The following is a 72,089-nucleotide window of genomic DNA, read 5'->3' as shown; positions in this document are numbered from 1 at the left end:
GAACAGAGTAAATAGTCATTTTAACATCATAGATATAGCCTGTGGTAACTTGTGGAATAGACAGGAGCTGGAATGCAGTGTTAAACCAATCAGCATTTAGGATTAGACCCACCCGTTGTATAAACATATTTAAGTTGAAAGGGGCAGCACAAAAACAATAATTTATACAGTGCCTTCGGAAAGTATTCAGACAACCTTGACTTTTTCCACATTTTGTTACGTTACAGCCTTATCCTAAAATTGATTTTTTTTAAATATCCTCAGCAATCTACACACAATACCCCATAATGACAAATCGAAAAACAGTATATATATTTTTTGAGCAAATGTATAAAAAATTAAAAACAGAAATACCTTATTTAGATAAGTATTCAGACCCTTTTCTATTAGACTCAAAATTGAGCTCAGGTGCATCCTGTTTCCATTGATCATCCTTGAGATGTTTCTACAACTTGATTGGAGTCCACCTGTGGTAAATTCAATTGATTGAACCCGATGGAACATCGAAAATAGCTGTGCAGCAACACTCCCCATCCAACCTGACAGCGCTTGAGAGGATCTGAAGATAAGAATTGGAGAATCTCCCCAAATACAGGTGTGCCAAGCTTGTAGCTTCATACCCAAGAAGATTCGATGCTGTAATCACTGCCAAAGGTGCTTCAACAAAGTACTGAGTAAAGGGTCTGACTACTTATGTAAATGTGATATTTCAGTTTTTATTTGTAATACATTTGCAAAAATTTGCTTTGTCATTATGGGTTATTGTGTGTAGATCAGAGGAAAAATAACTATTTAATCAATTTAAAAATAAGGCTGTAACGTAACAAAATGTAGAAAAAGTCAAGGGGACTGAATACTTCCCGAATGCACTGTAGATCTAAGAGGGCTTAAAGGGCAACAGGGATTTTTTTGTGTTGTTGCTCTGCACTATTCTACTCATACGTAACTTTGAGGGCGGTTCTCAAACACACGAAACAACAAATATATAAACATCACTCTTTCCAAACAACAGGAAGTACTTTTATGTTCCTGTCCAAAGACTACCGTTGAAATTAGACAGCTGGCTAACTTTGGCACATTTACGTAAATGTTGATTACTGACCATTGTCCCTGTCAAATAAACCTGCTAAAGAACAGTAAAGTAAATAAAGTTGTATTTTGAAAAGTTCTCTGACACTTCATTTCTCCATTTTCTATTAAAATGGTGTGTAATGTGAAATCCAGGAAGTGAACAATCCACTGTGTGCGTTCAACATGTCTCCCTATTTATATTACAGTTTGTCTAAACTTGGCTTTTGTTGAAATAGCAACACTGCCATGTTTTATTAATTCCCCCATCGCCCACATGAGGCCTTTAAGTTGGCCTGTCAACATAATATAGCCTTCAAAGTGCCACTCAATCATTTCAGACAGAGCAGTCAAACCGAGTAAGGGACCTTCCACGGAAAGCACTGACAGCTCCCGCAGTCAGCCTAGCTTCACGTAATCAGAGCTTTCCGGTGCACGAGGAGATGCACTCCATTCAATTGAAAACTTTACCTGACAACTAAGGGTTTATGATATATTTGACAATATTCAAATATGGTCTACTTGAAAAGAATGTAGAACTAGAGAAGTACATTTCCTGAAGATAAAAAGATGTGGTGTGCTTGCTAGCTTGTTTTAAAATATTTACACTTTTGAAATAAGAAATAGTAGTGATAAGTGTCTGCCATAGTAATGGTGGTGACTGATTATAGTTGAAGAAGTAGGTTGAGGGAAAGATTGATTGATTGATTCGATAGGAACGGATAGCTTGAACATGTGAAAGTTGGTTTGATGTATCTAGCTTGAACAGTTCAAGATTTGTTATGGTGGGCTATTAGTGGAAGTAGTGGGGACTGTGACAGTAGTGGTGGTGGTAGTAGTGGTAGTTAATGTAACAGAAGTGGTATTAGTAGTGACTGCTGCACAGCCGCGAGGCTGCTGAGGGTGAATTTTGTTCTTCTTCTTCTAAATAAATCAAATAATAATAATAATAAAAATAATTTGCCTTCGGCAAGTACACCTAATTCATGTAAAGGGTTGGCGCAGCGTTCCTGGGGACCCCAAATGGTGCACATTATGTTTTTTACCCTAGCACTAAACAGCTGATTCAAATAATTAAAGCTTAATGATGAGTTGATCATTTGAATCAGCTGTGTAGTGCTTGGGGTCCCCATGGCCAATTGGGGAAACGCTGGGTTAGAACCTTATAATCTCATGCGCACTATATTTTTACCAAGTGCCTATTATATGGTCTTATAAGTGCACTTTAAAAAATTCCCTTATTGCTATCAAAGAATAACTTGATACAATACCTATTATAGTTTAGGACCTATGGCACTAACCATTTCCACAGGCGGTCTTACTGTGCAGCTAATGACACAAAAAGGTGTAGAACGTTTTGACGTCTTCCCGAGAGATGCCTCTGCCTGCCTGGGGATGCTGACGGATAGAGTTCAGGAGCGTCGTAGATGTAAGAGGCTGAGACGCACGGAGCGATGCTGGGAAGGAGTGGGCGGGAGAATGCATTGGGGGAGGTGATTGGGAGGGGGGTCCAGGTTTTTTGTTGAAGTAGCTGTTATCGAAAGCCGCTGCTTCCTGTTTTGTAGGTTGAAAGAGCTGTGGAGCTAAGGGGACAGGCGAGGGAGGAGGGGAGGGGAAGGGAGTGAGGGAGGGAGGATGCGTCCTGTGCAAAGTGAGTCACTATACAGGAGTGTCAGGGCTAATTAGGCTCTCCGACTCTGAGAGTTCCATCTCCATGGCAGAGAAGGGAGGCGAGGGGGGTCATCCAGAGCCAGGTAGAGGCCAACTCTCAGTGTGCTCTCTCTCTCCGAGGGAGACTTGTGGATAGTGGGATATGGCAAAGAGCGAAAGAGAGGGGGACGATATGGGGGAGAAGAGATAGAAGTAGGGAGGAAATAAACAGAGCAGAAGAGAAACGGAGGACACATAAGAGGGAAAATCAAGAGGGGGATAGAGAGAAAGAGGGGCAGGAGAGGATATGAGGAGGACGAGAGCAGAGAATGGCAGTATATCGGTGATTCTACAGAAATGGTGCAAATTGGGGGTTGAACATATTTGAAATATTTTTCATCAAGGATCTCTCTGTACTTTGCTCCATTCATCTTTCCCTCGATCCTGACTAGTCTCCCAAATCCTACCGCTGAAAAACATCCCCACATTATAATGCTGCCACCATCATGCTTCACCATAGTCGATGGTGCCAGGTTTCCTCCAGACATGACGCTTGGCATTCAGGCCAAAGAGTTCAATCTTGGTTTCATCAGACCAGACAATCTTGTTTCTCATGGTCTGAGAGTCCTTTAGGTGCCTTTTGGCAAACTCTAAGCAGGCTGTCATGTGCCTTTTGCTGAGGAGTGGCTTCTGTCTGGCCACTCTACCATAAAGGCCTGATTGGTGGAGTGCTGCAGAGATGGTTGTCCTTCTAGAAGGTTCTCCCATCTCCATACTGGAACTCTAGAGCTCTTTCAGAGTGACCAGCGGGTTCTTGGTCACCTCCCTGACCAATGCCCTTCTCCTCCGATTGCTCAGTTTTGAGAGTCTTGGTGGTTCCAAACTTCTTCCATTTCAAGAATGATGGAGGCCACTGTGTTCTTGGGGACCTGCAGAAATGTTTTGGTACCCTTACCCAGATCTGTACCTCGACAAAATCCTGTCTCGGAGTTCTACGGATAACTCCTACGACCTCATGGCTTGTTTTTTGCTCTGACATGCACTGTCAACTGTGGGAACTTAAATAGACCGGTGTGTGCCTTTCCAAATCATGTTCAATCAATTGAATTTACCACAGGTGGACTCCAAAAAAGTTGTCGAAACATCAAGGATGATGATCAATCGAAACAGGATGCACCTGAGCTCAATTTCGAGGGTTTGAATACTTATGTAAATAAGATATCTGTTTTTTATTTTGAATACATTTGCAAACATTTCTGAAAACCTGTTTTTGCTTTGTCATTATGGGGTAGTGTGTAGATTGATGAGTGAAAAAAATGGTTTAATCCATTTTAGAATAAGGCTGTAACGTAACCAAATGTGGAAAAGAAAAGGGGTGTCACGATCGTTATATGGTGGAAGAGAGGAGGACCAAGGTGCAGCGTGATATAAATACATTCTTCTATTTATTATAACGTAACGAAGAACACTTAAACAGATTTACAAAACAACAAACGACCGTGAAGCTATACTACGACAAGTGCAGACACAGGCAACTTACGTAATGACATAGACAATCACCCACGACATACCCAATGAATATGGCTGCCTAAATATGGTTCCCAATCAGAGACAATTATAAACAGCTGCCTCTAATTGAGAACCAATCTAGGCAGCCATAGACATACAAACACCTAGACTAGACAAAACCCCATAAACATACAAAACCCCTAGACATGACAAAAACACCTACATCCCCCATGTCACACCCTGACCTAACTAAAATAATAAAGAAAACAAAGATAACTAAGGCCAGGGCGTGACAAGGGGTCAGAATACTTTCCCAATGCACTGTATGTTCTCTGCTTGTGTCAATGGGCTGAGACCCCAGCTCTACCAGAGTTGAGCTCCAACAACATCAAAGCTTTTCTTTTCTTAATATGAAGCTTCGCAGTTCTCCCTTGCTCGACGAATGGAGAAGTATTTAAAAAAAACAAGTGAAACTTGTCTTCAGTGAATCAGACTTCTGATATATTGTGGCACTTTCTCTTTAAAGTTAAGATGGCGGACAGGAAAAAAAGGAGAAATGTGGAACATTTTACAAGTAAATATGGAATGGGGGAATCCACAAGCATTCCGGAAAATCTGATGAAGAAGAAGATGGTGGACAGAAAAAAAGAAGAAAAGTGGAACATGTTTTGAGTGAATATGGAGTGGTGGATGACACAGAACCAGAGTGAGGATGAATTAACTGTGGTGGCAGGTGCGGTGAAGACCGCTGAGTTTGAGCCTCTTCCTGATGATGACAAAGATGATTCTGGCCCAGTAGAAGTTAGATTTTGTTGGAGAGAATGGATCCTTGTCTTCTGGCAGATCCATATGTGGTGTCAGGTTGGGTGGAAAGCAGGTTGGGGAATGTTGGGTTGGTGAAAGTGACTCGAAGTGGAATCGTGTAGATTCTTTGCGTTTCTGCTGTCCAAAGGGAGCGTGCGCACCACACCACGTGACTGGGGACAAGAACTGTGACTTGCTTTTCTCTCCGGAGCAGGGCACCGTTAAAAGGAGTGATAACTAGGGTGGCGTTAAGTGTTGAGGAGGATCAACTGAAGTTGAAGATTCCCGGTGTCTGACGCCCGCCAATTGGTGCGGCGCAGACCCAGTGGAGAGCGTGGTGAAACAGAGAAGACACTGTCTGTACTACTGAGTTTTGATGCAGAGTCTTTAACAGATAAAGTCAGTTATCCCTTGTGTGTTTGTCCTGAATCCATTACACTGTTTTAGGTGTCAAGCTTATGGTCATGTGGCAGCAGTGTGTAGGATGGAGATTCCTAGATGTGAGAAATGTCCAGGAGAACATGAGACAAAGGAATGTGTAGTATTGGTGGAAAAAGGTGTGTGTGTTAACTGAATGGGTACCCATGGTGCTGGAGATCAGAGGTGTCCGGTGTGAGAAAGGTAGGTTGAGGTTGCCAGGATCAGAGAAGTGCAGAAGATGGGTCCAGGGTGAGGGATTCTAAGAGGACCCCTGTGAGTAGGCCGAGGCCAATAAAGAGTGATAGGAATAACATGTGCTTCACAGTAAGGTTCGTTTTTTGGCGTTCATGGTCATGGTTGTCAATTGTACTGCAGGAATGGAACGTAAATCACAGAGGATAGATGTTGTGGTGGCAGTTGCAGAGAAGTACATGGGTGTACGAGATTTTACTGCAGAAGAGTTACAAGATGTTTTGAACGATAGTGCCCCATCCTCCCAGGCTGCTGGCCTGGAATTGGATCAGATAGGGCCAAAGTAGTGGTATAGTGGTGAGGTTTTAATAGGTGCCGGGTTAGTTGGTAGGGCAATTTCTTGACAAAGTATAATGAATTCATACTACAGTAGGTGGCGGCATGCACCTATAACATCTGTTTGCAGACCGTCATAATACCAAAGAAGAAGAAGAAGCATAGGGGATAGCTCTTATACCGGAGGTTTGTAGAGACTTTGTGGTGTCTTGCTATGTCTGAGAACCATTTTGAGAATTCAAAAATGGCGGGGTGGTCAATTGTACTAAGGTACTGGATGTGTTTACTTTGATTATCAGTGTTTGTTTATTCAGATTTGACAGAAATATTTGTATAAACGTGCCTAGAACCTGTAGTTTGAATAGATGTTAGATAGCTTAATAGTTATGCTCAGGGATTTCAAACACATTTGTTTAAAACTTACCAGCAGTTACCGCAGTCCATGGGCCTAAAATAAATAACTAGCTATTTTCCCCCTCTGTTAGCATTGGCAAGCCATCAGCTAACTCAGGGGGTTCCCAAACATTTTCGGCCTGTGTCCCCAATTTGATAAATAATTTTTCATAACCCCACCTTGTAAAAAAAGTGATGTAATCAATGGCCAATGGACTATGACAGTCTATTACAAATCAGTCTGACATAACTTTTGACAGTATTTCAACCTGAAGGAAGTATGACTGAAATCAATCAGAAAGGTATTGGGAAGTTCAGAAGATCATCAGGCAATAATTATGTATGATCTTCTGTGTAGAAAATAAAGTTATCATTGATGATGTTCTTTTCCCCCCCAGTCTGATTTAGTCCACTCTGACTCCTATGCGGCTTGTGGGCATTGTAGAGCAAAACAGTTTTTATCTTTCAGTGATGGGGTTATAATATTTTGTAGCTTAAACTGTTCAAAAGGTAGAGCCACATTTGTAGGAAGAGAACAGAACTGCTCTGTTTATTACTGACATAACCCCGTTTCTCTGAACCAAGCGCAGTTTCTTTACATTTTATTTCAGTTTCTCTCGTGACCCCATTTTGAAATAAGGGGACCGCTAGTTTGGGAAAAAGCTAACTCAAACCAAAAATACCACCGTTATCTGGGGAATGCTCTACTTTTAGACTCACTTGAGATATCAGCTAGAGGGGATTTTTGATTCTGGAAAGAACCTGTTGATCTTTGCAATATTCTTCAACCTAGGGCAGATTGTTCCGTGTACAAGCTAGCCCACTGATTATTTGGTCGTTGACTATTTGGTGTCTATCTGCTTAGCCATAGTGTAGCTAGCAGCATTTTTGATATACTGGTTTGTTTCTTTTAACACCGTCTTCACCCGTGCCCACCATGCTGGTGTTTATATCACTATGTGTTCCATAGTGCTACTGTAGTCTGTTCCAGCAGAACTATCTTTTGTTGCGAGCATGCCTATAGCTTTTGTTAGCTGCTTCAGTCACTGTGAACAGGCTCTGTTAGTGCTGCCCTGTGGGTCTGAGAGGACAGGGCCCACATTGAGACAGCCCACTGTGTGTGGGACTGGAATGCCAGAGCAGAGCGAAGTTCCGTCATGTTCCCACCACCCACCCTGCCATCCTACCCATCCTTCCCAGGCCTTCCCCTCCCGATGACAGCCCCGTAGCTGAGGTTGTGACCACAGTCTCCTCCTGTGAACCTCCTCTCATAGCTCAATTAGAGGACTGGTAGGACACTATGCCGTCTAGTCGCCCATACTGGGCATATCAGGTCTATTTAAAGGCCAGGGAGGTCAGATGGCTGCGCTAGTTAGATACTTCCTGGGAACCCACTCTCCCAAGGGAAAACAGAGCTGTGTGATTGGTTTGAGGAATTTGTCTATCACCACTCTGAACTTAAAGCTTTTTATTAGATGGTAAGTGGGTTTGCTTCTTTCTTCTTAAACTGCATAGTATCCCATTTCTTCTTTTGTTATATGCTATTTTACTTCCTCTGGCAAACTAATGAGGAGCTCTATAGGGCTGTATTTTGCTTTATGTTTTTGGCTTGTGGACCCAATTGCTGAATCCAGGCAGTGGTTTCATGTAGAGACTGAAAAGGGCTTAATGTTCCCCCACAAAGCATTAAAAAGTCCTGAAAATGTATTGCTAACTGTGACTCTGCAATTATTAAGACCACAGACATTGAGGCCTGCAGACAATGACATGTTTGTCTGGAACTGTTTACAGTATCTTACACCAAATAAAGGAAAATAGCAACGACTGTGTGGTGTCTCAGTGACTCTGTCAACTGTACGGTAGCTCAGTTTTTTAAATGGCCGACATTCAGGATTTTTATAGTAATCAGTATAAACCTTTTGTACAGTGTATGTCACATGGCTTGCTACCCCATACTGTTAAGGAATTTAATATTTTGTGGTGAATTAGCAAGATGGATCTCATGTACAATGCAGGGGCTGATAATACACGCTGGAGATGGATACTACATAAGACATCACACACGCGCACACACACCCACACACACAAACTGCAAGTGCCACAATAAATTAGAGTGCACACCTGAGTGATTTCCCTCAGCAGTCCTTAGACACACAAGCCACTAGGCGGTTGTTATTCTACCCCATATGTGACACGGCTAAAACAGAAGTGTTCTTTGTTTCTGCACCTGAGCCGACCACATTCTCCATAGCACGGGCAGGAAGCCATTTGGACACTCAGATTTCCTTTTAGACTTGAAAATAACACTGAAACATGCTTTCTGAGGAACGTTAGGAAAATACCTCAGCAGCACTATAATTTCAAGTCAGTAAAAGACCAATATGTCAGAGCTTTGACGTGTTCTAATAGTTCCATGTTGTGCAAGTCACAAATCAAATCACAGTTTATTGGTCGTGTACAGTACACCGTTTTTCAGATGTTATCGCAGGTGTAGCGAAATGCTTATGTTTCTAGCTCCAACAGTGCAGCAATATCCAGCAATACAATAACGATACACACATAATCCACAATAAAATGTAAAAAAGAACAAGAAAGTAAGACATATCATAACGAGCAATGTCAGTCCGGATTATATATATATATTTATGTGAATGGTGTGTGTATAGACAGTATGGACAGTATACTAATAGAAAATGTGTGTACAGCAGTAGTTATATAGGATGAGTCATGACTTAAATACAGTATGTACAGTACATAGGCCAGCGATCTCTAAGGTTCAGGGCAGGGTACTGTACTGTCTCTGCCTTCTAGATGGTAGCGGAGCTACTACAGTGCCTTCAGAAAGCATTCACACCCCTTGCTTTACTTTTTCCTCATTTTGTTGTGTTACAGCCTGAATTTAAAATGGAAATAAAATACATTGAGATTTCGTGTCACTGGTCTACACACAATACCCCATAATCTCAAAGTGGAATTATGTTTTTGGAAATTTGTACAAATTAATTCAAAATGAAAAGCTGAAATGTCTCGAGTCAAGTATTCAACCCCTTTGTTATGGCAAGCCTAAATATGTTCAGGAGTAAGAATGTGCTTAACTTACCCGAGAGCCCATATAGGAAATCAGAACCTGCTGCAACTCTGCGATGCGCACTGACAGTCCATAGACCTCATGGTTCCAAGAACAATACTTACCTTGCGAGCCTGACATGTCAGAACACGTACCGCAAGGAACCGCAAGTCCAAAACAGAAACCCTGTCGTGACTTGGTGAAGAACACACGCGCGGCTGCATATTATCGACCAATCGATGAACAAGGCAGGCCGAGGCTCAAACCCACAGGAACCTGCAGTAACCTGGAAACTGTGTTCTCAGGCACTCCCAGGTAGCCCAAGGCTCAAATCCATAGGGAACTCTGGTAACCCGAATAAATGCTCAACCTGCGCACTGCCTAACACCCACTCCCGGACCCAGCCAGAAGAACACTATGAGCCACACTTGGAGCAGTTACATCCAAGCGATAAAACCTCACAAAGGTATGTGAGGAACCCCAACTCGCTTCATCACAGATATCACCAATCACCATGCCCCTGAACTATGTGGAAGAAGCAGCCACACCCCTAGTGGATTAATGGTTACCACACACCGCTAGGCAACCCTTGTCATTTACTGTCATATGCCAGGGAGATATACGCCACAATCCAATAAGAAAGACGCTGCTTAGAAAGCACCCTACGCCATGTGAGAACTCCAAACAGGAAGGGTGTACTGATAGCTCGTGGAGATCCCCAATGCGCTTGGCCGACGCCAAGGCCATTAGTATGGTAGTCTTGTAGGAAAGGACCTTCAGGTCCACAGATGGTTCAAACGGAGGCTCACACAGTGTCAAGGATCAAAGCCAGGTCGCTGAGGTCAGTACCATAGGCTTAGACACTGGTCTGAGCCGACGCATGCCTTTCAGGAACCGCCCCACCAGAGGATGAGACCCCAGGGTAGAGCCGTCAATCTCTTCATGACATGCCGAGGTGGCTGCCATATGAACCTTTAATGTGGAAAAAGAAAGGCCCTGCTCAAAAAGTTATTGCAAGAACATCAAAATGTCCACCAAAGAACCTCAAACACGCGCCACTTATGTACATAACCTTCTCGTAGAGGGCGCACAAGCCGACTGTATAGTCGTAATCACTATCCGTGAAATTCAACCTTTGCAGGCCCCAACCCCACAGATCTGTGGTTGTGGGTGCCAAACTCTACCATGCGCCGATGACACGGAACCCCACAGGTGGATAATCTCCGGGAACCAGAGTTGTCTGGGCCAACGAGGAGCCACAAGATTCAATAACAGACTCTCCTGACGGACTTTCGCCACGGTGGCTTGAATCAGGTCCACCGGAGGAAAATCATAGCGCAGGGTCCGAGGCCACTGATACGCCAAACCATCGGTTCCCAACATAATGATACTTAAAGATCTGAAACGGTCCTATATCTGGGCAACCACCGTGGGGTGCAGTTTCCACTCCGTAGAGATAGGATCCCCCCTGGAAGGTAGATCCGCACCCACGTTGAGAGATCCGGGAAGATACGTTAGAAATAAGCACTGCTCCATATGAGCCATCACCATCCTATTGTCGTACCTTACCAACATATGCTGGCCATCCAACATCAGAAGGAAAAGCATCAGCACTAGAAAAACAGTAGCTCTAGATAATTTATATGCAGCGCCCTAGAAACTGAATGCGCTGAGCCGGAGTCAAACAACTTTTCTTTGAATTCATTATGAACCCCAGAGACTGAATATGGGAAACCAGCTTGGCAGTGTGGAGCTGAACCTGTTCCCTCGACTCTGCTACGTCCAGCTAATCGTCCAGATGGGCCAATATGCTGATCCCCTGGCACTGCACAGGTGCCAAAGCCGTCTCCACGACCATAGAAAAGGTGCAGGGCAGTAGGGTGAGCCGTAACCCTTTAACCTTTAACAGGCAGCTCAACCGGGCGGTTGAGGAAATAAAATAAAATGCTATTTTATATATTTTATCATCTCATATCTCATATCATCTCACATATTTTATCATCTCAACCGATGCCATTTAGTAAAATGATCATGTGGCTTTCATTATCAGACTCCGAAGATGGTTGAAAACCAGGAAGTGAACGTGAGCAAAACCTCCTTTACCACACATTTTTTTTACTAATTGTGTTTCAAAAAATTCTGCCTCAGTCGCCAGATCGACGGTGTTTCGTCCGACATATTGGTGTGTCTGGTTAAGCAAGCAGTGTGTCAAGAAGCAGTGTGGCTTGGCAGGGTCGTATTTTGGAGGATGCATGGCTCTCGACCTTCACCTCTCCCGAGTCTGTAGGGGAGTTGCAGCGATGGGACAGGACTGTAACTACCATATGAGGAGAAAAAAGGGTAAAATTCCAACCCCCGCAAAAAAAGGGAAATTGCAAGTTTGTAAAATGTTGTTGATCTCTATAACATAATTTAAGAATGATATAATTCCTAATATGTTGTTGTTTAGCAATTTTTGTAATTCTTGTAAAAATATGCTCTACCAGGCGGTTGAAGGAATTCAAGGAATGCTATTAAGTCAATGCTAGTGATAATAGACAATGGAGAAATATTGTTATGGGATTTATTTGTCTGTGCAAATACAAAAATCCTTTAAAATCCATATGATTTCCTGTCTGCCTGTTATCTTCAATACAGTACGTTTCGCAATATCATTCAGTACATGTAATTGTACTGGTATTCTAAGCATATAAACACATTAACTTCCATGCATTTGAATATTCATATTTTGACAGAAATGTATCATATTTTATGAATATTTTATATCAGTCCTCATTTAACTAGGCCTATCTTCATTAAGTAAATTAAGCAGACAATGTAAATTCTTATATAATTTATTTATCTTTTAAGTCTATGCAAATTCCAATACAAAATGTGTTTACTCTAATTGCGCAACTCAACCAGCTGGTTGAGAAGTTTGCGATGCATTATCCATCAAATTTTATGTAATGCAAACCCCAAATTCTTAAATTTATGGCATATACTGAGTCTAAATACATGTTTTGCAGACAAACATTTTTTAAGATATTTTTTTCTTGGTGTGCCAGTTAAAGGGTTAAAGGCAGGACCAGAAACTCATACGCCACACCCTCAAAATTAAACCTCAAACTTTCTGTGGGGAGGATGTATAGCCACATAAAAAAAATGCATCCTTCAGATCTATGGACGTGAACTAATTGCTGGGACGCACCGACTGCAATAGCCGGCGAAGTGTGAGCATTTTGAAGTCCAGGATGGGACGCAACATTCCTTCGCTCTTGGGAATTAAGAAGTACTGGCTGTACCAACCGCTCTGTACTTTTGACACAGGGACCACCTGAATCTCCTCTCTCAAGACAGGCGCTATGACCTCGGGGATCATTGACGTGATGACGCCACAAAAAAGAGGAGCACAGCGATCTGCAGACTCTACCCCCTCGTCACTGTCCTCATCAGCCATGGTGAAACGCCACTGGATGGAGAACGCTGCCAGTCTCTCATACATTATCTCCTGAAGGGGCAGAATGCTGCTCTGACGACTGGGATCATAAATTTTTTTCTGTCATGCTTTTTAAAATATCCACCACTATTGACAACTGTGTGTCTGAATGTGGGGAAGAAACTGTTTATTATGCCCACATCTGGACGATACTGCACTCTTGATACCCCTGAACAGAGAGGAACCTTGGGTAGAAACAATGTGTTTTGTGGTACAGCCTTTCTGATACCCGGCCCACACCGGGTTCAGGGACTTCGGCAAATCGGTAACTTGCCCCCATTGACGAGCCACTTGGGAGCACTGCTGTCACTCTAAATGCTTGGGGAGGAGGGCCTCAAGAATAAGACCCCGGCCTCCAGCTATGGTCGCGAGGTCTGCTTCTTCCCCTCCACTGCGGAGGAATCTGCTTTCACCCCACTCTCCTTCGACCCAGAACAGTGTCTGTGCCAAGACGTCCGCCGCTGCCCAGAATCACCAAGACGGTAAAAAACATACCACTAATTCCTGGAGGAATTCCACTGCGGGGGAGAAGACAGCCAATCCACCCCCAGGTGATTTGCCGTCCTACGACAGCTCCATCAAAGGCGTATTAACCACCAATGGTTCACTCACCCCTTATAAATACAAAGCCGGGGCTTTAGGCTGCCACGAACTGATGTCATCTGACTCACACTCTGAAAACCCTCCAGAGCCAACCAGGGATAGTATACAGTGTATCATCCCCGTAATCCGGACTCTGAACACTGCCAAAGAAAACCCGGAATGAGTCTCACTCGGCTCTCCCTGCCTCAGACAACCCCATTCCCGAGGTCGCTTCACAGGAAGACTCTTTGCCAGCAGCCCCAATATTTCTCACAATGTCCTAAATGGCATTTTTTTTATAAGGAATAAGCTCAGGAAATATTTATATATTTAACATATTTAACCCATTATTTTTGTTGCCACAAAACTGCTCCCATTCATTTGTCTGGGTTACCTTCAGGTGAGATAGTAGGCCAAACCGTTTGGACGCTACAGACAATTTTGTGAGAAGACAAATTTTCGGGACGTCTCCAGGTTTGACAAACAGCGCCATAGCTATGCCACTTTCCACCACAGATGCGGAATGGCGACAGGCGGATGCGGTGGATTCGCAACCCATGCAAAAAAAACTGATGTCTAGCTTAAACTGACAGATTTGGATGGGGAGTTTTTCATCATGTTCATTAGATTGACTCTTAAGGATTTGAATCTAGTAATTCTGAACCTCGACGTCGAAACCAGATAAGAAATGTGACTTTTTCCTATCACAGTCTAGCTAGCCAGCTGATTTGTTTTCTTTTGAATTCCTTCATTGAATACCTGCATTGAAGTTATTCACCTTATCTCCTGGAGGACTACAAAGGACCACGAAGTACAGGAATGGGAGACACTCACATATTTTACTCAAGTGGGTTCCATCTTAGTCTCAAAAGGATTAAACAAACCCTTAGTAAGGAGCTCAAAAATGTACTTCTTCCACTTTGGAATCCTTGCGGAAAAAACTCAAACGTCCAAGATGATGAGGCGTTAGGAAATCCATTAATAAGCCAAAAGAGTCCACACAGAACTGTATGCCTCCCTCTGTTGCCCCTCTCGCGGCTGAATGTTGTGGTGTTGACCGCAACAATTTAAGAACATTGCCCAAAAGTTGAGCCATCCCAGCCCACTCCACTCGCCAGTCACTTTTGCTCTTTTTAATACTCATCCCTGAACAACAAAGCCCTACTCATCAGTGACATTATTGTGGACGAATGTGTTGATGTTCTGTGCCTAACAGAGACATGGCAACAACCTAATGACTATTACCTGCTTAACCAAGCAACACCACCTGGCTATGTTTACCTTGTCAAACCTTGTGCTCTGGGTCGTGGAGTTGGGCTTGCTGTCCTTCATCGGTCTGACTTGAAGATCAAAGTCACACATGTACTGCAGGTAACCTCTTTTGAACATATAGCCTGTACAATATCTGTCCCTCAACCACTGCTTATAGTCCTCATCTACCGGCCACCTTAAACCTCTACAGTCTTCCTTTCTGAGTTAACTGAGCTCTCTGTGTCCTGCCAAACTATTGTTAGGGGACTTTAACATTCATGTGGACTCTGAAGGATGTGCTTTTGCCAGAGACTTTATTGCCCTTTTGGATTGCTTCAACTTTACATAGCATGTAAACTTCCCCACCCATGACAGAGGCCATGTACTTGACCTTGTGTGCACAACAGGCATGGCTCCATCCAACCTGTCAGGTCTGGACAAACCCATATCTGACCATGAGGCCATACTGTTCAGTGTGCCCGCCCCCATGCCCAAGCCCACCAACAAGTGCACCATCACCTAGAGAAATATAAAAAGGATTAACACAGCTTGGATATGCTGCAATCACATGACACCCCTGAACCTCATGTATCCTCAGTCACTGACCTGGTGGCTCATTATAACATTGAGCTCTCCTCCCACCTGGATGCTCTGGATCCCCTTAAAACAAGGGTGGTCTCCGTCAACATCCCAGCGCCATTGTACCCTCCTGAGCTGCGTGCCATGAAAGCCATAGGACGACAACTAGAATGGCTCTACACACGGACAGGGCTTATTGTCCATAAGGAGGCCTACCAAGACCACAAGGACTTACTTGCCACAACCAAATCTGCCTATTTCTCCAACATCATAAGGAATGAACAAGGAAACCCAGGAGTGCTCTTCTCGACCATCAACAAACTTCTCCGCCCATTGGACAACCCCTCTCTGACGATCACCTCCGACCTCTGTGACAGTTTTCTGGCCTCCTTTCAAAACAAAGTGGATGCTATTTACCAACAGCTGCAACAATCTCACCCTTCATATTATTAAAATGTATTTCAAATGTGCTTAAAAACAGTATGTGTGTTTTCCCACCAGAGGTGTTTCCATCAAACTGACTTGTTGCGGATAAATGTCACGCCCTGACCTTAGAGATCCTTTTTATGTCTCTATTTTGGTTTGGTCAGGGCGTGAGTTGGGGTGGGCATTCTATGTTTTGTTTTTCTATGATTTTCTATTTCTATGTTTTGGCCGGGTATGGTTCTCAATCAGGGACAGCTGTCTATCATTGTCTCTGATTGGGAACCATACTTAGGTAGCCTTTTTTCCCACCTGTCTTTGTGGGAAGTTTACTTTGTTTATGGCACATAGCCTTTTGAGCTTCACGGTTTGTTTTGTATTGTTTATTGTTTTGTCGGCGTCATTTCGAATAAAAGAGAAAATGTACGCCCACCACGCTGCACCTTGGTCCTCTTTTTCCAACGGCCATGACAATAAAAGGCTGTGTGTGATGACATAGTGCAGATAAAAATAACTTTGATACATTTATTATCCGACATGTACTTTACTCACATGTTGGATAAAAACCTGGCTAGTGATGATATCAGATTTGCCCTCTCTAAGCAGAGTATTGTACTTGTGGTGCCAAGACTGCAGTGAAACAGTACTCACTTTACTCTCTCTCTCTCATAGTAGATTTGTCTAATTGACTTCTGTCGTTATTTTTCTCACCAACAATGGCGATTTTAGCATGTAAATCTTGGTGGGGCAATAACATATTTTGTTGATGCATGCCAGCAAAGCCACTATACAACACTAAACAATACATTAATTACACTATAACGGTGACAAACGGTGCCGACAAACTGTTAGGGCCTACATAAAACTGTCCCAACAGCAGAGTCCCAACAGCAGTCCCTACACCTTATCACTGCTACACCTGGCTGTCAGCTGAGCCTTATCTGTCAGCGAAACAGTTCATTCAGCCTCATTTACTGCCTTTTAAAAAAACATAGCTGATATGGCTGACTTGTTTGAACAAATGTGGTTTCTATTGACAATTGAGATGTACAAACTATGGCATAAGCGGACAACGAGCGGATAAGAGGCAATCCGTAATTTCGATTAAGACATTAATGAGCGAGCTAGGACAGACATAGTCAATATAACCACTTTTGAAATGTACGGCGACAGAATTCAGAACATGGGCCGTTCTTACAGTATTCTCCCTGTACACCAACTCAGAAACGTATGATAAATAAAGTGGGCATATAAGCAGACAATGAAAGCTCTTACAATATTTGATGATAACGTTTCTCTAAAACAGGCTATAGGCTAAATTTGCACCACCAAGTCAGAACAGTAGGCTAAATTATGTAGTGAAAAGGGAGCAAATTATTAGGGTGAGGCACATGGGCTCCTAACAGCTTACTACACAACATACACTTAGTATTACTTTCTTAGCCACAGTATACATATATCCCTGGTATATTAAATAATTTATGCAGCAGCATACAATACATTTTTGGACTCACCTTGTTGTGCTGTGCTCACTTGAACAGGAAGGTGTGGCGGTGCTTCTTGTAGGCTCTAGAAAGAGGCCCAAATCCCGACTTGGAATTCAGAGTTGGATGACCATTCAAAATATTTTCCGTATTTTCCCAGCCAGAGCTAATTTTATCTGAGTTCCCAGTTGTATTGAACTCACTGTAGTATTTTCTGGCCCATTGCATTACCCCCTTTTTCGTGATATCCAATTGGTAGTTACGATCTTGTCTCATTGCTGCAATTCGCCTACAGACTCGGCGAAAGTCGAGAGCCAAGCCACACTGCTTCTTGACACACTGCTCGCTTAACCTGGAAGCCAGCCGCACCAATGTGTCGGAGGAAACACTGACGACCGACCGGCCCGCCACAAGGAGTCACTAGAGCACGATGAGACAAGGACATCACGGCCAGCCAAACCCTCCACTAACCTGGACGACGCTAGGCCAATTACGCGCTGTCCCATGGGTCTCTCGGTCACGGGCCGCTGTGACACAGCCTGGGATCGAACCTGGGGCTGCAGTGGCGCCCTAGCACTCATTGTTGAATTTGCGATTTCCAACTTGTTGTGTAATGTTTATGTCCAGTGGCCTATGAGCACAGATACGTTTTATGTATTATTTATCTTCATATGACAAGGATTGAAAAGGATTTGCCTGTCACGTTCTTTCAAAATCGAACCCAGAAGCAGACCAGGACAAGGAGAGTAGGAAGAAGGTGAGTATTTATTTACAAGTGAATATGAAGGTGTAGAAATATCCAGGTAGCGTAACGGGCAGCGGTGGTGAGTTGATGGGAGTGAATAGGTGGGTCCAAAGGAGTAGCGGAAGCCTCCGACGACCAGGCAGGAATGGGGTAAGTGATCCGGGTGAATAACTGAAGACAGAACAAACGGGGTTAAGTTTAAGGCAAGCAAGACGTACAAAACAACAAAACAAATACTATCAAGCTGGAGGCTGATACACTGGCACAACATACTGTTTATGGCTAACGATCCGGCAGGGAATGGATGTCAGGTCCGGGCTTATGAAGAGGAGAGATGATGATGATCAGGACCAGGTGCACAGATAGCTGATGGGATACAGGTGCGGGTAATCTGAGATCTCCCAACTAGCTAAACGCCCGGCAACCAGACAGGGTGCGTTCCAGGACACCGGAAAAACACTCCAGAACAGAACACAGGCAAAAACCAGACTCAGGAAACGGGATTCGTGACAGTACCCCCCCTCCGACGAACGCCACCGGGCGGACTACCCGGAGCGCCAGGGTGGAGGCGGTAGAAGTCACGAAGCAGGTCAGCGTCAAGGATCTGACGCCGAGGAATCCAACTCCTCTCCTCTGGACCATATCCTTCCCAATCCACTAGATACTGGAACCCTCGACCCCGCCGTCTTGAGTCCATGATGCGGCGCACCGTGTAGACAGGACCACCTCCGATCATCCGAGGAGGGGGAGGACGAGGAGGAGGGGGCAACAGAGGACTGAGGTGAACCGGCTTGAGGCAGGAGACATGAAAGGTGGGATGTACTCTAAGTGTTGCAGGCAACTTGAGTCGGACCACCACCGGATTAATGATTCTCTCCACTACAAACGGACCAATGAACTTCGGTGACAGTTTCCTCGACTCAGTCCGTAGAGGAAGATCCCGTGTAGCTAACCAAACCTTATCTCCGACCGTATAAGCGGGGGCAGGAATACGGCGACGATTCGCCTGGATCTGATACCGGTCAGAAACTCTAAGGAGAGCCTTCCTGGCCCGATGCCAGGTCCGGTGGCAACGACGAATGTGGGTCTGGACGGAGGGGACCGAGAGATCCCTCTCCTGAGAAGGAAACAAGGGAGGTTGGTAACCGTACAGGCACTGGAAGGGAGACATCCCAGTAGCAGATGAAGGGAGAGTATTATGGGCATACTCGACCCAGGGTAATTGAGAGGACCAAGAGGTGGGATCAGAGGAAACAAGACAGCGCAGCGTGGACTCCATCTTCTGGTTGGCTCTCTCCGCCTGACCATTAGATTGGGGGTGAAATCCAGAAGTGAGACTGACTGTAGCTCCAATGGCCAAACAGAAGGATCTCCAGACAGCAGAGGTAAACTGAGGACCACGGTCAGAAACAATGTCACAGGGCAACCCGTGGACCCTGAAAACCTCCCTAACCAGGATCTCGGACGTCTCAGTGGCAGAAGGCAGCTTGGAGAGGGGAACAAAGTGAGCAAACTTGCTGAATCTGTCCACAATGGTCAGAATAACCGTGTTACCAACAGAAGAGGGCAACCCCGTGACAAAGTCCAGGGCCAGATGCGACCAAGGTCGCCGGGGAATAGGTAGGGGGTGAAGAAGCCCAGAGCTGGGCCGATTGGAACTCTTATTCTGCGCACAAACAGGACAAGCGGCAACAAACCTCCGGGTATCTTCTCCCATGGCAGGCCACCAAAATCGTCTGCGCAGTAACGCCATAGTCCGAGCAACGCCAGGGTGACAAGCTATCTTGCTGGCGTGGGACCACTGAAGGACAGCAGAGCGGACCGACTCAGGCACGAACAACCGACCGGGTGGACGTTACCGGGCCCGGGCTGCGTCCGAAGGGCCGCCATCACATCCTCCTCAATCCTCCATGTAACGGCTCCCACGACAACATTCTGGGGAATAATCGTCTCAGTCTTGGCCCCACTCTCCTCCGTCTTGGAGAACATCCGGGACAGGGCGTCCGCCTTCCCGTTCTTCGACCCAGGTCGGAACGTCAGGGAAAAATTGAAGCGTCCAAAAAACAAAGCCCACCTGGCCTGACGGGAGTTGAGACGTTTAGCCGATTGCACGTAAGCCAGATTCTTGTGGTCAGTCCAGACCACAAACGGTTGCTCCGCTCCCTCCAACCAGTGACGCCACTCCTCCAAGGCAAGCTTCACAGCGAGAAGCTCCCGGTTACCCACATCATAGTTTCTTTCAGCTGGAGAAAGACGACAAGAGTAGAAGGCGCAGGGATGGAGTTTACCGTCAGTGGAGCTACGCTGGGACAGGATGGCACCCACCCCCACATCAGACGTGTCCACCTCAACAACAAACTGACGGGAAGTGTCAGGTTGAGAGAGAATCGGGGCGTTGGTGAATCGGCTCTTCAAGTCCAGAAATGCTCGGTCTGCCTCAGGAGTCCAACAGAAATCTCTGGTGCAAGACGTCAGGGCAGTTAAAGGGACGGCCACCCGGCTGTAATCACGGATAAACCTCCGATAGAAGTTCGCAAACCCCAGGAATCTCTGGAGCTGCAATCTCGTACCGGGCTGGGCCCAATCTCGAACCGCCCGAACCTTCTCTTGGTCCATCATGATCTCTCCCCTGGAGATGATGTACCCGAGGAAGGATGTCGTGTGGGCGTGAAAATCACACTTCTCAGCCTTCACGAACAGACGGTTCTCCAATAACCGCTGCAAGACCTGCTTGACATGCAGGACGTGGCTAGAAAGCTCCCTCGAGAAGATGAGGATATCATCCAGGTAAACGAACACAAAAATACCAATCATATCTCTCAGAACATCATTCACCATACTTTGGAACACAGCAGGAGCGTTGGTCAGTCCAAACGGCATCACCTGGTACTCGAAATGTCCCATAGGAGTATTGAACCCAGTCAACCACTCGTCCCCCTCTTTGATCCGAACCAAATGATAAGCATTACGTAGGTCAAGCTTCGTAAAAACCGTAGCACCCTGTAAAGAGTCGAAAGCAGAGCTCATCAAGGGCAGGGGATACTTGTTCTTAACCGTAATATCATTCAACCCCCGATAATCAATACATGGTCGAAGAGAGCCATCCTTCTTACTCACAAAAAAGAATCCTGCTCCCAGAGGTGATGACGAGGGGCGAATGAGACCTGCAGCTAGAGATTCCTTGATGTAGGTCTCCAAGGCTTCACGTTCAGGTCGAGAGATACTGTATAACCGTCCCTTGGGAAAGGCAGCTCCAGGGAACAAATTAATCGCACAGTCATAAGGTCGGTGGGGAGGAAGGGACAGAGCCTTCTGCTTACTGAATACTTCACCCAACTCGTGATATGTTTCTGGAACCAGGGACAAATCAGGAGGAGCAGAGTCACTGACCTGACTGGGAACAGCAGGAGAACAGGCAGTCCTAAGGCAGTTAGCATGACACTCAATGCTCCAACTAGTTACCTTACCCGTCACCCAATCAAACGAGGGATTGTGTTCCTTCAGCCAGGGGTAACCAAGAACCAGAGGAACATGGGGCGAGGACAGAATGAGGAAGGAGATAAACTCTGAATGATTCCCCGACAACAACATCTTAACCGGTTCAGTCCTCATCGTAATCCGTGCCAGACTACTGCCGTTCAGAGTGGTTGCTTCAATGGCTTCCGGCAATTGCTCCTTGGAAAGCCCCAGCTGTTCCACCAAGTCGGCATCAATAAAGCTGCCATCGGCACCTGAATCGATAAAAGCGTTCATCTCTAAGCTCTGATCCTTATTCATAAGGGTCGCAGGAAAACGGGGTCTGACAGGGTTCTTGAGAGGTTGAAACTGGCTCGCAAAAATTCCTCCCATAACTAGCGAGCCGGGCAGTTTAACGGGCGCTGTGGACAAGCGGAGATGTAATGTCCCGAGCTACCACAGTAGAGGCAGCTGTTGGTCTCACGTCTACGTTGGCGCTCCTCCTTAGTTAGCCCGTGTCGCCCCACTTGCATTGGTTCAGGATCTGGTGGCAAGACCCCTCCACTAATCCCGTGTGGGGAAGCATGATCAACACGTTCTGGTCCATTTCCTGAACCAAATGGTAACTGAGTTGCTGATTGATTGGACGGCCCCCACTGCTTCTCCCTCCTTCTCTCTCGGACTCTATTATCTACCCGAATAGCTAAAGTGACCAAGCTGTCTAGGTCACTAGGCTCTGGATAGGATATCAGCTCATCCTTGAGTTGCTCCGACAACCCCTGGTAAAAAGCCGCTTGTAGTGACTCCTCATTCCAACCACTCTCCACAGCCAATGTCCTGAATTCGATCATAAAGTCTGCCATACTGCGAGCTCCTTGGCGAAGAGTGAACAAACGTTTAGCTGCGTCCTTACCTCAGACAGGATGGTCAAAAAGCTTTCTCATCTCCGCCGTGAACTCCTGGTATGAAGCCATGCAGGTGTCCGGTCGTTCCCAAACGGCTGAAGCCCATTCCAGAGCTCTACCACGCAGCAGTTCAATCACGAAAGCTATCCTAGCCTTATCTGTGGCGTAAGAGTAGGGCTGTAGATCAAAAACTAAGCCACACTGCATAAGAAATGAACGGCATCTTCCGAAATTCCCCTCGTACTTATCAGGCGTCGGAACCTTGGGCTCACGGAAGGAAACCTCTCCAGAATCGGCAGGTGAGATGGGTGAAACAGGTGGTGGATGTCCCGCCGGCAACCTGAGCTGATCCTGGATATTCGTCAAACTAGCAGATAAGTTCCGGACTGAACCCGCTATCTCCTGTAGCGCCGTGTTGTGTTGTTCCAATATCTTCCCCTGCTGGGTAACGGCATGGCAAACGGGGTCCAGGTCCGCTGGGTTCATCCTTGGCCGGATCGTTCTGTCACGTTCTTTCAAAATCGAACCCAGAAGCAGACCAGGACAAGGAGAGTAGGAAGAAGGTGAGTATTTATTTACAAGTGAATATGAAGGTGTAGAAATATCCAGGTAGCGTAACGGGCAGCGGTGGTGAGTTGATGGGAGTGAATAGGTGGGTCCAAAGGAGTAGCGGAAGCCTCCGACGACCAGGCAGGAATGGGGTAAGTGATCCGGGTGAATAACTGAAGACAGAACAAACGGGGTTAAGTTTAAGGCAAGCAAGACGTACAAAACAACAAAACAAATACTATCAAGCTGGAGGCTGATACACTGGCACAACATACTGTTTATGGCTAACGATCCGGCAGGGAATGGATGTCAGGTCCGGGCTTATGAAGAGGAGAGATGATGATCAGGACCAGGTGCACAGATAGCTGATGGGATACAGGTGCGGGTAATCTGAGATCTCCCAACTAGCTAAACGCCCGGCAACCAGACAGGGTGCGTTCCAGGACACCGGAAAAACACTCCAGAACAGAACACAGGCAAAAACCAGACTCAGGAAACGGGATTCGTGACATTGCCAGTAGATTGCTGACTTGATTCATGATGATGACTGCTAGCTAAGACTTTGAAAGTAGGATGTTGACATAATCAGTCCAATCAAAGCGAATGTAGATATAACGTGATTTGACGTAATTTTATCTGTGGTCAATGACCTTGAGCCTTGTTGGATGGGCACATCTAATGTAAGTCTATGGCAGCACCCAAGAGGCTTGAATCTTTTAGCTCTACCCGTACATTTTGCGGGGACGTAGTGTCTCCATGAGTGACAGAACACTGAGCCAATCACGACGCAACTAGAGAACATTACCAACCCCTACACTTCGTATTTTCCGCTGGTTGCCCCACCACCACAGAAAGCATTGAGCTAGGCTGAAACACTTGCTTGTTGGAGCTGCCTTACTCAAGAAAGCAAAAAAGAGACCATGTTCGTATGCGGCTTTATTAACTCAATGATTAAACAAATATTTTGTTTACATTGTTTGCAAACTGATACCCAGAAAAAATAGTTTAAGTGGAGGTGCTGACTAACGATGAATAACTTTAAACTATCAAAATAAAGAAAGTCGCACACTCCATGTATAAACTCCCAGCAATTTAATGGGTATTTACCAATGTTTCGGCATCACTGTGCCTTCCTCACAGTGATGCCAAAACGTTGGTAAATATCCTGTCACGCCCTGACCTTAGAGAGCCTTTTTATGTCTCTAGTTGGTTTGGTCAGGGTGTGATGTGGGGTGGGCATTCTATGTTTTGTTTTCTATGTTTCTTTATTTCTTTGTTTTGGCCGGGTATGGTTCTCAATCAGGGACAGCTGTCTATCGTTGTCTCTGATTGGGAATCATATTTAGGTAGCCCTTTTTCCCTCCTTTCAGTGTGGGTAGTTATCTTTGTTAGTGGCACTTTGCCCTGTAAGCTTCATGGTTGTTTTTCGTTTTTCGTTTGTTGTTTTGTTGGAGACATTTTAAATAAAAGGTGAAATGTACGCTCACCACGCTGCACCTTGGTCCACTTCTTTCAACGGCCGTGACATACCCATTAAATTGCTGGGAGTTTATACATGGAGTGTGCGACTTTCTTTATTTTGATAGTTTACGCAAACTGATATGTGACACGTATTAATGCCAAAAATAACATGCAAACAGGTGGGGCTCTGCCACTGAGCAGCGAAATGGCAACAATTGTTCAACAGCCCCTATTCAAATTGGACACACTTATGCTCAAATTTAATGTTTGCCATTTCACACACGTTAAAGAATACCAGGGGAGCTGTGTATGTTAATTTGTGACTGATGGGAATGAAATAAGTGGTTTACAAGGGGTTATTCACATCTATTGATTCAACAACACAAACCACGGTGGCCAAACCTGTTCCAAGTCACTGGGCCAGAGAAGTTGACTATGAGTCTCATATGTAGCTATGTGCTAATCATAGTCCTACAGTAAACATGAAATCTGTAATCATTCCACTGCAGGATGCCATTAACTAAATGGATTATAATATGGGACCCCCCCCCCCCCCCCCCCCCCTCATGCCACGGCAGGTTTTAAAAAATGGACTAATCTAAATGGGATACATCAATAAAAATGCAGAACAAAATAACAGGCACTTAAGAACTTCAGCCCCCTTGCTTGGGTTCAAAGTGGAGAGTTACTGGCTGGCAGCCAGCCAATAAATTACAAGATAAGAAATATTATTCCACTGGCACACCGGGGCCTATAGCTATTTAAAACGGGGGCTTTATTGATAATTGAATTACTCTGGTAAAAAAAAGAATAGTAGGCTTGGATGCAGATCAATAAGGAGAGATTGTAGTGGATACGGTGCCGTGGAAACTACACAGCCAAAGAGGCAGTGTGTGTGTGTGTGTGTGTGTGTGTGTGTGTGTGTGTGTGTGTGTGTGGGTGTGTGTGTGTGTGTGTGTGTGTGTGTGTGTGTGTGTGTGTGTGTGTGTGTGTGTGTGTGTGTGTGTGTGTGTGTGTGTGTGTGTGTGTGTGTGTGTGTGCATCTGTCTGTGTATGATTATGTAAAGTGTTCAGGTCCTTCTTTTAAAATGTTCGATTTAGGATTCTAATAAAGTATCAAATTGTGTTCAAGTGGATACGTGATGCAATACATTGTGTATTACTTACTCTACATTACTATATGGTGAAATTGATAGAAAATAGCAATGTGTGACTTTGGTTTGTCTAATAATAATCGAATGTTGTTTATTGCAGGTGCTGTGCTGAAGTGGTGTGGACACAGATAGAATGGCTAGTCCTCAGAGCTCCAGAATGGCCACTCCTCAGAGCTCCAGAATGGCTAGTCCTCAGAGCTCCAGAATGGCCACTCCTCAGAGCTCCAGAATGGCTAGTCCTCAGAGCTCCAGAATGGCTAGTCCTCAGAGCTCCAGAATGGCTAGTCCTCAGAGCTCCAGAATGGCTAGTCCTCAGAGCTCCAGAATGGCCACTCCTCAGAGCTCCAGACACAGTAGCTCTGTTTCATCATCTCCAATGAGGTAAGTGCACACGACTCGCATGGTGCACATATGACATAATAAGCTTTGTCTGTATCTATGGAACTGTCAGCCTCGCATCAGTCTCATGAGACACACACCAACACACACACACGGCTGCACACACATTCAACAACGCAAGAACCTACGCATGCGTACACAAATACAAACACACACATGTACAATAACACACACATATAGGCTACATAAGTGGACAATAATGTTGTGTACACTGTTGCTACTAATAGTAGTAATACTGGTAATAAAATAATCTCAGATTCAGATCTGTAAATGGGTCTAAAAACACATTGGCTACATGGTGTCATTATGCAGTCTTTGCCTGGGTTTGACCGCCCTGCCACTGTTAGGGTGGGGTGTGTCTCTGAGCCCAAACACACACACACACACACACACACACACACACACACACACACACACACACACACACACACACACACACACACACACACACACACACACACACACACACACACACACACACACAGTCTAGGAATAGACTTATCCCTCCATGCACGCAAATACATTCAAATGCACTGCGAGGGCTGTTTCGTATACTGAAGATTCCAACATATGGCACTCACATACAGACAGTCAGGAATGCACATGAGACATGCTCTCACACACTTACTTTTCAATCAGATTCAAATGAATCGCATACACATGAATCACATACACATAGGAATACAAAAAGAACATACACATATGCAGATATCGCAAAAACATCTGCATCTATATAGACATACACTGAAATAAACCCTATAAGTTAACAGAGGACACTACTCCTGCATGCAAACTGTTTGGTTGGTCACCTTCTGCCTCAGGTGCAAGCCTGAAAGAGGCCATGTCATGCACTGCAGCCAGGATACCAGCAGTTTCATAATCAGCCAGATGTGCGTGTGTGCTCTTTTACAGATGATGTTATGTGTGCTAGCGTGCATAGGCCTACTGTGTGTGTGTGTGTGTGTGTGTGTGTGTGTGTGTGTGTGTGTGTGTGTGTGTGAGAATGTGGAGCCCATTCCTGGACTGCACTTTAGAGCTGTCAGTCTGCTTTGCGCTGATGGAACCATCTGGAAGTCAGATGTCTGCCTCATACCTCAGATCCCAATCACCGTCTCTTAGTCTAGGGCAGGGCATTTTTATCCCATGTGCTACTTCAGGAGGAGTGTATGCGACAACCTCGATCATCAAAGCACAGCAGGCTAATTAATTGGTATATACAGCCTAGGGTTGCAAAGCTACCAGTAGTTTACCAAAGTTACCGTAATCTTCAGTAATTTTGGTAATAAAGGAAAATCTATGGCAATCTATCGTAACTTTAAGAATTTATTCTTGAATAACTAACTTATTTTCAAATTCATAAGTAGTATCCATATTGTCCATGAGTTTCTAGTAGATAGACCATATGGTTCAAGAGAAAATTGCCTAATTGCCTAATTAATAAAAAAAACATCTAATGAGCTATTATTTTCAATTTACTCTGCAAGTCTTCCAACTATTGACGTTTTCTTCACAACTTCCACCAGTACGAAGCCGAAACATTGACAACAAACAAGTAAAATAAATGAGTGTTTAAAAAAATTATATTTCATGCTGAAACCTTCATATTAAACACCAATGGTATTCACTAAGTTGATGGTTTATAATTAGGATAATGTTTTACAGCTTTGTCATTCTATTTTTTACATTAAAAATCCTCGTATTTAATTATTTAATATTTTACATGTGATAAAGCTCAAACAAATGTCCTTGCAGGCAAGATTAGGATAATGTTTTACAGCTTTGTCATTCTATTTTTTACATAAAAAATCCTCTTATTTTATTATTTAATATTTTACATGTGATAAGGCTCAAACAAATGTCCTTGCAGGCCAGATTATAATAAATTGTTCCAAGTAGATGTTTGCGGTGCTAATTCTAAAAAGAGTCAATGTAAAAATAAAAAGCACACTTCGAAAGTTTCCAGTAATACCCTCCCTTTGCAACCCTAATACAGCCTGAAACATTTGTGTGCAAAATCGTGTAAATGTCCCTTACAAGCCAGAATGTTAAATAAAACGACCTTTGAACTTACTCTAGCGCTTGTCTGTGCGGTTTATCCTTCAGCTGCTCTAAAGTTTTGACAAAATAACCACAGGAAAGTATTGTTTACCCGACTATTTAGACAGCCGGTAGGTATATGCTTTGCCTCTGCACCGAGATAAAGTTGGTTAGTATGACCATCTGTAGAGCATCTATCAACAAACTACACTACATGATCAAAAGTATGTGGGGACCTGCTCGTCGAACATCTCATTCCAAAATCATGGGCTATGGAGTTGGTCCCCCCTTTGCTGCTTTAACAGCCTCCACTCTTCTGGGAAGGCTTTCCACTAGATGTTGAAACATTGCTACGGGGACTTGCACTGATGTTGGGCGATTAGGCCTGGCGTTCGATGGGGTTGAGTTCAGGGCTTTGTGCATGCCAGTCCAGCTCATCCACACCGATTTCGAACAAACATTTCTGTATGGACCTCGGTTTGTGCACGGGAGCATTGTCATGCTGAAACAGGAAAGGGCCATCCCCAAACTGTTGCCACAAAGTTGGAAGCACAGAATCGTCTAGAATGTAATTTTATGCTGTAGCATTAAGATTTCCCTTCACTGGGCCTAGCCCGAACCATGAAAAACCGCCCCAGACCATTATTCCTTCTCCACCAAACTTTACAGTTGGCGCTATGCATTGGGGTAGGTAGGGTTCTCCTGGCATCCGCCAAACCCAGATTCGTCCGTTGGACTGCCAGATGGTGAAGCGTGATTCATCACTCCAAAGAAAGCATTTCCACTGCTCCAGAGTCCAATGGCGGCGAGCTTTACACCACTCCAGCCGACGCTTGGCATTGCGCATGGTGATCTTAGGCTTGTGTGCGACTGCTTTGCCATGGAAACCCATTTAATGAACCTCCCATCAAACAATGATGATGCTGACTTTGCTTCCAGAGGCAGCTTGGAAGTCGGTAGTGAGTGTTGCAACCGAGGACAGCCGATTTGTACGCGCTTCAGCACTCGGCGGTCCCGTTCTGTGAGCTTGTGTGGCCGGCCACTTCACGGCTGAGCTGTTGTTACTCCTAGGCATTTCAACTTCACAATAACAGCACTTACAGTTGACCGGGGCAGCTCTAGCAGGGCATTTTTCAAATTGAACCTTTATTTAACTAGGCAAGTCAGTTAAGAACAAATTCTTATTTACAATGACGGCCTACCGGGGAACAGTGGGTTAACTGCCTTGGTCATGGGCAGAACGACAGATTTTTCGGGATTCAATCCATCAACCTTTTGATTACTGGCCCAACGCTCTAACCACTGGGCTACCTGCCAATGTAGTGCACGATTTTCCATTCATGTGTATTTAATGTTCAGAACCCAATAAGAATACCTTAGCATTCTTGCTTACGACATTTGCATAATTGTTTATTTCTTTGTGTGGGACAAGAGTCTCCTTGTTTCCATTTCCTCTGATTCTCCAAAGCCTCAACGACCTGCTCTTCAAAATCTCACAGCTCATTCAGCCTACATTTTCCCTCAGACTGTCTGAATGTGGTTCTCTTGTGGTATCTGCATAATATTCATATGTGGTGCCAGACATTATATGGTGCCATTCATGCAAACCAGACATTGAAGCACATGTGGGTTCACAAGCTACAATAGAGGTTTTCTTATTGGAGACCTAAGTAGAAATCTTTGGCTGAGAAGTCTAAGAGCGTTTGTCTCTGGCTCCCATCAATTGTCCTTACTTGAGGTTGAAACCTTCCAATTGCCATACCTTTGCTGCCCCGGATGTGATTCAGTTGTTATGCATTCACCCAGCCCAGCCAAACTAGCCGCTTATGAATTGAATTCAGTCTCCAAAGACATTTGAAGATTTACACAGCCCAATGCATCACTGAGTTACTGTAACGTACCAGGTGGAGGTTTCACAATTGGTGATTGTCTGGTATAGTCCCATGTGGCACCCATAGAGCATGGTGCTTGCAATGCGAGTTCCTCCTGCCCGATAACTCGCGCTGCGCTTGATCGAAGACAGGTGGTCTTCCCAACACCGCTGGGCTTTACTTGTCTGTTTACCATACAGTGCTTATCGACGAAGCGCCCAAGCACCAAAATATAGTGATATATACACATAGTCGCAACTATAAATAGCGTAGCATTGGCGTTGAAAGTTGAACGGGTTTTTTCTCTCTGTGCCTGAAAGTGTGTCTCTATGATGCAATTGCGTGACACAAACAGAGCATCAGTCACACCAGAGAGAATGCTAGCAACATGCTAATGCTATGCTAGCACCGGGCAGTGCTTTATTTAGCTCTCAAAACACTGACTCACTGTGCAATGATGATGAATTCCCTCAGCAAAAAAAGTTTAGTCTCGGCCCCGGTTGGTTGATCTCCATCACTAGAGGTTGATCTCTCTCTCTCTGCATCTGACGGGTTGTCCCGAGACACTGATGCATCCCTGTCACCGTATATGGGCTTCAGTGCAAGTTAAGCTTGTGACGATTGCCAAGAAGCACTGCTTTTAGCAAGGAAACTGAAAGAAGATCCCATTTTGCCAATTTTAAGGATTCCATTTTGGAGAAATCTGACACTTTATGCAGAGTGGTGGGAGATAGTTAACATCTCAAACATAAGGAGAATGGTTCAATTATTGACGTGGCTGGTGTTATACTGTATATTCCTTGTTATATGCATTGAACATTTCGTAGGTTCGCTATCAAGAGGAAGGCTAGTAGGCTACACTATCCCAAAGAGCAGCCCCACTAAGCATTTTCCGGCGGCGACGTCTTTTTTGTGTGTTTGGTTCAGATTTGGTCCGGTCTGGACTTGATTTAGCCCAATCATAGAGGTCTGTAATATCATACATAGACATCTATATTTCAAGTTTGGACAGCACAGTACCTCTCATTACGGTACACTGTACAGTAAATAAAAGTAGAGTATAGTGCAGTAGAGTACAGTGCAGTACAATACAGTAGAGCACAGTAAAGTATAGTGTACTGTATTGTACTCTTCTCCACTGAATTAAACTATTCTGTACTGTACCGTACTGTACTCTACTGAATAAAACTTGACTCTCGTGTACCATACTGTGCTCTACTGTGCTTTACTGTACTAAACTGTGCCGTATTGTAATGTGATGTTCAAACTTGTGAAACATGGTCTAGACATCTATCATTCTTTCAGATTTGGAGCTGGTCTGTATCGTCCAAAATTGTACTTATTTGTAACCGTTACTGAGAATGTTATTGTAGTTGATGTGGTCTGTTGGTTTATTCTGTAAATTGGAATACATTGAACATCATCACTGACAGTTGGAAGCACATACTATGTGACTGACCGCCTTGATTCAGTCTTATGTAGCAAAATTTGAAATTGTGTTTTTTTACATTGGATAAAAGCAGAGACACAAATCTACAAAATGGTATATCATACACTGGATTTGAGAAACAATGGGAAAGTAATTCTGCTTTGAAAGTTGATAAACTTGTAACCTCACTTTTGAGAAAATGGCCTTTGAATGTTTTGGTACAAACTGGAGAGCTCTTTGTCTACACCCATTCAGTATTGTTCACACCCTCTTAAGCTTTAGCCTGACCCATCTCTTTAAGGGTTGATCCAATCGTTCTGTACTAAAAGCAGCAGTCAAGCACCCAAGCTAACTGACTAACTTGCTAGCTACTTCCAGACACAAATGAGAGAACATCTCACTGAACATTACTCGCCCTAGCATAGCTGGTTAGACTGTTTTTATGTTATCCAGAGCGTTGGTGACTGCAACTGTGTTGTCAGATTGTCCATTTGTAAATTCAGAGCATTTCGCTCTCGGGGCGTTCAGAGTGCACACTGGACGCTCTGGACAAGAGTAGGGTTGATCCGAGCATTGTGAAATGGCAGTCAAGCACTCAAGCTAACTGGCTAACATTTACTAGCTTGCTAGCTACTTCCAGACACAAATGAGAGAACATCCCATTCTGACCATTTTACTCACCCTAACAGCTGGTTAGGCTGTTTTCATTGATGACTGTAACTGTGCTGCTGGCAACAATTTCATTATGCTTTTTTGCCGAAGTTTACTGACACCGGCCATATTCAACGGGCGTTCATAAATTCAGCAGTTATTCTGCGCTCTGGCACACTCAGATGAGAGTGCTCTGAAATTGGAGTAGATGGTCAGACTGAATATAAGAACACACCGAATTGATTACTTGCATAGTGGAGTCTTTTAAGACATGTAGCTAGCTAGCTAGCTAGCTAAACAATTAACCATAATCCCAACTCATGACATTACTACCCTGCATGAATCTGCAAATAGCTAACCAACCAGGTTCAATGTTAGCTAGCTAACATTAGGCTATATCTAGCCGAGCAAATGGCTCTGAGATACAAATAATAAGATCATACACGTAAAGTTAGCTAGCGAGCAAGCCAGCTAATGTTAGCTAGCTAGCTAACAGTACACTTTAACTTGAAAGGAAAAGACTATTGTCAAAATTAGAAATGTGTAATATCTAGAATATCTTACCCATATACATCATGGTTGGACGCTTCTTCCTGTCACGGATGCCATAGTTGCCCTTAGTTTGAACATGTAATCCGGAGACAAGTGTTTTAGCTATCATACTATAATTTCACTGATTTCAAAGCTCTGTCCTCCAGAAAGTGGAGAGCAACTCTTATGCAATTCTACTAAGCAATATATTTTTTTTAAAGCGGCATTAGACAGGATTACCTGCACATAATAACCAGCTCAAATAGACAGAAGCACTCTATATGGCAGACCAATCCAAACTCCTCTCTCGGCATGTACAGCCCACTCATTATCTCAGCCAATCAATGCTAGCGGGAAGGTTGCTCACTTTTTCTGTAGCTAAACCAACTAGGCTCGTAATTTAACAATTTTATTTGTATTTACAGATGGCATACAAGTTTTTTATTCAGGCACATTAAATTTCACATGTTCCAGAAGCATTTCTGCCAAAAAAATGCATTTTGATAAAAAAAGGATTTCGTTCAAATGGCTCTTGTGTGAAGTAGTGACCCGCGACATACACCTCGTTTCCTGAAACGGGTCACATTTTAAGAGACTTGATTTATTTATTTTTGTTATATAATTCTTACTTCACTGAGAATGTGTGTGCTGTTGAAATTTGTACATAGAATCAATAACCGAAAAATTTATATTTAAAGATGTATTTTTGATGTCCGGAAAATACATATTTTCACCTTTCCTTCAGCACCTAAAATGCACCTGATTTCAACGTATGGAAAATATGTATTTTCAACATTTGGGAAATACGTATTTTCGACGTCTGGAAAATGCATATTTTCACCTTTTAATTCAGCACCTAAAATGCACCAGCCGTCAACGTAATTTTGCTTACTGGGGCACTAGATAGCATACTCCGCCTACAAACTACACTGGGAATGACTGCTGTCCTCTATTTATAACTACTAGTTCCTTTCCACCACCGCAATTCATTGTGCGAAATACAATTCTCCAATTTTCTTTTCTCTTCAGCTCATTGTGCCGAGACATGCTCTGTGTGCAGAATCAGAATGATATAATATTACACTGTTATTTGCGTCTATCACAGTCATAAAGATTAGGAGTAAAGCTCACAGTCAAGGCCTATTCTGCTGTGAAATGGTCTATGAGAGTCTATTCATTTTTTTGGCTTTGTGTGTCTTAACGGCGCTACTCTAATGTACAGTATGTTGTGATTGTGTTGTCAAACGCAATGGACGTGTGCTTCACACATTAACATCAATTATATCGCAAATGGAACCAGGGAGGAATGATGGAGCTTATTTACTATCCACAATTCATTTGGGCCCTATTAGCCGGTACTATGCTCTGTGGCATCATTCTCAGAGGCTCATACAGGGCATTGACACACACACACACAGACAGGGCCGGTCCTAGCCCTTTGAGGGCCCTAAATGCATTTCTCATTTTAACATTTCAATTTAGCATTTAAGAATGTCATTTTCAAAGTAGCACTGATAATCCTCCATAAAATGCACATTTAAATGATTTAACCGTTAAACAATGTAATGTTTATGTACAGTGCCTTCAGAAAGTATTCATACTTCTTGACTTATTCCACATTTTGTTGTGTTACAGCCTGCATTCAAAATGGATTAAATAGATTTCTTTCCCACACATCTACACACAATACCCCATAATGATGAAGTGAAAACATGTTTTTTTAGAAATGTTTGCACATTTATTGAAAATTAAATATAGGAATATCTCATAAATATACATACGTTTTCACACCCCTGAGTCAATACATGTTAGAATCCGCATTTCTTTTGCAATTTTACTTTAGTGCCTCATTGCAAACAGGATTCATGTTTTGGAATATATTTATTCTGTTCAGGCTTCCTTGTTTTCACTCTGTCATTTAAGTTAGTATTGTGGAGTAACTGCAATGTTGTTGATCCATCCTCAGTTTTCTCCTATCACAGCCATTAAACTCTGTAACTGTTTTAAAGTCACCATTAGCCTCATGGTGAAATCCCTGAGTGGTTTCCTTCCTCTCCGGCAATTGAGTTAGGAAGGACGCCTATATCTTTGCAGAGACTGGGTGTATTGATACCCTATCCATAGTGTAATTAATTACCTCACCATGCTCAAACGGATATGTTTTTTCCATCTACCAATAGGCGCCCTTCTTTGTGAGGCATTGGAAAACCTCCCTGGTCTTTGTGGTTGAATCTGTTTTTGAAATTCACTGCTTGACTGAGGGACCTTACAGATAATTGTATGTGTACAGAGAGATGAGGTAGTTGTTAAAAAAAAGTCCTTGCAACGTATTATGTGAGTTGTTAAGCACATCTTTACTCCTGAACTTATTTAGGCTTGCCATAACTAACAAAGGGGTTGAATACATTTCAGCTTTTCATTTTTTTATTAACTAAAAACATAATTCCACTTTAAAATTATGGGGTATTGTGTGTAGGCCAGTAACACAAAATCCCACCACCTCACTGCCCAATCCCACTAACATACATCATGTCTCCATGTATCTCAGCCCATAGTTTTCCAGGCTCCGGAAGCCGGCTGACACCGGGGCCCCATCTCTCTGTCTCTGTATTTCTGTCACTGCGCCTCGAGTGTGTTTACACTCCAACCACTGTGTAAACGACTCTCCCTTGTCCCCCCAGCATCCAGAGGCGGAGAGAGACGCCTCATCTTCACAGTCCCCGGTCTGTGATAACACAGCCACTGGCACAGCCGACCCCATCCCTGGCCCCCTATGTAAATATTTGTCATCTCCCGCAAACTGAGTGGGCTTTTTCACTCCCTTTTGGAAAACAAACCTATTATTACTATGATTTGCTTCAGCAGAGGTAGGGTCATTTTACTGGAGGTTTTGTGTGTATACATTCATGTAATTCTGGAACCTCTAGTTTTTTTAAATTCCGAAATGATCTGGACTGGTACTGTGTCTGTGTGCCCCAAGTGGGTTTTAAAAGCAAATTCCCAGACTGTGCATTTTCTGACTGAACCTTAGAATAACTCGCTTCAGATCACGATGATAATCACAATATTGTAGCGGGAATGATAGCTTCTTGCAATTTTTTTTTACAATGTTAGAAGGTGGCAATTATTTAAATGCAGATTTAAATACATCAGCTGGAAAATGTGTTGCATGTGACACAATCACAAGCTTTTCTATTCCAATCCTTTTTAGATTCAGTGATTTATTTCAAATGTTATGGTCATGTCGAGAGGACCTTTTACAGATAGAAAATGTCCCTCATAGTGTTTAATGAAAACAGCTATTTCTGTCAGTAAACTTTTAAGATGACCATTGCCAGCATAAGGTGTAAGCATGGCATGATACTGCGGGAGAATTCCAAACGTGGTCATTTTCCTGTTTTTTTATTTTTTTATACACCATTGAGTCATGTTCACCTGGTAAAATGTTGCTAGGGCATCTCTGCAGGGCTTGTGAAACAAATGGCAGGCAATTAAATCCCCTGACCCTTCCAATCTCCCCGTCACCCGTGACACATTACTAATTAACGTCCACTCTGTCGAGAGGGGGGTCCAGGTGGGCTGCAGTGTCTCTGCAGCATGAAGGTGGGTGCACCATCAAACCATTAGAATGTGGACACACACACACAGCTCTCCGGGGCTAATTGGCTAGGGACACTATCGTCATCAGCAGCTCTATCTGTGCCTTCAAAGGAAACATGTTATTTTTCACTTTTGTATGTCCGAGAGATAAGGTGCAGCCGAGGAAAAAAATGGCCCAGCTCTTGAGTTGAGAGAGTTAGAGCTGCTCCTATTTTCCTCAAGAGCTAGGCCTATTTTCGTCATGTCGCTCCCAACTGATGAAATCAATCACATGATACCTTTTGAGAGTGTGACCTTTGACCTTGAGAGTAGCACCCCTCTTCATTAGGAAGCAAATGAGAGCATATCTCCTCTCCAAAGTGAGTGGGTTTGTGGGATAGATATTTGAACCGGTGAACCTCATCATTATGGATGATGTCGGAAATCTCTGCCTACAGCTTTCGATAATGCATCCCCACGTCACCGCACCGAGGAGAAGAGTGACAGGGCGGAGGACGATGTTGATTCCCGAAGTGCAAGAGTAGAGTTAGGATTTGATTTGGTTTAGTGTGTGTGTGTGTGTGTGTGTGTGTGTGTGTGTGTGTGTGTGTGTGTGTGTGTGTGTGTGTGTGTGTGTGTGTGTGTGTGTGTGTGTGTGTGTGTGTGTGTGTGTGTGTGTGTGTGTGTGAGAGAGAGAAAAAGAGAGAAACATTTAGTAAAAGGGAGAATGCCTACACTTGTATTTGGCATTCTGTAGTGATACTGAAAACATGACACTTGTTTATAGTTGAGTATAGTTATTTTAACCATTAACTCAATCAAACTGTAGATATTCTAATAGCTATATTCCAAAAGGGGATATATTAAATTATGTGTCATTGGATGATGACTCATTTCAGTCTGCCTCAGACAATAGTTTGGTGAAATCAGATACCACACCACTGCTGACCTCATAAAACAAATGGATGGTTTTCTTTAGTAAACAGACACACTCAATAGTGACTGATATTGAAAATACTCTCGATTGGAAACGTGCCTTCTCAATGGCACGACAGTGTTTACCCAGCTCTGTGTTAAAAGCTGAAACTCGATACGTGCGGAAAGACAGAACAAAGGCAATGTTTGTTCCTATGGGTCAATAAAATTCATGATACCAGACAATAGACATACATCATCATCATCCATCATCACCATGGTCCTACAGTGATTCAGCTCTAAATTTGTCTCAAAGGCAGGCTTTGACTATTCAAATTGGATTTTTGTTTGTTTAAAGTTCGCACATAATGACGCTTCCTTTTAGCACCCAATAACCCAATGAGATTGGGGTATTATTAGAGCTCTTTGTCAACACAAGATGCAAAGCTTCCGGTAGTTTACCAAAGTTACCGAATCTTCAGTAATTTTGGTAATTATAAGAAAATCTATGGCACTCTCTTAACTTGTTTCATTAACTAGGCTATTTTCTCTTGAACCATATGGTCTATCTACTAGAAACTCATGGACAATATGGACACAGATATAAAATACTATATGGATACATTTTTAAAACGTTATTCAAGTATAAATTATTAAAGCATCTAATCAACTATGGCATGGGTGTCAAACTCATTCCACGGAGGGCTGAGTGTATGTGGATTTGAGTTTTTTTCCTTTCAATTAAGACCTAGACAACCAGGTGAGGGGAATTCCTTACTAATTTGTGACCTTAATTCATCAATCAAGTACAAGGGTGGACTGAAAAACCCTGCAGACACTCGGCCCTCCGTGGAATGAGTTTGACGTGAACTATGGCATTATATACTGTATTACACTCAACATTTCGACTTGGTCTTGGGTGTTTATGTGCTGGCTCGAAATAAATCAAAATACTAAGCATATAACTTTGATATCCTGCGTGTTGTCCCTGTGGATATATTTTTACCGTGACTATTTTTGGAATTAGTGCAGCAACCCTCTACTTGGAACAATTTATTATAATCTTGGCTGCGAATGACTGTTGTTTGAGCCTCATCACATATATGAATATATGAAATAATTCAATAAGATGATTTCAACATAAAAAAAATGTAATGATAAATCTGTAAAACATTGTTCTAAATATTAACCATGTGATAAGGCCACAGAGGGTCAGAGATAATTAGACACTTGTAAAAATCAGAACTACCCAAAAGGGCCACTATAGATGTGTTGTGATAGACTACATAAAATCCTTGAAATATACGTAAGCTTCGAAAGTTTCCAGTAATATACCCTCCCTTTGCAACCCTAGTCCTGATGCAATATCCAGATGAACTCATTGACTCAGTATTTACCATGAATGCCAGATAGTCTAGAGTTTAGTGTAGAACAGCATTTCCTAAACTCAGTCCTGGGAACCCCAGGGGCTGCACGTTTTGGTTTTTGCCCCAGCACTAGACAGCTGATTCAATGAACTCATCATCAAGCTGAGGACCGAGTTTGGGAAAGCTTGGCTTAGAATATAGATTGGTGAACCTCCACCCCCTTGTTTACTCAAAGCAGAGGAGGGTGTTGTAGCGATCAACCTCTCAGCCTCCTTAACGCTGGGTTGATTTCACTCATCCGGAGAAACCCCTCTGGAAGCCTCCAGTAAGTCCACGTTCATTAGGTTCAATAAGCCTGAAGAGAAAGAACCCACTGGGCACAGACGTCAATTCAACGTCTATTCCACATTGGTTCAACGTAATTTCATCGATTCAACCAGTGTGTGCCCAGTGGGAAGTGTTTGGTCTGTTCGACCCAGTGATTAATGTAGTCTCTCCACCGAGGTGAAATAATAGGTTTGACTAACGAGTCCTAACACCACTGGTTATTGGTGGGTATTTGACCTCGCTCCCACACTATTGATTCTGAGATCCCTGGGTATTTGATTTGAAAACTTGGCTGCTCTTGGGGATATCAACTAAAGGCTAGAGCAGCATTGACGAGATCTCATTTCAGGAGCAATCAGACTATATGTTTTGTATGGATATGGAAGAATCAACTTGGTCTCACAAGAAACATAAATATTGTCTGATTCCGATTCGTAACAGCCTTTTTTTTTTACAGTAAAAGCAAGCGCACCAGGTTAAGTTTAGGCATGCTAGCGAGTGGTTAAGGTTATGGTTAGGCATGCTAGCGAGTGGTTAAGGTTATGGTTAGGCATGCTAGCGAGTGGTTAAGGTTATGGTTAGGCATGCTAGCGAGTGGTTAAGGTTATGGTTAGGCATGCTAGCGAGTGGTTAAGGTTATGGTTAGGCATGCTAGCGAGTGGTTAAGGTTATGGTTAGGCATGCTAGCGAGTGGTTAAGGTTATGGTTAGGCATGCTAGCGAGTGGTTAAGGTTATGGTTAGGCATGCTAGCGAGTGGTTAAGGTTATGGTTAGGCATGCTAGCGAGTGGTTAAGGTTATGGTTAGGCATGCTAGCGAGTGGTTAAGGTTATGGTTAGGCATGCTAGCGAGTGTTTAAGGTTATGGTTAGGCATGCTAGCGAGTGGTTAAGGTTAAGTTTAGGCATGCTAGCGAGTGGTTAAGGTTATGGTTAGGCATGCTAGCGAGTGGTTAAGGTTATGGTTAGGCATGCTAGCGAGTGGTTAAGGTTATGGTTAGGCATGCTAGCGAGTGGTTAAGGTTATGGTTAGGCATGCTAGCGAGTGGTTAAGGTTAAGTTTAGGCATGCTAGCGAGTGGTTAAGGTTATGGTTAGGCTAAAGTTTCGAAAACAAAAACACACCTAGATTTGAACCGTCTCGGCCCGTACCTGTGTGAGGATATCCGAGTATGCTTGTTTCATTGGAGTAGCAATATTGGGATAAGTTACAAATATGTGATACTATCTCTGTCATGACTACCCAAAGTAGATGTGCATGCTCTAAACCTCTGGTCACCAACCAAGGCATTCCTAGTCGATCACCAAACATTTTTGTAAAAAACCCAATAAAGCCTATTTTTTGTATTTGTTTAGCGCTGTTGGAGGTAGGTGCACTTGATTCAGCAGCCCTAGCGCCGGGAAAACAAAATGTTCCCATTTCAAACCATTTCATGTGTCTGGAGGTGGAACTCCACCTACCCGGCAGGCTCAGGGAGCAAATCAAATGCACCTAAAGGCCTACCGCTGGCCAATCAGATAGCTCAGATCACTGTGTCTGCACATTTTCCTCGAGCCATAGACTGTAAAAAGAAGCCTCGAACGCACAGCAAAGTTGATACTGTGAGATTTTCAAACATGTAAAACTATGACGAGAGAGAGACACAACGAAAACAGCAAAGAGCTGCTGTTTTTATGTGTAACTTCAAGTTCTTACTCAGCACTTTCAACACTTTGTTCAACATCTTTATAAACCATAAAATGTGCGTTCTCCCTACTTTCACACGCTACAACCAGCACTGCAGCTGCAATGAATGAGTACAGCAAAGTGTTCCGATAAGCTTGCGTTGTTATTATTCGTGGCTTGTGTCTTTTTTAATAGCGAGGAATATTTCACTTTCTCTGGTCATTGGAGTAACAACATGAATTGGTGCATGAGGCAGAGCAACTTAAATTTCGCACTCAGCTGGAAGACCGTGTCCCCTTTTCTCAGTGGAGCGAAGGAGGGCGGAGGCACGGCGAGTCGGGTGAGAGGCAGCCTCACCGCTGCTCCTCCCCTGACTGACCATCAGATGCAGGCCATCAGTCCATTCAAAAAATGGCAATTATTATGCTCACTTAGCTGTGCTACACAAGAAATATAACAAATGATCTATTACCAGTGTGATCATATACCTACATTTTTTAAATATAATTTTTAAATGGTCAGAGAAGAACAACATTGGCAGGGCAATTCAAGCATAGTCAATATGCAGTGATAACGTATTGGGCCTATAGCCTACTGCACAAACCTCATTGACACAGAACAGTTTTTAATTGGTTAATGTTGCATAGGCTTACATTTTTTTAAAGTCATATACAAAAAAAATCAAAGAGGCAGATCTCAACTTGCATTTTGACTCAGAAAGTGATCTTGACTCAGAAAGTGATCTTGACTCAGAAAGTGATCTTGACCCAGGTTGGTGACCACTGCTCTATACTCACATTACCTGTGTGTGTTTGTGTGTGCAGCAGGATGCACTCGCTCCAGGTGGACTCGGTGCAGCGCTGGATGGAGGACCTGCGTCACATGACGGAGGTGGAGTGCATGTGCGTGCTGCAGGCCAAGCCCATCGGCGTGGAGGAGGACGCCCAGGGCGAACTCATCGTGGCCACGGGGGACCACGTGGCCCGCGACAACCTGCAGACGCTGCTGCGGCGGGCGCTGGTGGTCAGCACCGAGCTGGGCAAGATGTTCCAGCGGCTGGAGAAGGGCCGCTGGCAGCGGGTCCACAGCACCGCCGTCCGGGCAAACTGCCACGTGCGCTCGCTGGTGCATGAGTATAGCGCCGCTCGCAACACCCCCGCAGAGATGCAGAAGGTGAGGATGGAGGAAGGGTGGACTGGGCTGGTTGAGCAAGTGGAGGATGGAGGGGCGGTCTAAAACTCTAGGGAGAAGGTTTAGTGTTGTGGCACTGCCCATTGTCTATTCCACGTTGGTTCAATTGAATTTAATTTAAATGACGTGGAAACAACATTGATTCAACCAGTGTGTGCCCAGTGGGTGGCCTTCTTCTGGGGGGGATGAGAACCGGCTTTTTTTAAAGGAGTTTAGCTACTTCCTACACTCACTTGTTTAACACCAAAGGAATTATAACTACGCACTTCCAGTGATCTTCTGTCTGTGTGATTCTACTGTATTTGCATTTGTTTGGCTCTTAGTCAGTAACACTAGAGGGACAAATGAATAAAGACTTCCGGGAATACTCTCTTGTACATTTGCCGCATGTAAATAGTCCCTATTATAGGTCCCATACGCTATTCATGCCCAGAGCAAAATTCAGACAAAAATGATTTTAAAATGAGTCTCTGGGAGCCACCCGTCTGGTTCCATCTTGGATGGGCTGCTGAAGACACGAATTAGCCGCCACTGATGGCCCTTTCCCTAAAGCAGTTCATGCAGGTTTCCCGTCGAGTGGAATCACACTTGCACCGTATGATACGGAGTACACTCCATCCATTTTAAAATGATGATGTGAAGGTTCCGCTTCTGTTACAAATAGCTGATCATCCGCCTTGACTGGAGAATTACATTCGTTTCTGCTTTGTGTGTGTATGTATGTACTGTCTGTGTGTGTGTGTGGGTTTTCTACTGTCTGTGTGTGTTTGTCTGTGTGCATGTGGGTGTTTTACTGTCTGCGTGTGGGTGTTTTACTGTCTGTGTGTGGGTGTTTTACTGTCTGTGTGTGCGTGTGTGTGTACTGTCTGTGTGTGTTTGTCTGTGTGCATGTGGGTGTTTTACTGTCTGCGTGTGGGTGTTTTACTGTCTGTGTGTGGGTGTTTTACTGTCTGTGTGTGCGTGTGTGTGTACTGTCTGTGTGTGCGTGTGGGAGTTCTACTGTCTGTGTCTAATGTGTGTTTGTCTTATTGTAACTTTAAATGTGTCTCTCCTTTTTGAGTGCAGTATGAGAAGTCTTTGCTTGAGAAGTGCATGGAGCTGACCACCATAACAGAGAGGTAAAACATTCATACAAAACTCTTAATGACCTCTGAATATTGTCATACACATTTGAATACAGTAGCTCACTAAGTGTTTATGTTCAAGGTTTATCCAAACCATTGCCCTCTCTTCTACAGATGCCTTCATACCGAGGATGAATTCTTCCTGAAGTCCATGAGGGAGGCCATTCACGAGATCCTCACTGATGTCAGCGATTCGTTCAGCCACATGATTGACATGGCCCTGGCCAATGAGATCCAGGTATGAGGCTTTGACTACACCCAGATTTCTCTTTTGACCTACTTAGGCCATTGGCACACTGGGAAATTCCTAGAATTTGGAATGGAGCCAATGCTTTCTCAATAGAAGTCATCCGTTGCCTGATGAATGACAACGGATGATGACTGTCCGACAAAAAAACACATAAACTGCCAACTTTTGATGGGCAAAATCGTCAGAGAATAGTTGACTTGAGTTGTACCGTTGACGGACAGAAACGGACAATGACGTGTTCATGCCTTACTCATTCTTGATGTGGTTGATAGATAGCCACTCACACACACTCCACAACCAGACCCATTCCTGGCTAGCCCGTTAGTCTCCCTGATGTATTGTTATAGAGACTAAAAAACAAATCAGAACAGTTCAGGAAGGGTGAATACAAAGGTAAACATTTACAAAGTCTAATATAGCCGCCACTATAATATGGGATTATATCATTCCTGCATCGCTGGTTTAGATTTTTGCCTCTATTTGAATGATCACAATAGTGTGGAGTATGAACTGGTAATAAGGAGTTGCATACTGAGTTCAATAGAAAATGAAACCTGTATTCAGATAATGAAATGACGCTGAGTTTGTTGTATATAATATAGCATATAAACTTAACCACAGTGCTATACCACAATACAGTCATTAATTAGTGCTAATATTGATTTCCTAAAACTTCCTCCTTTCATTGCAATTTCCCTTGCTGCTTCCCTTGCTGCAAAGAGATGTCAATCTCAATGACCTTCGTGTGTGTGTGTGTGTGTGTGTGTGTGTGTGTGTGTGTGTGTGTGTGTGTGTGTGTGTGTGTGTGTGTGTGTGTGTGTGTGTGTGTGTGTGTGTGTGTGTCCCGGGGTCCTATCCAGATCCTGATCAAGCAGATTGAGTCGTCAGACAGTGTGTACACCATCGGCAGTGCCATCAGCAACCTGCTTTCCCTCACTCAGGACGGCCCGCAGCTCTGCAGAATCATCGCCAAGGTGAGACACACCCCTCAGACAGGCCCACCCCCTCAGACAGGCCCACCCTTGTGTCTGCATACACACAGGAGGACCATTATGTGAGGGGATGATGGTCTGGGTCATTTTCATTAGGACACGCAACAGATTTCCCCACCCCCCCAAAACATTATGCAACAGAAATAGAGCGTTTCTTATTGGACAAGTGCAAGTAGTCCCTCCCTGTCTCAGTCTATTTTCTTCTGTTTGGTGCCAAATGAACATGGCCCTGCTACATCCCCATGTTAACACAGTCCCACCTCTCTCTGCCATCAACTTCCCCATCCTTCCACATGAACCCGTGGCCCAATCCCAAACAGATCCCTGGGCCCCTGTATGTCCCTGTTCACTCTTCCTTGCCGATCGGAAAGGGGCTAGGGATTGGGCACCCACCCACCATAATAAGCTCTATAGCTAAAGAGTAATTTGCTCCAGGAGATAAGAGGGGACAGGCCAGACACTATGTCCATGTGGCCATTAGCCAACCAGACGCTTCCAGGATGCTCTTGATAAGAATTTTCCGGGTGGGAGACTGAGCCCCCTCCCCACACACTCATACACACACACCTCCCTTGTTGCCAGATGAGATCAATAGTGTCAGTTACCATTAGGACTGGGCATTGATCACACAGCCTCCCTGCCTCTGTTTTACCTATCAATCCGCTCTACCTTCCCCCATACAGCATCTCTCTCTCCATTCTGAGAACCCTCAGAGGGCTGGTTAAGAAATCATGGCTGCCAATGGGGCTAATGAGTACAGAGCACTAAACATCTGTTGGCATCTGAATGTATTACTCTGCTTTCTTTCTAAAGCCTTTGTCTCTCGGGTGGATAGTCAAGCTCCTCTGTCATCTTTGTGCTTTGGTAGCGCTGACATCCCCCTTCTTTTTGCTGTTGAATATCTGCCATTTGCCATCTATTTCCACCCCCCTCCGTCCCCCTACTTTCCTGGAACTGTTGATAGATGTGCTTTTAGTCTACGATGTGCTGCATAACGGACTGCGATAAAGTCTGGCAGTGGCAAGATGAGAAGCTCGATGCAGCAGGTCCGATGAATGTACTGGAACCCAATCAGGTGTCCAGTGAGCTAACTTGACTCCATGAGATGAGGGTGTGTGCGAAGCCTAGCCTGTTTGTTGGAGAGTCAGTTTTTAGCCTGGAGTATGTTACTGTATAATTAATTGTCTGTTGGTGTTTCAATCACCGGTGTTTAAATCCCCCCACCAACCATTATGTATTCTAGGTCTGCTCATTCTGCACAGTATATACAGGCAGTGCTCACTCATGTCAATGCACACCCTGCTTCCTTGCCAGACTCACGCATGAGTATGGTCCTTAGCCTAAATATGAATTGAGCCATGAAAGAAAGAGATTTGATTTAGTATGAGGATAATAGACAGAGCTGCGTTTTGGTGCATATACAGTACCAGTCAAAAGTTTGGACACATCTACTCATTCCAAGGTTGTTCTTAATTTTTTACTATTTTCTACATTTTAGAATAATAGTGAAGACATCAAGCCTATGAAATAACACAGATGGAATCATGTAGTAACCAAGAAAAGTGTTAAACAAATCAACATTTATTTTATATTTGCGTTTCTTCAAAGTAGATACTCTATGCCTTGATGACAGCTTTGCACACTCTTGGCATTCTCTCAACCAACTTCATGAGGTAGTCACCTGGAATTCATTTCAATTAACAGGTGTGACAGTTAATTTGTGGAATTTCTTTCCTTCTTAATGCGTTTGAGCCAATCAGTTGTGTTGTGACAAGGTAGGGGTGGTATACAGAAGATAGCCCTATTTGGTAAAATACAGCTTAAATAAGAAAAGAGAAATGACAGTCCATCATTACTTTAAGACATTAAGGTCAGTCAATCCTGAACATTTCAAGAACTTTGAAAGTTTCTTCAAGTGCAGTCGCAAAAACTATCAAGCGCTATGATGAAACTGGCTCTCATGAGGACCGCCACAGGAAAGGAAGACCCAGAGTTACCTCTGCTGCAGAGGATAAGTTCATTAGTTACCAGCCAAGTAACAGACATATCTCAACATCAACTGTTCAGAGGAGACTGCGTGAATCAGGCCTTCATGGTCGAATTGCTGTGTCTTTGTGAGACGCAGTGTAGGTGAACAGATGATCTCCACATGTGTAGTTCCCACCGTGAAGCATGGAGGAGGAGGGGGGGGGGTGTTTGGGGGGTGCTTTGCTGGTGACACTGTCAGTGATTTATTTAGAATTCAAGGCACACTTAACCAGCATGGCTACCACAACATTCTACAGCGATACACCATCCCATTTGGTTTGGGCTTAGTGGGACTGTCATTTGTTTTTCAACAGGACAATGACCCAACACAACTCTAGGCTGTGTAAGGGCTATTTGACCAAGAAAGAGAGTGATGGAGTGAGATGGTTTGGGATGAGTTGGACCGCAGAGTGAAGGAAAAGCAGCCAACAAGTGCTCAGCATATGTGGGAACTCCTTCAAGACTGTTGGAAAATTATTCCAGATGAAGCTGGTTGAGAGAATGCCAAGCATGTGCAAAGGTGTCATCAAGGCAAAGGGTGGCTACTTTGAAAAATCTCAAATATAAATGATTCCATATGCTATTTCATGGTCTTGACGTCTTCACTATTATTCTACGATGTAGAACATTTTAAAAATAAAGAAAAACCCTTGAATGAATAGGTGTGTCCAAACTTTTGACTGGTATTGTATATTGGAGGGCTACAGGAAGAAGAAGTAAGACCACGTCATGATTTAAAGGGAGTTCACTGTCTTGCTGTTTACCTTCTGTGGTTATGTACAGTATATGGATCTAAACGTCGGCCATGTCTGCAGATTCACAAATCTACATCTGGTCTCTCCTGCAGCCGTTTGAAACAAAGAAAAAGCTGGGGTGTGAAAGCATAATCTAGTTATAATTGTAGCACGCAATCGTCACGTGAGTCCTGTTCAAACCATGCGGGAGTTCCCACGGAGTTCAGAAACATTTAACATGGGAAGTTTTCAGATCCATTACTAAGATTACACCATGTAAGGACAGAGGCTGTGTTCTCTCTCTCGCTTTCTGACTCTCTTTGTCTCTCTCTCTTTTCGTCTCTATTCGCTAAAATGAATAATTAGGCTTCCCAGAGACAAACCATATGTTAACATGTCAAAGACAGTTTCATGGATAAATCCTGGATGAATGATGGATTCATTCAAACCTTGTGTTGGAGAGGCACCATTTACTTGGTTGATTTAGATGGAGTTCAGTCTTTTTGAACTCCATCAAATGCGACGGCCATGCAGCCTTTACATCATAAATGTAGATCAGCTGTTTCTTGAGTTAGTCTCGTGCTATACTTCATACACTTGCATGTGTGGTAAGTCACCTGCAATGCCTTTTATTTCTGAATCCACTCTCACAAACACACGTCAAAACGCCATTGAGTTGTATAATGTGATATGAAAGATATTTAAATATACACATATAAAGCAATGGGTATACCTCTTTCCTCTCCTCAAAACATTTAATATTTATTACATGGGACTTCCTGGTCAAATAAAAGGTACAATTAAATTGAAAAAATGGATTAAACCTGTGAGGGCTAACATCAACAACTGCGTCACAGGAAAGTGATGAAACGATTACAGGACTCCTCCATTAGATTGAAAATAATAACTTGTTTAGGAGTTTCGCTCTTTAGAAAATTGAATGAAGAATGCTGCTCGGGGATTGGCTAAAATGTTTGGTGCTTTGGTTTTCTAGGGAATGTATTGCGTGGGCAGAGAAGGTAAGAGTGTTTAGGGTGTAGGGGCAGGATGATTAGCCACTCCAGGCTTGGCTGTGTGGCTCTATCTGTGCATGAGACATACCACCACCTCCTATAATGGGCCTTATTAGGATAATGGGGGTAGTTACAGGACCTTGTCTTGCAGGTAATTCTATCAATCTCCATGGTGAATAGAATTCTGCCAGCAAGTGTTTTTGTGAGAGGAAATGGCAAAATGTGGAAATGACGGACTGCTTACGTTTGCTTACTCTAATCTGCAACGCAAAAGACATAAACAACCATTATAGGAAGCATATCAAAACCTTGTGCTCAGACCCTTGAACATATCAAACCCTTGTGCTCAAAACTTCACAAGAGAATAATGATTAAATAGTCATTTGCATAGCTTGTCAGGTTGGCAAGCCCACTGATAACTGTCGGCTTGAATACTCAGCCTTGTTGGGTAATCCATTGTTAGCCAAAAGTGTCCAATGGACTAGCCATCTTGTTTTATACTGTTGGCTAGCCTATTGGAAGGTTTGACCTAGCACAATGTGTTCTGTTTCTTAGTTTGTCTGTTTGGCTTGAGGGACTATCAATTTGACATAAGCCCACGTTAGCTTGTTTAGCACTGAGCATTGTTTGCGATGCTAATGATGCTAATGGTGTTGTTTTTGTCTGTCCACAGGAGGGCGCTGTGGTGGCCCTGTTTAAGATCTGCCGGCAGGACTGCTTCAGCGACCTCTACGCACATGCCCTGAGGACGGTGGCCTCCATATGTTGCGTGGAGGAGGGCATCAACCAGCTAGAGAAGGTACTGTAGTGCAGCGTTTAAACATGTAGACACTAGCGCACACACACATTCAGAGGTTGGTACTCACCGATGTGGGCAGTGGAATATGTCCTGCATGCACTCCAGAAAGCTGCCCAGGTGCTGGGTGGAGGTGTGGTTGGACACCACTACTGGTGTCTGATACACAAACAAAAGGATTTACACAGAAACATATGGATGCAGATACAAACTGACACACATACAGTACCAGTCATAAGTTTGGACACACCTAGACCTCCCGAGGGGCACAGTGGTCTAAGGCAATGCTAGCAGTGCCACTAGAGTTTCTGGGTTCGAGTCCAGGCTCTGTCGCAGCCGGCCGCGCCCGGGAGACCCATGGGGCGGCACACAATTGGCCCAGCGTCACCTGGGTTAGGGGAGGGTTTGGCCGGCAGGGATATCCTTGTCCCTTTGCACACTAGCGAATCCTGTGGCGGGCCGGGCGCAGTGCACGCTGACACGGTTGCCATGTGCACAGTGTTTCCTCCCACACATTGGTGCGGCTGGCTTCTGGGTTAAGTGGGCATTGTGTCAAGAAGCAGTGCGGCTTGGTTGGGTTGTGTTTCAGAGGACGCATGGCTCTCGACCTTCACCTCTCCCGAGTCCGTACGGGAGTTGCAGCGATGAGACAAGACTGTAACTACAAAATTGGGGAGAAAAGGGGTAAAAGTAACAAAATAAATAAATATTTGTAAAAAATAAAAAAATGTATATTTTGGACACACACACTCATTACAGGGTTTTTCTTTATTTTTTACTTGTTTCTACATTATAGAATAAGAGTGAAGATATCAACACTGTGAAATAATACATATGGAATCATGTAGTAACCTAAAAAGCGTTAAACAAATCAAAATATATTTTATATTTGAGATTCTTCAAAGTAGCCACCCTTTGCCTTGATGACAGCTTTGCAGACTCTTGGCATTCTCTCAACCAGCTTCATGAGGTAGTCACCTGGAATGAATTTCAATTAACAGGTGTGCCCTGTTAAAAGTACATTTGTGGAATTTATTTCCTTATTAACGCGTTTGAGTCAAACAGTTCTGTTGTGACATGGTAGGGGTGGTATACAGAAGATAGCCCTATTTCGTAAAAGACCAAGTCCATATTATGGCAAGAACAGCTTAAATAAGTGAAAACGACAGTCCATCATTACTTTTAAGACATTTCAAGAACTTTGAAAGTTTCTTCAAGTGCAGTTGCAAAAACCATCAAATGCTATGATGAAACTGGCTCTCATGAGGGCCGCCACAGGAAAGGAAGACCCAGAGTTACCTCTGCTGCAGAGGATAAGTTCATTAGAGTTATCAGCCTCAGATATCGCAGCCCTGCTTCACAGAGTTCAAGTAACAAACACATCCCAATATCAACTGTATAGAGGAGACTGCGTGAATCAGGCCTTGGCCCAAGCAAGTCTCTTGGACCGGTGGAAATCTGTTCTTTGGTCTGATGAGTCCAAATTTGAGATTTTTGGTTCCAACTGCTGTGTATTTGTGAGACGCAGAGTAGGTGAATGGATGATCTCCGCATGTGTAGTTCCCACGTGAAGCATGGAGGAGGAGGTGTGATGTTGCGGGTTGCTTTGCTGGTGACACTGTCTGTGATTTATTTAGAATTCAATGCACACTTAACCAGCATGGCTACCACAGAATTCTGCAGCGATACGCCATCCCCTCTGGTTGGTGCTTAGTGGGACTATCATTTGTTTTTCAACAGGACAATGACCCAGCATACCTCCAGCATACCTCCAGGCTGGGCTATTTGACCAAGAAGGAGAGTGATGGAGTGCTGCATCCGATGACCTGGCCTCCACAATCACCCAACCTCAACCCAATTGAGATGGTTTGGGATGAGTTGGACCGCAGAGTCAAGGAAAAGCAGCCAACAAGTGCTCAGAATTTGTGGGAACTCCTTCAAGACTGTTGGAAAAGCATTCCAGGTGAAGCTGGTTGAGAGAATGCAAAGAGTGTGCAAAGCTGTCATCAAGGCAAAGGGTGGCTTACTTTGAAGAATCTAAAATATAAAGTATATTTTGATTTGTTTAACACTTTTTTTGATTACTACATGATTCCATGTGTTATCTCCTAGTTTTGATGTCTTCAGTATTATCCTACAATGTAGAAAATAGTAAAAATAAAGAAAAACCCTTGAATGAGGTGTGTCCAAACTTTTGACTGGTACTGTACATCCATACACTAAAACGTTTGTACTAATAAGCAGCAGAGGATAGGCAGACAGGCAGACCAGACAGTCAGACCAGACATACAGGCTGAGAGACAGACAGACACAGACTTCTTTCCAGTGGTCTGCTGGAGTGAGAGCTTCGGTGGGAGATGTTTAGTCTCCCTGTGGGCAGGTATAATGCTCCACTAATACACACTGGGACTGTAGGCCTCACACACGCATGGCATATTTTCACAGGGGCGCAAGTTTATTTTCACAGGTGAAAACATGCTAACAATGAGAGTAGCGGGAGACTTGGCCACGTGAGCGATGCTCGCTGATCAGGAGCTCACAGAGATCGTACAAAGGAGCGTTTATTTCACTGCTCACCATGGGCTCTTTGCAGGTTGATTTATGTAACGTTGCGTTTCAATTTGCTCTGCAAGCAAGAATTTGAGGTTGGTAAGAGACCACTGGACCTAGACACAGTTGACGGATAAATGTGTGCGTGTGGTGTGTTTGAGTGCGTAACGCTTTTCGACCTATATAAACAGTATTTTCTGTGTTTTTTCCCCCTTCTTTGGAGAATAAACAAAAAACACAAAGTATCTCAACCCAGTGGCAGCCATGAAAGACAAATACAATCCCATTCACTGATTAATGATGCCACACCGGCGTCTGTGTTTGCTCAAAGAGCAGCTTGGAGAACGGAGGCAGTCGGGTGTAGAAACGCCAGACAGAACAAGAACGACAATGGGCCCCAGATTAGATCCAATGCCTCCGGGGGGGAACTGTTGCTGAAGTTGATGCTACGAACCGAACGCAAGCCATCGCTCAGCCGCGACAACCACACCTGTCGCAGTTGCCGGGTGATGGAGGAAAGGGACTGATTCCCACTTATTATCTCATTGGTTGGAAACTGTTTGTTTACGTCTGTTGGGGCATGTGGTTAAAACAGTAAGAGCTCTATTCAATTCGTATCGTGGAAGTTCAGCGTTACAGCTTGATTGAAATGTAAAGGCAATGTTTCGCGGAGACTGCATTCACGGTAAACACTGCATATGTCGCCTCAATCGGAAATGACCTTATCATTTCTGTTGCGCAATCTGCAATGTTTCAGCGAAACAGATTGAATAGAGCCCTAAAATATCACAAATGATCACAATGAAGTTTAACCTCCATGGTCGTGGAGCTTGGTTGAGTGTCTACTGCACTAGGAGACAAAATTCACACTGACAAAAAGTACATAGTATTTGGGCAGCTTAACTTCTGTACAAAGTTATTATATATGCCCCTTTCAAAAAGTAGGTAGTAGACATTTGTTATTAGGCTACAAAACTGTCATAAATCAAGCCATGTGAGTGTCTTCTTCCATACGACGAGAAACAATTTTAGGAAGAGACCCTGAGTAGACCGGGGGCAAAATATGAATGAGAAGTTCATCTCAGTGCAGAATATTGCTGAGAAAGACGGGAGTTAAGAGGTGGATTGTTCTGCGTCAATGGGCTGTGTTGGCACACTGGTGACGGATAGGAGCCAGAAATATGGAGTTGTCCTATCATGAAGCTCATAGTGATGGTCTTCAGGAAATTACTCTGACAGGTGAATCTATGATGGATAATTCGTATGAGCTCACTCAAACAATTCTACTCAAACTGAGACACAAAAGCAAAAAGTGCCAATTATTTCATGTTTTTCTGTTTGCGTGCTCTGTATTGTAATATGCTCGCTACTCTTACAGACTAGACCTTCAAATTCTTCAAAAGGCAGAGTTATACAGGTTATTTGTTTTAAGGTAATATCTTGTGCTAATATTAATACAAATATTTGTTTTCTTCCACAGTATATTTGGGCACTAATATATCCTAGGTCACTGGCACCACTGCTCAGACGCAAGGTCCAAAAAGTTTAGTGTAGCAGTGGGAAGCGTACCAGAGTTTTGTCTGTACAACATTGCCACCATGTGGATAAAGATTTTATTTCCTAACCTGGATGAAAAAGTTCACTGCATAGACAGACACTCATTCGACTCAACTTCCTTGGGTTGACGCGCACTCTCTCACACACACACCCACGTTTGCCTACCCCCACCACACCACACAACACACACGCATACATACACATACACATACCCACCCACCCACAACCCTCAGTCATCTTAAACAATGTCCAATCAGAATTAAGATAAAAGCAGGGCAAAAACATCCAGACATTTTTGGGAGGAATTTACGGCACCTGGTATTCCCAGGCGTTCTCCCTTCCAGCAGTGGTGGAAAAAGTAACAAATGTACATACTTGAGTAAAAGTAAAGATACCTTTATAGAAAATGACTCAAGTAAAAGTGAAAGTCATCCAGTAAAATACTACTTGAGTAAAAGTCTAGAAGTATTTGGTTTTAAATATACTTAAGTATCAAAAGTAAATATAATTGATTAAATATACTAAAGTATCAAAAGTAAAAGTATAAATCCTTTCAAATTGTATAAATCCTTATAAATCCTTTCAAATTGCAAACTAGACGGCACCGTTTTTTATTTATTTTTATTACAGATAGCCGCGGGCACACTCCAACACTTTGACACCATTTACAAATGAAGCATTTGTATTTAGTGAGTCCGCCAGATCAGAGGCAGTAGGCAGTAAGGGTGTGAATTGGACAATTTTTCTGTCCTGCTAAGCATTCAAAATGTAACAAGTATTTTCAGGTGTCAGGAATGTAGTGAAGTAAAAGTTGGCAAAAAATATAAATAGTAAAGTAAAAGTACAGATACCAACAACAAAAAAACATACGTAGTACTTGAAAGTATTTTTACACCACAGCGTCCCAGTACTAACCATGCCCGACTCTGAACAGGCGTGTTCAGGGTGGTATGGCCACCAGCTTATTTTTGTTTCACCCCTTTTCACCCCGAATTAGGTTCCTTGGCTCAGGAAGAGGAGAAGGGCGAGTCACGCCTCATCCGAAACATGACCTGCCTGGCCGCCTACTTCTTATCACACTGCTCACTTAACCCGGATTTCAGCCGCACCAATGTGTCGGGGGAAACACTGTTCGACTGACAACCGGAGTCAGCTTAGAGTGGTGTCGTTTAATTGTGATGGCTTTATAGGCAGAGCTACTAAGTCTCACCCGGGTTGAGCCCGACACTTAACTATCTGTCTGGACCGCCTACAAATATAACTACTATAAAGGGATTCTTTGATTAATCAAAGGCGCCTGTCAAATCAATGAGATGCTCGGAGCTTGTTACATCATATGTGGCTCTGTACATGGCCAGAGATGGGCAGTATTTCTGTTACCTGTATTTGAAATATGTATGTGAATTACTTTTGAGTATTTTGTCATTTGTATTTCACCGGAATGAACTAGAATCCAATGTATGTTGTGACAAGATACTTTTGAAACTTTTTGAGACCTGTAATTTGTATGTTCAAAATACTTTTCTATACCATTTATTTTTATTGCAATTTTCCTTTTCACTCTACATTGGTATCAGAAGTCTGATGGCACTATGTTGTGATAAGAGTGTCAGCTAAATGACCAAAATGTAAACATTAATACTTTCAAAGCATGCTGGATATTATTCTAATGACCTCCGTCGTCGAAACAAGGCCAAATGCATGTACAGTGCATTCAGAAAGTATTCAGACCCATTGACTTTTTCCAAATTTTGTTACGTTACAGCCTTATTCTAAAAAAAATTATATAGTTTTTTTCCTCATCAATCTACACACAATACCTCATAATTGCACAGAAAAACAGGTTTTTATACATTTTTGCAAATGTATATAAAACAAAAAACTTAACTATCACATTTACATAAGTATTCAGACCCTTTAATTAGCACTTCCTTGAAGAACCTTTGGCAGTGATTACAGCCTTGAGGCTTCTTGGATATGATGCTATAAGCTTGGCACACCTGTATTTGGGGAGTTTTGCCATTTCTTCTCTGCAAATCCTCTCAAGCGCTGTCAGGTTGCATGGGGAGCTGAATGCACAGCTATTTTTTAGTCTCTCCAGAGGTGTTCGATCTGGTTCAAGCCCGGGCTCTGGCTGACACACTCAAGGACATTCAGAGACTTGTCTCGAAACTTCTCGTGCATTGTCTTGGCTGTGTGCTTAGGGTCATCGTCCTGTTGGAAGGTGAACCTTCGCCCCAGTCTGAGGTCCTGAGCGCTCTGGAGCAGGTTTTCATGAAGGATCTCTCTGTACTTTGCTTCGTTCATCTTTCCCTCGATTATGACTAGTCTACCAGTCCTTAACGCTGAAAAACATCCCCACAGCATGAAGCTGCCACCACCATGCTTCACCGTAGGGATGGTGCCAGGTTTAATCCAGACGTGACGCTTTGCATTCAAGCCAAATAGTTCAATCTTGGTTTCATCAGACCAGATAATCTTGTTTCTCATTGTCGGAGAGTCCTTTAGGTGCCTTTTGGCAAATTCCAAGCAGGCTGTCATGTGCCTTTTACTGAGGAGTGGCTTCAGTCTGGCCAATCTACCATAAAGACCTGATTGGTGGAGTGCTACAGAGATTGTTGTCCTTCTGGAAGGTTCTCCCATCTCCACAGAGGAACTCTGGAGCTCTGCCAGAATGACCATCGGGTTCGTGGCCAACACCCTTCTCCCCTGATTGCTCATTTTGGCTGGGCGGCCAGCTCTAGGAAGAGTCTTGGTGGTTCCAAACAGCTTCCATATAAGAATGATGAAGGCCACTGTGTTCTTGGAGACCTTCAATGCTGCAGACATTTTTTGGTACCATTCCCCAGATCTGGGCCTCGACACAATCCTGTCTCTGAGCTCTATGGACAATTCCTTCAACCTCATGGCTTGGTTTTTGCTCTGACATGCTCTGTCAACTGTGGGACCTTTTATAGGGGTGGCAGGTAGCCTAGTGGTTAGAGCATTGGACTAGTAACCTGAAGGCTAAAGGTCAAATTCCCGAGCTGACAAGGTAAAAATCTGTCGTTCTGCCCCTGAACAAGGCAGTTAACCCACTGTTCCTAGGCCGTCATTGAAAATAAGAATTTGTTCTTAACTGACTTGCCTAGTTAAATAAAGGTAAAATAAATATAGACAGGTGTGTTTCCAAATCATGTCCAATCAATTGAATATACCACAGGTGGACTCCAATCAAGTTGTAGAAACATTTCAAGGATGATCTATGGAAACAGGATGCACCTGAGCTGAATTTTGAGTCTCATAGCAAAGGGTCTGAATACTTATGTAAATAAGGTATATCTGTTTTTTATAAATTTGCAAACATTTCTAAAAACCTTTGTCATTATGGAGTATTGTGTGTACATTTTTTAAATACATTTTAGAATAAGGCTGTAACGTAACAAAATGTGGAAAACGTCAAAGGGTCTGAATACTTTCCGAATGCATTGTATGTAGGGCTTAAAAATGATAGAAGAGTTGACCATGGCAAATACAATATGTGGGTATGGGGCTAGGCTAATGTGTGTGTGTGGAATGTGTTATGTACTGAATTCCCTCAGATAAAGTTTGATGCAGTGTAGTCAAGTACTTAAGTAAAAAATACTTTAAATTACTACATAAGTAGTTTTTGGGGGTATCTGTACTTTACAATTTATATTTTTGACAACATTAACTTTTACTTCACTAAATTCCTAAAGAAAATCATCTACTTTTTACTCCATACATTTTCCTTGACTCCCAAAAATGTTGAATGCTTAGCAGGACCGGAAAATGGTGCAATTCACGCGCTTATCAAGAGAACATCCCTGGTCATCCCTACTGCCATCTGACGGACTCATTAAACACACATGCTTCATTTGTAAATTATGTCTGAGTGTTGGAGTGTGCCTCTGGCTATCCGTAGAAAAAACTATAAACAAAAACAATGGTGCCGCCTGGTTTGCGTAATATAAGGAATTTGAAATGATTTATACTTGTACTTTTGAAACTTAAGTATATTTGAGCAATTACATGTAATTTGATACTTAAGTAGTATTTGACTGGGTGACTTTCACTTTTATGCAAGTTATTTTCTATTACTTTTACACAAGTATGACAATTGGGTACTTTTTCCACCACTGGTTTGATGTCATTGAACCAGTTGCTACGTTGTCGTGTTATCCTTATGTTTAGCATGAGATGATTTGACATAACAGAATGTGCTTGTCGTTGCGTGTAATGTGTCAATCCTTCTATACTCTAGGTGGATGGGATCCTGTGCCTGGCTGACATCCTGACCGATGAGAACAGTGCTGAGGCGGCGAGGGCAGAGGCAGCAGCGGTGGTGGCCCAGATCACCTCGCCTCACCACACCTCCACCCAGCACTTGGGCAGCTTCTTAGAGAGCATGCAGGACATCGTCACCGCCCTCATCAGTGAGTGCATGGCTGCTGTACTTCAGGGCTTTGATATGGCCACAGGTCCTTGAGCTAGATCATTATTCATCCTGAAACACTTTAAAGGGCCCACACTTTAACACGAAAAACGAGAGAACGGCAGCTAACTTTATCCTGGGACGGGGCTGCAGAAATGCGACCACTCTCAAATTCATAGACGGAGCGATGAATGTACGGTCAAGATGAGGTTGAGATGATTTCCGGAGATAAACGTGTGCATGTGCTTCTTCCAGAGTTGTGCGAGAGTGCCTCCTGTGGTGAGGTCTTCCTCCTGGCGTCTGCTGCCCTTGCCAACATCACTTTCTTCGACAGCATGGCCTGTGAGATCCTCCTCCAGCTCAACGCCATCCACATACTCCTCCAGTCCTGCAAAGACCGCCAAAGAGTGGATACTCCCTACTCTAAAGACCAGGTAGAGGACACACTGATCCATAGCTAAAATGTGTTGAGCGTGGTCAAATCTTTGGTATAACAGGCCCTGTTGACTGTGGTCCTTTTAGGTGGTGACCATCTTGGCAAACCTCTCTGTTTTGGAGCAGTCTTCATCTGAGGTCCTGCAAGAGAAGGGTATGCAAAAAAACAACGTTTTTACCAGTATTTGATATCTCAAGTTTCAAGTGTTATTAGTAATATGTCCAGGATACACATGGTATGTACAGTTCAATGGAATGTTTACTTGCAGGTTCCTTCTCAACAATGCTACAACAATAAGAAATATTAAAATATAAGAATATGAACATAAAGTAAATGGCTCAGTAGAGTAAAATAAACATTTGAGCATAAGTATAATACAGGAAGGCACTGAATGAGGATGACTTCACAATTAATTAATCTCCACACGTGTGTTCACTGGTCATGATGGAGAAATGGATTAATATCAAAGAATGCTATCAAGATTATTGCAGATAAATGACAGAATCACACAGGACAGATAAAGGGAAAACCCCATCCATTGTATTGCAGTTATAATCCTCAAGATGGCAACGTAAACCCACATTTTTGTCATGTTGCCTGCTTCTTCAACCCTATTCGTTTTGTCGTCTGACCTGTTGTTGTTTATGTTATGTATTGAGCCCTTGCCTCTGTGTTTGTCTATTTTTTCATATTCTGTGTGTTTTGTGTCTACGTCCTCTTACGGCAGGGCCAGCCCGCCCATGAGGCAGGATTAGGCGGCCGCCTATGGTGGCAGATTGACGAGGGCGGTATTTTCCAAGTTAATTGACATAGACGCACCTCTAACAACACATAAAACCTCACATAATTCTGCCCCAAAACAATTTCTCTCAACCAGTGGCATTTGGGTCTTTGGTGAGCGCTGATGCTGCCCTGTGATAAGCAGTGCACACTTTTTATTTCATGCACGTTTCTCCGATCAAATAGCCTAAATAGAGCACAAACAGGTAAAAGTAAAATGGATAATAAGGAATGGACAATAAAGATACTCACAACTGCTGTCTAGGAGTTTCAACTCATGGACTAAATTGTCATGAATCAGTGGTTTCAAGTTTGCATCCATAAATTTTTTACGAGCTGATTATAGCGAAAAATCAAATACTTCTTCATTTCCCTCTGTGTAAACACATTGCAAATAAGCTCAGGATAACTCCTGATAAAGTTGGGTAGCTGATATTCAGAGCTTAAATAGCCAAATTGATTAGTCACAGAAATCAGGTATAATAAAGCCAATGCAACTGCCTGTTTTACAAATGGTGGGCTTACCACATGGATGGGCATTCATAACATTCCATTATGGGCTGATACCACGGACTGATGTCAACATAATTTTGCTTACTGGGACTATTCTAGATTTGCAGGGTATATATAGGAGGGCTGCAATTTTTGGCCTTGCCTATGGCGGGAGAACGGCCAATAGCGGGCATGGTCTACAGCAGTGCCCCCAAGTTTTCTGAGGCAAAAAATATGTATACATTTTTAAAATGTTGTTGTTGGGCATAAAATACTGTAAAAAACCCAGGAAATCAGCTCCAAGTGATTTTAATTTAAGAAATCTGTTCCCAAGTATTACCACACATAATAGAGACACGGGATCGTATACAAATGTTAACAAGGTCTGAAATGATTATGTTTTAGTCAAACATTATATCTGTTTGGGCTTCTTGCGGTCAATTTGCAGTCTACAAATTATTTGTAATTATGTTAATGCCCCCCGACCATCCACTCAAGGAAAAAATCTGCCCGCGGTTGAATTTAGTTAATGATCCCTGGTCTACGGCCTCTGACTGTCTGTGTTGTGTGTCTACGCCCTCTGACTGTGTGTCTGTTGTTTGCTAGGTATTGAGAGACTGCTCCAGCTGCTGAGCGAGAAGCCATCTTCCTCCAGTCCATCGGAGGGCGCGGCGTGCGAGCGGGTCCAGCAGAAAGCCGCTGTCACACTGGCCCGTCTGAGCAGAGACCCGGACGTGGCCCAAACAGCCATCCAGCTGCAAGGTATAGGCCATCGCTCTGGGGTCAAGTTTCCCCTAGGTACAGATCTAGGATTAGCTTCCCCTCCCCCAATCCTACATTTCACAATTAGTGGGGAAAATGATAAACTGATTCAATTTTAGTGTCTAGAGGCAAGTTCCCCCTACTTCATAGGCCATCGGCTTCTCTGCTACCTAAGCGTATAGCATTTAGACCACTCTTTTGGCCTTTTACTTTTTAGTTGCATTCAAGATCTCAACTGTGATGACCCCACTTTTGAGACAGTTCCCTCTAGGGAGATATCTATTTATAGAGACTGATTTACTAGAGGAAACTCTTACCTTTCAAGCCTTTTTTGGTTCTCTTAGAGCTCGATTCAATCCATATCGTGGAAGATCTGCGGTATAGCGTGATTGAAATTTAAAATCAAAGCAAATCAAATCACATTTTATTGGTCACATACACATGGTTAGCAGATGTTAATGCGAGTGTAGCGAAATGGTTATGCTTCTAGTTCCGACAGTGCAGTAGTATCTAACAAGTATTCTAACAATTCCACAACAACTACCTAATACACACAAATCTAAAGAGATTAAATAAGAATATGTACATATAAATATATGGATGAGCGATGGCCAAGTGGCATAGGCAAGATGCAATAGATGTTATAAGATACAGTATATACATATGAGATGAGTAATGTATTGTGGCAGACGGCAGGGAGATATTGTGGCAGACGGCAGGGAGCGGTGAGGGGAGTGGTGATTGAAGGGAAATAACTTGCAGCCCGCTGGCTCCACCCCCGAGCCGTATATGGACTTCCTGCCCCAACGAGGCGAGCCTGTGAATTATTAAGCCAGGGAGTGCTTAGGGATAAAAGAGGAAGCGGCCTGCACAAAGGGGCAGAGAATGGAGAGGAAAGCGTATGTTATGAAGAGTGGGGGAAGAGTGGGGGAAGAGTGGGAGAAGCTGCGCAGTCTCTCAGCAGTCTCTCGGCAGTCTCTCGTCCCAAACCCAGTAGGTTTATACTGAAGCTGATGACATCGAGGCTTACCTCCAAGCCTTCGAGAGGACGGCAGCTAGGGAGAAATGGCCCCATGAGCAATGGGCCATCCGGCTAGCACCCTTCCAGTCAGGCGTGGCACAGAAGACCATCAGGATCTGGCGGCTGACCAGGAGACGCATTACGAGGGGCTGAAAAAGGAAATCATGCGCCGGTATGGTTACACCCTGATTAGCAGGGCACAAAGATTCCATGATTGATCTACAGCATTCCCCCGATCATAAATGCATGATCTAATTAGACTGGCCAAGAGCTGGCTAACTGCTGAACCACTGACGCTCACGACCATTGAGAAAGTGGTCAGATACATTTCTATGCTTTCTCCTGTTCAAAGCCAAAAAGTTAGCAAGCCAAGCTAACCTGCAGAGCGCAGATCAGCTGGTGGAACTGTTGAAAGGACAACAGGTGGCTTTGGAGTTCCTGCACAGCGGACAATCACAGGAGGCGGAACCCTCCACCTGCCTGAAGGAGTGGAGGACCACGCCGAGACCCCGGCCAAGGATGGAGGGGACAACAACAGCCAGCTCCCCGAGACGACGCCCTTCCTGGACAGCAGGAAATGTCCTTTGGCCTCAGGGACAACGGCAAAGGGACAACACACGGGGCCAGTGGGAGTCGTCCCGAACCTGCCTGTGCCGGTCCTTATTGGGAGGGATTTCCCAATAAGGAAAAATACTGGTCCGTCTCCGGACCAGTATGTCCGGAGACGTGAGGAACTGAGGGAACCAAAAGCCGGAGAGGTGGGAGGGAGGGACGCCAGAAGGAGGCATGCCCAGATGTGTGGATTCCAGGAAGTGGACCCCCAGGCGTCAACAGAACCCTTCTCGGAGGGCGACTCGGGTGAAGCCAGACTGGAGGGTGAGGTGGCGAGTCTGGAAGACATGTTCCCGATGGACCATGAGGATGGCGCCAGAGCCCGCTTCTCTAGCGGTTCGGCACGGCCCAACTGGAGGATCCCAACTTGGCCAGCACTCTTTAGCAGGTGACCGTGGTGAACAGAAAACACATGGAGGTGGTAAATCAAATCACCTACCCCCATTTTTCAATAAAGAAGTTGCTATATCAGGTTGTGAAGAATGATGAATGTATGGAGTTGTTGTTGGTGCCCCATCCCTTTGTACTATCTGTCCTGCAGTTGGCGCAGTCCCACCTTCTTGGGGCTCACCTAGGTGTGGAGAAAACCTTAGACAGGATCAAGGCACGATTTTACTGGCTGGGGGTGAAGAGAGCAGTGGAAGATTACTGCCGCAGTTACCCAAAGTGCCAGCGAGTGGCGACTAAACCCCACTTCCGATGCTCCTTTCATTCCCCTACCCATTATTTCAGTCCGTTTTCAGCAGGATCGCAATGGATCTCGGGGGACCTCTACCCAAGAGCAACCGAAGGCACCAATACATCCTAGTGATTCTGGAATATGCCACCAGGAACCCGGAAGCCATTCCCCTGCGCACCATGGCCACCAAGGGAATCGCACGTGAGTTGGTTACACTGTTCTCCCGAGTAGGCATCCCCGATGAGATATTGACCGAACAGGGCACCCCGTTCATGTCGCGAATCATGAAGGATCTATGCAAACTAATGAAAATAACCCAGTTGCGCACCTCAGTGTATCACCAGCAGACCGAAGGGTTGGTGGAACAATTCAATCGAACCCTGAAGCAGATGCAAAAGAAGGTGATGGAGGCAGACAGAAAGAATTGGGACCAGCTGCTACCCTACCTGATGTTCTCGATCCAGAAGTGCCCCAAGCTTCAACAGGATTCTCTCCCTTCGAACTGCTGTACGGGAGACGAGCCCGAGGACTGCTGGACGTGGCTAAAGAAGCCTGGGAACAGCAACCGTCGCCCCACCAAACCATGGTGGAGCACGTGGAGGACATGAGAGACGGGATGGCAACCCTGTGGCCCCTGGTACAGGAACACATGCTGGAGGGCCCAGGAGGCCCAAGTGCGGGGGCACAACGAAGGGACTTCCAGCCAGGAGACAAAGTCTTGATGTTGGTCTCCACCTCAGAATGTAAGTTTTTGGCCCAATGGAACAGGCCATACGAAGTCCTTGACAAGGTGGGTGAAGTTAACTATAGGGTCAGACAGCGGGGACGTAGACATCTGACCCAGATTTACCATGTGAATTTGCTAAAGAAATAGAATGCATGTGATGTACTCTATTTCCCCGAAGAAGGCTACCACAGAGACCAAGTCGGGGGAGGTGCCACTGGGGGAGCAGCTGAACCAAACACAGAAGCAGGAGCTGAGGGAGTTGGTCGGCCCGAACCAGGATGCGTTCTCCAGTGAACCAGGACACACCGATCTGGTAAAGCACAGCATCCTCCCTGAACCCGGGAAAAAGGTGAAGTTGCGACCCTACCGAATACCGGAAGCAAGGAGAGAGGCTGTCAAGACTGAGGTAAAAAGAATGTTGAAAGCTGATATAATCGAATAGTGAGTGGTGCAGCCCCATAGTGTTGGTGCCGAAACCAGATGGCACCATTCACTTTTGTAATGATTTTAGAAAGGTAAATAAACTCTCAAAGTTCGACACCTACCCCATGCCCCAAATGTATGAATTAATCGAATGGCTAGGGACCGTCCGCTTTATCAGCATGCTCGACCTGACGAAGGGTTATTGGTAGGAGCCCTTTGCGCTCAAGGCACGGGAGAAAACTGCTTTCGCCACCCCTGACGGGCTGTTCCATTACAAGAAGCTGCCCTTTGGGCTGCACGGGGCCCCAGCCACCTTCCAGAGGTTGATGGACCGGATTCTCCGTCCCCATCGTGAGTACGCGGCAGCCTACATCGATGATATTGTGATCCATGGGAGCAAGTGGGAGACACATCTAAACTAGGCGAGCGCGGTACTGCAGGCCTTACGGGAGGCGGGGCTAACAACACCCCAAATAAATGTTGGCTCGGCCTGCCGGAGGCTGAGTACTTGGGGTACACAAAATTGGGAGGGGATGTCAAACCCCAGGTGAAGAAAGTAGAGGCGATTCGGGACTGGCCCCGCGCCCTCACCAAGAAGCAGGTACGCCCGTTTGTGGGGTTGACTAGTTACTACTGGAGACTTATTCCCCACTTTGCCTCCCTAGCCAGCCCCCTGACAGATCTGACCAGGAGCCGTCTGCCCGCCCAGGTGACGTGGACAGAGGAGACGGAGAAAGCCTTCAAGGACCTAAAGGGAGCTCTGTGTTCTGGACCTGTGCTGGTGACCCCGGACTTCTCCAAACCACTGGAGGTACAGACCAATGCATCCGAAACAGGGGTGGGTGCCATCCTATCACAGCTACAAGAAGGTGAGGAACACCCAGTCATGTACATTAGCCAGAAGCTGTTGCCGTGGGAACAAAGATATTCCATTGTGGAGAAAGAATGTCTAGCGATCAAGTGGGCACCTGGTGAAGCTGAAATATTACTTATTGGGACGGCACTTCACCCTCGTAACGGACCATGCACCACTAGTTTGGATGTTACAGAATAAGAACACCCCCTGGTTCCTATCCTTACAGCCCTTCGCTTTCTCTGTCGTACACTGATCAGCCGCAGCCCATGGATATGCCGATGCCCTCTCCAGAAGGGATGCTCTAGGGAGCTGGACCACCCCTCCATCCCGGAGCTGGGGGAGGGGGGGCAAGGAGTGATGATTGAAAGGAGATACCTTGCTTGCTGGCTCCACCACCCGAGCCTTATATGGACTTCCTGCCCCAACGAGGTGAGCCTGTGGATCATTAAGCCAGGGAGTGCTTGCGGATAAAGGGGCAGAGGATGGGAGAGGGTGTGAGAAGAGATAACTAGCTGTCTGATTACCCCCACTGTGTACCGAACCGGTTTGGCTGAGGACCCGAGTTTTAGGATTACCCCTGAAGAATGGAACGGACCACGAGAACGGACTGTGGACTGTGAAATGGTTGGTGAATTCTGCCCTTTTTCCCAAGGGGCCAAACTCCCCATTTGCATTCTAGTTGTGCTCCTTGTGCGTGTTTGGTTATTGAACTTGGTGACGTGGACACCCCACACCCTTGAACCTGCTACAATATGTAAACATTATTAAAATGTCATTATTTAAAGTGACTAGTGATCCATTTATTAAAGTGGCCAATGATTTGAGTATGTATGTAGGCAGCAGCCACTCAATGTTAATGATGGCTGTTTTAACCCTCTGATGATCTTAAGATAGAAGCTGTTTTTCCAGTCTCTCGGTCCCAGCTTTGATGCACATGTACTGATCTAGCCTTCTGGATGGTAGCGGGGTGAACAGGCAGTGGCTCGGGTGGTTGTTGTCCTTGATGATCTTTTTGGCCTTCCTGTGACATCGGGTGCTGTAGGTGTCCTGGAGGGCAGGTAGTTTGCCCCCAGTGATGCGTTGTGCAGACCGTACCACCCTCTGGAGAGCCTTGCGGTTGAGGGCGGTGCAGTTGCCGTACCAGGCGGTGATACAGCCCAACAGGATGCTCTCAATTGTGCATCTGTAAAAGTTTCAGGTTTTTAGATGACAAGCCAACTTTCTTCAACCTCCTGAGGTTGAAGAAGCCCTGTTGCACCTTCTTCACCACACTGTCTGTGTGGGTGGACCATTTCAGTTTGTCTGATGTGTATGCCGAGAAATTTCAAGCTTTTCACCTTCTCCACTACTGTCCCGTCGATGTGGATAGGAGGGTGCTCCCTCTGCTGTTTCCTTAAGTCCACAATCATCTCCTTTGTTTTGTTGAGTGAGTGGTTGCTTTCCTGACACCACACTCCGAGTGCCCTCACCACCTCCCTGTAGGCTGTCTCGTCGTTGTTGGTAATCAAGCCCACTACTGTTGTGTGTGTGTCTGTGTATGTGTGTGGTCTGCAAATTTGATGATTGAGTTGGAGGCGTGCATGGCCACACAGTCATGGGTGAACAGGGAGTACAGGAGGGGGCTGAGCACGCACCCTTGTGGGGCCCCAAGTAATGTTTATGGAGGCTGCATTAAGGTTAAACGCTTAATCCGAAATGACCTTAAATTTGAATCGCGCTATACCGTGGATCTTCGGTGATATGGACTGTATCCAGCCCTAAATCACAGTAATCAAAGGAACATTATGTAGAACAATCAGCAACACAATTGCTTAACTAACCATGGTCTTCCATTTCTCCAGCTGTTCCTCGACTAATCGAACTGTGTCGCTCACCAGCAGAGAGGAACAACAGCGACTCTGTACTGGTTGCATGTCTGGTATGTACTAGATCTTTGAGTATGTGTTAGTATGAATGTCTGTGTACAATAGTTATATTCTCGAGAATGTGTTTGAACGTGTATTGTATGTACGTTTTTAAAGCCTCTGCTATGTATTTTTCCCATACACCTGTACTGCACTCTGAAGTAATATCTTTCCAGGGCATAGTGCATAAGTGTACCTAATTACTTAGATGTAAGTAATGAGAGGGTGATGTCCATGGGGCAAAGTTGAAAGACACCGCAGTCCTTGCATCTGAATCAGTCTTCTCATTATAAGGAGATCCCACTATGTAGCCGGGTATGCTTAAATAGGCACATATCATACATATTCCTGTTCATCCTTTATCATTCAGTCAGCCTGCTCATAAGGCCAGATCACAGGCTAGATAAAGAACTCTTTAGATCTGTGTATAAGAGTCATAGGCTTAATTAAGACTGCTGGATGGCTCTTGCACATAAGGGCTCTCTCCTTCACTGTTTTACAGTGTTTGCTATAATCAAGTCAATTTAATAGGATAATTTTTTTGCGCTGTCGCCAGGGGTAAAATGGAGATATTGTAGGTCTTGAACCAGTCTTCAAAGAGGGTTGGCTTTCAGAGATAACGTTGTTAACTGTAAATGTGATATTCCCCTGCTGCAGAACTGGAATTTTGTTTCATACTCCCATGCTCCCTCTGTTTTATTACAGAATACTGAAGCAGTCATGCACTGCAGAGTCGGTCAATCCTCAGCCCATCAGCAAGTAGCTGAAGTATTTAGTGTCTTCGGAAAGTATTCAGACCCCTTGACATTTTCCACATTTTGTTAGGTTACAGCCTTTTCCCTCATCAATCTACACACAATACTCCATAATGACAAAGCAAAAACTGGTTTTTTGAAATGTTTGCTAATATCACATTTACATAGGTATTCAGACCCTTTACTCAGTATGACGGTACAAGCTTGGCACACCTGTATTTGGGGAGTTTCTCCCATTCTTCTCTGCAGATGCTCTCAAGCTCTGTCAGTTTGGATGGGGAGCGTTGCTGCACAGCTATTTTCAGGTCTGTCCAGAGATGTTTGATCGGGGGCAAGTCCGGGCTCTGGCTGGGCCACTCAAGGACATTCAGAGACTTGTCCTGAAGCCACTCCTGTGTTGTCTTGACTGTGTGCTTAGGGTCGTTGTCCTGTTGGAAGGTGAACCTTCGCCCTAGTCTGAGGTCCTGAGCGCACTGGAGCAGGTTTTCATCAAGGATCTCTCGGTACTTTGCTCCGTTCATCTTTGCCTCCATCCTGACTAGTCTCCCAGTCCCAGCCGCTGAAAAACATCCCCACAGCATAATGCAGGGATGGTGCCAGGTTTCCTCCAGATGTGACACTTAGCATTCAGGCCAAAGAGTAAGATCTTGCTTTTATCAGAGAATCTTGTTTCTCATGGTCTGAGAGTCTTTACACAGAACCCAAACCGGCTGCGCGCGTGCGCCATCGTGCATAAATGTTTTTTGTCCCCCCCACACCAAACGCAATCACGACACACAGGTTAAAATATCAAAACAAATTCTGAACCAATTACATTAATTTGGGGACAGGTCGAAAAGCATTAAACATGTATGGCAATTTATCTAGCTAGCTTGCACTTGCTGGCTAATTTGTCCTTTTTAGCTAGCTTGCTGTTGCTAGATCATTTGTCCTGGGATATAAACATTGAGTTGTTATTTTACCTGAAATGCCCAAGGTCCTCTACAATTAGTCCACACATAAAACGGTCAACCGAATCGTTTCTAGTCATCTCGCTTCCTTCCAGGCCTTTTCTTCTCTTGACTTTATATTGCGATTGGCAACTTTCATAAATTAGGTGCATTACCGCCACTGACCTCGTTCGTCTTCAGTCACCCACGTCGGTATAACCAATGAAATTCTATTCTATTTTATTTTAGCCCTTGGAAACGCAGACGCTCGTTGGCAGTGTTGATGCAATTGAATAACATGGATTTCTACATTTATTTTGCAACGCTCGCGGTGTGGTCAGCCTATTAGGTGCCTTTTGGCAAACTACAACCAGGCTGTCATGTGCCTTTTTACTAACGAGTGGCTTCCGTTTGGCAACTCTACCATAAAGACCTGATTGGTGGAGTGCTCCCATCTCGACAGAGGAACTCTAGAGCTCTGTCAGGATGACCATAGGGTTCTTGGTCACCTCCCTGACCAAGGCCCTTCTTCCCTGATTGCTCAGTTTTGGTACCCTCCCCCAGAACTGTGCCTCGACACAATCCTGTCTCGGAGCACTAAGGACAATTCCTTTGACCTCTTGGCTTGGTTTTTGCTCTGACATAACTTTATATAGACAGGTGTGTGTGTGTGTGCCTTTCCAAATAATGTCCAATCAATTGAATTTACCACAGGTGGACTCCAGTCAAGTTGTAGAAACATCTCAAGGATGATCAATAGAAACGGGATGCACCTGAGCTCAATTTTGAGTCTCATAGCAAAGTGTCTGAATACTTATGTAAATACGTGTTTTTTTAATTTATATACAGTATATATATGTGCCAAAAATTCTGAACCTGTTTTTGCTTTGTCGTTATGGGGTATTGTGTAGATTGCTGATGTTTTTTCTTTTATTTAATCCATTTTTAAAATAAGGCTGTAACAACAAAATGTGGAAAAACTCATCGGGTCAGAAATCCTTCAGAAGGCACTGTATATCTGCGAATCAGCAATATCTAGCTCTATAGTCTATTGCTCTACAGGTAACTGCCAAAATAAAGGAAACACTTGAGTAAATGATGGATACAAAGTATATTGAAAGCAGGTGCTTCCACACAGGTGTGGTTCCTGAGTTAATTGAGCAATTAAACCATCCCATCATGCTTAGGGCCATGTATAAATATGCCCATTATTTTGGCTACCATTGCTAGAAGAAGAGATCTGTGACTTTGAAAGAGGGGTCTTAAAAGAGCATAGCGGGTTTAAAGGATGTGTGTCTCAGTCACCAGATCTCAACCCAATTGAACACTTACGGGAGGTTCTGGAGCGGTGCCTGAGACAGCGTTTTCTACCACCATCAACAAAACAACAAATTATGTAATTTCTCGTGGAAGAATGGTGTCGCATCCCTCCAATAGAGTTCCAGACACTTGTAAACTCTATGCCAAGGCGCATTGAAGCTGTTCTGGCGGCTCGTGGTGGCCCAACGCTCATTTTGTTAGTTACCTGTATATTTATAATGACCAATCTTATTTTATGCTATGTCATGTGCTATAGTGCTGTCGCTGGAATAGATGTTGAGTGTCTTCACTGATCCATTCCTCTCCTTGTGCTTTGCAGGCTGCCCTGAGGAGGCTGGCGGCGGGGTGTCCAGACAGCATCGAGGCCACCGACCACCAGCAGCTGATCAAGCCCAGACTGGTGGACTCTTTCCTGCTGTGCTCCAACATGGAAGAGAGCTTTGTATAGGAAGATCCAGAGCAGAGGGGTTGGGTGCTCAGCAGTGGAGGCTGCTGAGGGGAGGTCGCCTCATAATAATGTCTGGAATGGAGTAAATGGAATGGTCTCAAACACATGTGTTTGACTCCGTTCCGGACATTATTATGAGTCGTCATCCCTTCAGCAGCCTCCACTGGTGCACAGGTACTGGGGGAGTCGCAGTGAGCTTTTGTTTCAGCCTGAGACACAGACAAAGGAAGGGTTGATGAAATCATTCCCTCTATCCCAAAGCACGCCTTGACTGTTTACTAAAAAAATCTGAGCATGAACGGAATTGCCGTTAGTCATTTCAGAACTTCCATTCTCAGAGTACAAAACACCAAAATTCGAGGACAAGCTGGTAAGCTAAAATAATGTACATGATGGAAGCATTCATGAATTATTACCAAAATCTCCTTAGTGTTTTTAACACCCACAGTGTACATATGGGACCGTCATTATTAAACCAAGTGTTAAAAAGTTAGTGGGTGTTGGAAATTTACAAAGTTACCCATAATGAATCAAGAGCTGTTTTTAAAGTGTTAGGCTCCTAACACTGTGGGTGCTAGAAATGAAATTCAAAGTGACAGATAATGAACCAAGAACACTTTAAAGGTAGACTCAGCGATATGACGAAGAAGCAGAACGAAAACAGCGTTGAAGCGCAAGGCTCAACTTCTCCACTGTTTTGGTGCCCTGTCTACCACACTGAACAACCTGAAAGCGAACCTGTGCAGAAACTGTGTGACTGTATAGTCCTGCATCTTGCTCATCTCAATATCTGAGGTGCTGCTCGTTGCAACATAATTTCACTGAGTCTACCTTTTTAAAGTGTCAGGCTCCCAACACACTGTAGGTGTTGGAAATGAACAGCTTGTTGGTCAGTTCCTTCATCATTTTAAATCAGTCAGTTTGTCAAAGATTTCACTGACTGTCTATTTTACATCTTGCCAGCTGCCAATTTAATGGGTTGTTAATATATTAGAAATTACTATTGTGCTCTGTTACTTTCGGATAAGAATTTGTATAATGAGTTTGTGGCACAAACAGTATATTGTCAAGGTATTTGATTACATGATCTAATTAAACCTCCCTTGTTCAGAGGAGTTAATGAAATAGGTTACTGGTTGGAGCGGAAGACGACTCCTGAAGTAGGTTTGTCTGGCAACAAAGTTCTTTGAAATTGATCATATTGTATTTTACAATCTCGCCTTGGATCTCAAACATTGTATTTGCTACTAAGAAACACAAATGGATCGTAAAACACAATATCTGCAGTGAAACTGTTTAAAAAAAGATATATATTTAAAAAAATAAATGACATTGTATAGCATGCATATACTGTAATAAAGGGAGCATATCTTATAACGGAATGTTGTGTTTGTTTGTCACTGTCAAGACAAGTATCCATTCAGAAACTGACTCCATTGAAACTCGGCTTCACTACTGTGCTAATGTGACCAGAAAAAGCTATGAAGAACAAGAGTAACATGGCACGCCAAAGGTAGAACTTGGCTCATCAAAGCGAGACCATGTCACAGGAGATGACTGTTCAATTATCAATGATGCCTTATATCCCTTCATAAGGCCTAATGAGGACCCAAGGTCCGTGGCCACGCCTCTCCCACGAGAGCTGCTACACTGCCAGACATACATCTCCAAGGAACAATGCTCAAATTTGTTTCTTTATCACTAACAAAGATGACGTCGTCCCCACAGTGACCGTACATACATACCCCAACCAGAAGCCATGGATTACAGGCAGCATCCGCACTGAGCTAAAGGCTAGAGCTGCCGATTTCAAGGAGCAGGACTCTAACCCGGAAGCTTATAAGAAATCCCGCTTTGCCCGCCGCCGAATCATCAAACAGGCACAGCATCAATACAGGACTAAGATCGAATCGTACTACAGCGGCTTTGACGCTTATCAGATGTGGCAGGGCTTGCGAACTATTACAGACTACAAAGGGAAGCACAGCTGAGAGCTGCTCAGTGACACGAGCCTACCAGACGAGCTAAATTACTTCTATGCTCGCTTCGAGGCAAATAACACAGAAACATGGCAGAATCGTGGTGTAACGTTACGGATTCAAATAACCCATGAAATGTCAGAATACAACTAGGGATTATATTAATTCTAGGTATAATAGATTGAAGCTAGTATAAACTGGTGATCGTCTCTTATGGGAACATGTAGCACAAATCTATTGCTTCATGCTAATGCTAGCTAGGTAGATTTTGACGTTTTGGTAGGGGCGCGTCAGTTTTAGCTAGGTGGCTGTCACTGGCTAGAAATCGTGTGCATGGTGTACTGATTCAAAGAAACCATCAGATGAAATTTCAGAATATAATTCATTATATGGCTAATAGATTGAAGTTAGTATCAATTGCAGATCTCATTTTATGAAAGTAGGTAGCATTGTTAGTGTCAAGGGTTGCGTCAATCGAATCTGGTATCAGGATAAAATGTGATTCAGAGTCACCGAATATACTTTAAGTATTTTTACTTAACATAAGCGATAAATGGTAAATGCAATTTTCGTATATACGGGTTCACTGTATCACCACGCAGGGTAAAGCAGAGAACTGACTGAAATAGTACAGACATCTTCTTTTATACTGTGACAGAGGTAGTTCCAACTTTAGAGTTGGCCTGTCACAGTAGAGGCTTAGCGTGGTTTAAACTTGCTAGCCTATCGGTGGTGCCCAGGCTGGTCCCAGCCGCACAGCACACATGATCCAGATATCCGGAAGTGTTTGTTGTGAAGTTTGAGCTGAGTTGTCGGTGGCTACACATTCCTCAGTTCCTGTTTTCTTGTTATTCAGCATTTTTCCATCTTGTCTCAACCTTCTGGTTTGCACAGTCGACACCCTAGATTAACAACAGCTTTTCTGCAGTCACGCTATGTTTTGTGATTAACATGTCCTATTTCTATAAGGCATATATTTTTGTTAAAAAGAGAACAAAACCATCCTTCACATTAGTCTATGC

General features: G+C 44.1%; 1 protein-coding gene across 1 annotated transcript; it reads left to right on the top strand.

Annotated features, from left to right (window-relative positions):
• Nucleotides 1-41,102: 41,102 nt before the first annotated feature.
• On the top strand, nt 41,103-69,158 carry LOC120066119 (protein inscuteable homolog). The gene is made up of 11 exons (XM_039017245.1): nt 41,103-41,447; nt 42,531-42,583; nt 42,704-42,827; nt 43,700-43,813; nt 48,280-48,405; nt 56,774-56,945; nt 57,200-57,378; nt 57,467-57,533; nt 59,259-59,414; nt 65,574-65,650; nt 68,960-69,158. The coding sequence occupies exons 1-11, from the start codon at nt 41,103-41,105 to the stop codon at nt 69,086-69,088; spliced, it is 1,542 nt and encodes a 513-aa protein (XP_038873173.1). The 3' UTR covers nt 69,089-69,158.
• Nucleotides 69,159-72,089: the final 2,931 nt, after the last annotated feature.

The sequence above is a fragment of the Salvelinus namaycush genome, chromosome 21 (assembly GCF_016432855.1).
Source record: "Salvelinus namaycush isolate Seneca chromosome 21, SaNama_1.0, whole genome shotgun sequence".
In the NCBI taxonomy this organism is placed as follows: domain Eukaryota; kingdom Metazoa; phylum Chordata; class Actinopteri; order Salmoniformes; family Salmonidae; genus Salvelinus; species Salvelinus namaycush.
The sequence above is the reverse complement of the archived record's forward strand: the minus strand, read 5'-3'. Positions and strand labels throughout refer to the sequence as shown.

What these genes read in the sequence shown, in the direction of transcription:
- LOC120066119 (XM_039017245.1), top strand. Translation starts at nt 41,103, where the DNA reads ATGCACTCGCTCCAGGTGGACTCGGTGCAGCGCTGGATGGAGGACCTG. An exon ending in CCCTGGCCAATGAGATCCAG is followed by an intron (nt 42,828 to 43,699) that starts GTATGAGGCTTT and finishes GGTCCTATCCAG; the next exon opens with ATCCTGATCAAGCAGATTGA. An exon ending in GCATCAACCAGCTAGAGAAG is followed by an intron (nt 48,406 to 56,773) that starts GTACTGTAGTGC and finishes TCTATACTCTAG; the next exon opens with GTGGATGGGATCCTGTGCCT.